The sequence below is a fragment of the Glycine max genome, chromosome 18, assembly GCF_000004515.6.
Source record: "Glycine max cultivar Williams 82 chromosome 18, Glycine_max_v4.0, whole genome shotgun sequence".
In the NCBI taxonomy this organism is placed as follows: Eukaryota; Viridiplantae; Streptophyta; class Magnoliopsida; order Fabales; family Fabaceae; genus Glycine; species Glycine max.
Genome location: NC_038254.2, coordinates 34708344 through 34780432, shown reverse-complemented (window position 1 = coordinate 34780432; position 72089 = coordinate 34708344). Strand labels below are relative to the sequence as shown.

At 38.0% G+C, this 72089-nt stretch overlaps 2 protein-coding genes across 12 annotated transcripts; both read right to left on the bottom strand.

Moving 5' to 3' along the window:
- Positions 1-38953: 38953 nt before the first annotated feature.
- LOC100783453 (protein PLASTID MOVEMENT IMPAIRED 2) lies at positions 38954-71498 on the bottom strand. 11 transcript variants are annotated; one of them, XM_041011887.1, is made up of 5 exons: positions 71346-71498; positions 70976-71143; positions 68806-68876; positions 63273-63338; positions 38954-39210 (listed from the first exon to the last, which is right to left on the bottom strand). In XM_041011887.1, exons 2-5 carry the CDS (start codon positions 71105-71107, stop codon positions 39036-39038), a joined length of 444 nt encoding a protein of 147 aa, XP_040867821.1. In that variant the 5' UTR covers positions 71108-71143; positions 71346-71498; the 3' UTR covers positions 38954-39035. The 11 variants fall into 11 exon arrangements, 7 of the variants coding, with proteins under 7 accessions (XP_040867821.1, XP_040867822.1, XP_014625800.1 ...); XR_001385973.3 differs by lacking the exons at positions 38954-39210; positions 68806-68876 and adding exons at positions 55435-56107; positions 59811-59929 and having other exon boundaries at positions 63273-63341; XR_005889581.1 differs by lacking the exons at positions 38954-39210; positions 68806-68876 and adding exons at positions 55435-56107; positions 59811-59929 and having other exon boundaries at positions 70976-71120.
- Positions 39730-41114, bottom strand: LOC102661800 (uncharacterized). Its single transcript, XM_006602395.4, has 3 exons — positions 40949-41114; positions 40595-40859; positions 39730-40497 (listed from the first exon to the last, which is right to left on the bottom strand). Exons 1-3 carry the CDS (start codon positions 40993-40995, stop codon positions 40480-40482), a joined length of 330 nt encoding a protein of 109 aa, XP_006602458.1. The 5' UTR covers positions 40996-41114; the 3' UTR covers positions 39730-40479.
- Positions 71499-72089: the final 591 nt, after the last annotated feature.

The window sequence follows — 72089 nt, the reverse complement described above, 5'->3', positions numbered from 1 at the left end:
CCCTAAGACTCAGTGAGAAATATGTAATTGCTTTGGTGTTTGTTTATCTCTCTTTAATGTCTCTGGATTTGTTCTTTGCTTTGTTTTTAATTTTTCCCAGGAGTGCAAAAAGCTAAGTGTGGGGGATTTTGATATGTCATTATTTTCTCCTATTTCTTAACCCTTTTTGTCACCAATTTAATTACTGATTTACTCTAATTGTTAAATTTATTATTCAGTTTTATCAATTGGGCCCACTTGACTAATTTGGTGTTTTTAATTCAATTTTAGGATAATTATAAGCAATTAGGCTGAGCCAGATTGGACTGGAACAGAGAAAACAATTTTATTAGATTTCGTCTAATTTCATTTTATTGCGTTCAATTTTTATTTAGTATTTTTGTTTCATTTTAGGCCAAAATAATGTAATCAGGCCCAGTGACTTTGAGTGACTCTTATAAATAGCACAGCCTTGGGATTCGTGGAGGCTATTATATTATTGAGGAGTTTTAGGGTTTTACGTTTGGAGCTTTGTATTACTGTTCACGTGTGTCATACCCTAATTTCGTCCGGGGACCATTGTTTTGTGGCATCCAACTTTCGTTTGACCACTTCGAGGTACTTGGCACCCATCGTTAGGCGATTCGGGAAGTTTCGTGACATGCCGAAAATCAAAAGAAAGCATCGTTGCACAATTCGTGGAGTTCCGTGACATGCCGAAAATCAAAAGAAAGCATCGTTGCACAATTTGTGAGGTTCCGTAACATTCCAGAAGTAAAAAAAAAAGGGATGGTTGCATAATCCGTAAAGTTTTGTGACATTACGGAAAGAAAACAAGTATCGTTACGTAATCCGTAAGGTTCTGTAACGTTACGGAAAAAGAATCAGCAAAGAAGGGGGGTGAACTTCTCAAGATAGGGGTGTAAATAGCAATTCGAATCTAGGCCCTTCCGGAACATTTTGGAAGTTGGGTTGCTTAAGGAGGAAGCAATTGGGCGGCAAGCTCCTCCACGTTTTTAAAAAATGGTTTCCGGGGCTTCCGTCGCTTTCGTATTTCTTCCGTAAAATTTCCGAAAACCTTGGGTAAGCATATTCCACTTAACATTGGTGAAAGGGAAGAGAAAAAAAGATGAAAGTTAAGTCATATATGCTTCCGTAACTTTTCCGTAAATTACGAAAGAAGGTGGGGTGAACTTATCAAGATAGGGGTGTAAATAGAAATTCAAATCTAGGCCCTTCCGGAACATTTTGGAAGTTGGGTTGCTTAAGGAGGAAGCAACTAGGCGGCAAACTCCTCCACGTTTTTGAAAAATGGTTTCTGGGGCTTCCGTAAAATTTCCGTAAATCTTGGGTAAGCATATTCCACTTAAAATTGGTGAAAGGGAAGAAAAAAAAGATGAAAATCAAATCCGAAACACTTCCGTAAGGCTTCCATAACTTTTCCGTAAAATACGAAAAGGGGGGTGAACATAGTAATTCGGGTGCGCTTAGAAATCTTCTTCATTAAGTCTCTGGGCGGCAAGCACCTCCCTTTTTTCCTATAAATAGGGGAGCGGGAGCTGTTTCAAAATGTTCAAGACCCCTTGGCTATGCATTTCGACTATTTTGGGCAAAAAACACGTTTTCGTGAAGAAAAATCGAGTCGAAGTGCTTCCGTAACGCCTACGTAAGCGATTATATGGAAATTCTTCATCGTTCTTCATTCGTTCTTCGTTCTTCAACGGGTAAGTTTTCGAATCCGAGACTTTCAATTCATTTCTTGTTTTGTGTACTTTCACTTTAATTTCGTTTACTTTCAGTTTTCTTTTCTTCCGTTTTTAACGTGCTTTAGTCATTTACTTAAGTCATTTTCTCGCCTAATCAAAAAATAAAATAAATTTCCACCGATCATTTGAATTGTAACATCCGTTAATTTCTGTTAAAATGAAATCTGACCGTTTGGTCATGTCGTAACCACGTTGGAAACCAAAAAGAGGTAAAATAATAATATAATAATAAAAAATGTCTTTTAGTAAAATAAACCAAAAAAAGCAATCGGACGTTTCTCTTTGGGATTTCTCTTTCTTGATTGAATTGACTAATAACCAAAGTGAAACTAAGGCTAAAATCAATTGATAAACCAAACTTTTGTCATCGCCTAAAAAAGCCATTTTCAAAGGTCCAACGCCTTGAAATGGTCTTTTCCGCTTTTATTGGTTAAGTGTAGATTTCTAAAAAGCCTAAAATCAATATGTAACTTTGTTACCTCTTTCAAAAATAAAGAAATCATTAATGGTCCAATGCCTTAATGTTTTCTCACTTTTCAAAAGAATCGAAAGATTGTCTAATGGTCCAACGCCTTAAATGACCTTTCATTCAATAAAAACTAAAAAATAACTTAACCAAAACGCTTTGTTTACAAAAGAACTACGTAGGTCTGATTTTCTCATCACAATTGAGGAATACATAGGAGCAAGGGGAAACACCCTTGTGGACCACAAAAAGATAAAAACATAAAAAGGCATAAAAAAGACATAAGAACGTAAAAAGGGAAAAGAATATAAATTGAAGTCATATTTGCACATTTGATTAAAGGCTGCCGTCTCTTGTGACGGACGCGTGGGGTGCTAATACCTTCCTTGTGCGTAAATACAACTCCCGAACCTTTCACTTAAAGTTCGTAGGCTATGTCTTTTCCGATTTTTTCCGACGTTTTCCTCAAATAAACGTTGGTGGCGACTTCGCGCGTATTCCTTTCTTGGAAGATGCATCCGCGAGCCTTGCGTCGCCCTCCCGCCAAAGGGTAGGTTGCGACAGTTGGTGACTCCACTGGGGACTATTTTTTTAGAGTTAGGCCATTTAATCTTGTGCAATGTTTTATCATGACATCCTCCTTTGTTGGTTTCCCTTTATTTTCCTTATGTTCTTGTGTATATAACTCTTTGATGCTTTTAGTGTGTTTTAAAAGGTATGCATGAGGTAAATATTTTCATTTGATGCACACAAACACCAACACTATTTGCACACACGGTGATTTGAAAAAGGGCCCTATACTCGGGTTCGTGGGAACATAAGGAGTGGAGGTGAATCTGTGATCATGCTAGGTCTCCGACTTGCTTGATTACAGTGAACCCTCATCTAGAGTTTTTCTCTTTGATAACATATTGTTGCTAGTAGTCCCTACTGCTGCAATATGTTCTTCGAAGGGGATGATACCTCTAGAGACCATCAAGAGAGATATGACCACCTTGGGAAATATCACTAAAAGCCCTTTTAGCTCCCTCCCTTGTAGGTCCCTAAAATAGGGGCACGGAGCAAATACGCTGCGTGCCATTTTTCACACTGCCATGCATAAGTGTCATGTACCCTTTTGCTTGTATTTGTTTGTGAACATCCACGTGTTGTGCCTTTCGCATATTCATCATGCACGGGTTCTGTCTTGATCCCCTCTCTTTGGCAAACCAACGGAGGGTCCGTGTCACCTTCTTAAATACATACGTCGGGCACCGTGCTAACCCGAGACGTTGTATCTAAAAAGGAGACAATTTCCCGGGCTCCCACATTCATAAATTGCATTTGTGTCATATGCATCTCTTCATGCATTTATCCATTCCACCCATGATAGATGTCGGAGTTTTGATTCGCACTGATTTTGTTTTACTTTAGTAAAACATGGGATCAAGTCAAGCACCTTCGCTTAAAAAGAGGTTCTATCAAGTCAAGGTCAAGAGCCTAGGGACCACCAGTCTAAAGGAGTTAGGGCAGTTAATGGGTCAGCTCCAGCGGCAAGCTTTTCGCAAAGCTTACGGTAAAATCTGGGACTTAGCCATGGTAGAAGTCTCCACAGTGGCCATTACCTCCCTCGCCCAATATTATGATCAGCCGTTGAGGTGCTTCACCTTTGGGGACTTCCAACTATCACCTATGGTAGAAGAATTTGAAGAGATCCTAGGATGCCCTCCAGGGGGAAGGAAACCATACCTCTTCTCAGGGTTCTATCCCTCATTAGCTAGAATTTCCAAGATAGTCAAAATCTCGGCGCAGGAATTAGACCACAGGAAGTAAGTCGAAAATGGGGTGGTTGGAATACCGAGAAAATATTTGGAGGCAAAAGCAAGAATCTTGGCAGGTAAAGGCAAATGGACCCCGTTCATAGACATGTGAAATGAGCAATACAAGGATTGTTTGCTGTACTCCAGCTCTTTATGTATGGTTAGTTTCACACCTTTTTCGCCAAAAAGTGAGGCATGCTTGCCCACTAGAAAGCCACTGTTCATGCACAGAGAAAGGAGGGGAAAATTGGGACCAACTCTTAGCAAGCAAAGAAGGAGCATCTGTCAACTGGTTCCCTCGATGGAAGGAAGGAAGAACCGGAGTTCTTATTTCATGCGGAGGATTTCCCAATGTTCCCTTGATGGGGACGAGGGGTTGCATCAGTTACAATCCCGTTCTTGCTATAAGACAACTTGGCTACCCTATGAGAGGGGCACCACTAAAGGAAGAGCTCGCACCTATTATTGCATGAGGTTTCAATAAGACCAACGTGGAGGCACTTCAGAAGGTCCGCAAGGCGTGGGAGCCTGTGCAAAAAAAGGACAAAGAATTCAAAGGCAATAACAACGGGCCCATCGGCGGCTACCGTAAGTGGTTGAAAACCCACATGCAAGGTTTGGATTGGCTCTTGAGTTTGAGGACCGCTAAAGGGGAGGAAGTTGAGGCACCGGAGGAAGACGAAGAGGTGCAGGCCCTTAGGGTGGAACTCGAGCAAGCCCAAACAGCCAAAGAAAGGTTCAAATCAGCAGCTCTGAAAATCCAAAAGGAGAATGCCGAACTGAGAGATACAAATATAGCTACCACCAAGGCCTTGGAACGAGAGACCAAGAGGGCTCGTAGGGAAGAACACGGTCGGAACAAGTTCCGAGGGGCTCTGTGGGGCAGTAACAGCGAGCTTAAGCTCCGGAGAGAGGAAATGGACCAATCGCGAGTAGACAGTTTGATCTTGAAAGATGAGTTGAAGGTTTGCTCAAGGTCCAAAAGAAACTTGTCTCAGTGGTTATATAAGACAGAGACCAACATGCTAGCCATCGTCAGCAAGTACCAAGAAGAACTAAATCTAGCCACGACCCACGAGCACAAAGTGGCGGACGAGTATGCCCAAGTGTACGCAGAAAAGGAGGCTAGAGGAAGGGTGATCGACGCGTTACATCAAGAGGCATCAATGTGGATGTGTCGCAACCTAGCCTTCGGCGGGAGGGCGACGCGTGACTCGCGGGATGCGTGTTCCACGAAAGGAATACGCGCGGAGTCGCCACCAACGTTTATTTGAGGAAAACGTCGGAAAAACCGGAAAAGACGCGATCTACGAACTTTTAAGTGAAAGGCTCGGGAGTTGTATTTACGCGCGGGGAAGGTATTAGCACCCCACACGTCCGTCACAAGGGACGGCAGCCTTTAATCGAATGTGCAAACATGACTTTGATTTTTACGTTCCCTTTTATGTCCTTATATCCTTTATACCCTTTTTATATTTTTTTCTCTTTTTGTGGTCGACAAGGGTGTTTCCCTTTGCTCCTACGTATTCCTCAATTGGGATGAGAAAATCAGACCTACGTAGTTCTTTCGGAACAAAGTGTTTGGTTAAGTTGTTTTTTTATCTTTTTGCAAGATATATTTTGATTGAACAAAAAGGTCATTTAAGGTGTTGGACCATTAAATGATCTTTTGATTTTGAAAGGAGAGAAACGTTAAGGTGTTGGACCATTAACGATCTCTCGGGGTGGTCGACAAAAGCGGGGCTTTTGCTCCTACGTATCCTCAATTGCGATGAGGAAATCAGACCTACGTAGTTCTTGCAAAAGCGGTAAAGTCACATGTTGATTTTATGCTTTTGAACGGTCCATGTTAACCGATAAAAGCAAAGAGGACCGTTTAAGGCGTTGGACCTTAAAACGGTTTTTAGTGATTTTTCGGACAAAACTTGATTTGTGAGTTGATTTTAGTCTTAGTTTCACTTTGATTATTAATCAATTCATTCAAGGAAACTTCCAAAGAAAAACGTCCGATTGATTTTTTTTGATTATTTTATTCAAAGATATTTTGATTATTTTATTATTATTTTTCAAGATATTTTGATTATTTTATTATTATTTTACTTTTTTTGGTTTAACCGAGGTTATAGCGTGAACGATCGGTTAGATTTCGTTTTAAAAGTGATTGAATGAGATTACAACACAAATGATCGGTTGAAATTCATTTTATCATTTATTAGGTGAGAAAACGGCTTAAATAAATGGTAAAAGCGCGTTAAAGACAGAAGAAAAGAAATCGAAAATGAACGAAATTAAAGTGAAAGTACACAAAACAAGAACTGAATTGAAAGTCTCAGATTCGAAAACTTACCCGTTGAAGAATGAAGAACGAACGAAGAACGGATGAAGAACGGTGAAGAACGACGAAGAACGATGAAGAATTTCCACAGAATCGCTTACGGAAGCGTTACAGAAGCACTTCGACTCGATTTTTCTTCACGAAAACGTGTTTTTTGCCCAAAATAGCCGAAATGCATAGCCAAAGGGGTCTTGAACATTTTGAAACAGCTCCCCCCTCCCCTATTTATAGAAAAAAGGGAGGTGCTTGCCGCCCAAAGACTTAATGAAGAAGATTTCTAAGCGCACCTGAATTACTAAGTTCACCCCCCTTTTCGTATTTTACGGAAAAGTTACGGAAGCCTTACGGAACTGTTTTCGAATTTGATTTTCATCTTTTTTTCTCTTCCCTTTCACCAATGTTAAGTGGAATATGCTTACCCAAGGTTTTTGGAAATTTTACGGAAGTATTACGGAAGCCGCGGAAGCCCCGAAAACCATTTTTCAAAAACGTGGAGGAGCTTGCCGCCCAGTTGCTTCCTCCTTAAGCAACCCAAGTTCCAAAATGTTTTGGAAGGGCCTAGATTTGAATTGCTATTTACACCCCTATCTTGATAAGTTCACCCCCTTACCTTTTTTGGTGATTCTTTTTTCGTAAAGTTACGGAAACTTACGAATCTCGTAACGATACTTGTTTTCTTTTCGTAATGTTACGGAACCTTGCGGATTACATAATCATCCCCTTTTTTACTTACGGAATGTTACGGAATCTCACTTAATTATGCAACGATGCTTCCATTTGATTTCCGGTGTGTCACGGAAACTTACGGATTGTGCATCAATATTTTTTGGTTTTCCGGCATGTCCTGGAATTTCACAAATTGCCTAATGATGGGTGCCAAGCACCTCACAAGGACCAAAGAAAGGTCGCATGTCATCAAGCAAAGGTCCCCGGACGAAATTAGGGTATGACATACATCAAGAGGCATCAATGTGGATGGACCGATTTGCTCTTACCTTGAACGGGAGTCAAGAACTTCCCCGATTCCTAGCCAAGGCCAAAGCAATGGCGGACATCTACTCCACCCCCGAGGAGATCCACGGACTTCTCAGCTATTGTCAGCATATGATAGACTTAAGGGCCCATATAATTAGAAACCGCTAGGAAGCTTGTATTGTCACTCAGATCTTGACTAGTTATAGCTTTCTGAATAAAATGAGTTTATCCCACGTTTTTACTCCAAAAATCAGTGCGAATCAAGTCACTCCCACATTTTATCTCTAGCAGGCATTGTATGTTGGTCTCGTCCTTTGTCACGGGAAGTCGGAAGGTCCATATCACCTTCTTAACTGTACACATGGGGCACTGCGCCCCCAAATGCGCAAGTAAGAAGAGATAATCTTCCAGGCTCTCGTGTTCATAAATGCATTCATATCATGCATCGCATAAGCATCTCTTCATGGCATCATAATGAACATATCATTCCCGCATTTGTCCGTTATCATATTCCAGCCTCACATTTTGCATGAGTCATTACATCATCATGCATATGCGTTCAACAAACTTTTTTGATCTACAAATTGCATACCATTTGTTTTCATGTTTGCTCATGCGTGATCCTTGTGACAAAAACAAAAAAAGGGAAGCGTGAAAATTCACACTACATTCTTAGTTGCATATGTTCGGTACCATGAGCCAACCATGTTGGGATCATAAACTCATTTCACTTAAAAACAAAATGATTGAACATGGTACCTAATGCATGGTTAAACTAAGAAAAGATGTTTCTCCGGGCATCTCAATTTCATAATTACATTTTCCATGCATAGCATACGTATTCCCGAGTCTTTCATCTCTATGAAATATTGTTGAAGTATTGGCGATCAGAATTGCCATTCCCTGGATTACGGGGTTGAACCAAGCTCATGCTTTTGTGAAACTGGTTCATCAAGTCAAGTTGAAGTATGGAAGTAACCACCTTGCAAAAAAATTGGGGCAAAAGATGGATCGAGTTACATCGCTGCTTCATCTACTGCCAAACACATTTAGGACTGTTGATGTCCTTGTTACTTCCAGTTTCACCTTGACAAAGATGTCATGGACCATGTTGAAAATCTAAATTGATTCAACCCCATGTCCTGCGTAAAAATTCGCAATACTTCAATTGTGCATCATTCGCATACATCCATCCTTTTCATTGGTTGCATTGCTCATTGCATTCTTTCCTTGAAAAAAAAATGAACTTAATCATCAAAAAGAAAAAAAACACGCTTTACGGTGCCCTTACCGAACCTGTGCTAGAGTTAGAGTAATGGGTGAAGTAGAGGAGGTGCAAGAGCAGATGAAGGCCGACATGGAGGCCATGAAAGAGCAAATGGCCACAATGATGGAGGCCATGATGAGCATGAAGAAGATAATGGAAGCCAATGCGGTTGCAGTTACCGCTACCAACAATGTTGCTAAGGTGAACCCGATGCCCCCACCTGGCCTCAACCAAATGAATCATCCAACCTCAGCTAGGGTAGGCAAAGATTTGGGAAGTACGGGTGGCCCCATTTATGCGCAAATTCAAAACAAGCATGCCTTCCCACCATATGGCTTGCCTCTTAACTATACACCACCCAATGTGGCATACACTCCCAATGAGGATGTCAATAACTCCGCTCCCATACCCATTGAGAGCCAACAACCCCAAACTGATCATGCACATGTCTCTTAAACCGTGGGGGAGACACATGAAATTCCCCACCACAATCTAGCCGACTTCGAGCCTTGCCTCGGATATGCCACTGAAGGGCAAGCAATTGGTGGTATACCCATGCCAAACACTTTGGAGGACCCTCAGTATCACCCACAACCACACCTCTTGCATTCCACAACAAGTAAAAACCCTCATGCTATGGCAGAAATGGGAAAGTTGGATCATCTAGAGGAAAGGCTCAGGGCCATTGAAGGAGGTGAAGATTATGCCTTTGCTAAACTAGAAGAGTTGTTCCTAGTACCCAATATCATCACCCCTCCCAAGTTCAAGGTGCTGGACTTTGACAAGTACAAGGGGACTACTTGCCCCAAGAACCTTCTAAAGATGTATTGTCGGAAGATGGGGGCATACGCAAAAGATGAGGAACTACTGATACATTTCTTCCAAGAAAGTCTTACTGGGGTAGCTGTTACCGGGTACACTAACTTGGAACCTTCCCGAGTCCATTCTTGGAAGGACCTAATGGTTGCTTTCGTTAGGCAGTATCAGTACAATTCTGATATGACTCCGGATAGGATGCAACTACAGAACATGTGCAAAAAGGGGGCATGAATCTTTCAAAGAATACACCCAAAGGTGGAGGGATCTGGCAGCCCAAGTGGTTCCCTCAATGATGGAGAAAGAAATGATCACAATAATAATAGACACATTACCAGTGTTTTACTATGAAAAATGGTGGGTTCACACCTTCAAGCTTTGCTGATTTAGTTTTCACTTACGAAAGGATCAAAGTGGATCTGAAAAGAGGCAAATTTAATCATCCTGCTTGGACGAATGAGAAAACTGGGGCAAATGAAGAGGGTGAGGATGAGGGAGAAACCTATGTTGTGACTGCCATTCCTATACGGCCAAGTTTCCCACCAACTCAACAATGTCATTACTCAACCCTTCTCCTTACCTACCACCCAGTTATCCACAAAGGCCATCCCTAAATCAACCACAAAACCCACCTACCACAAAACCAATGCTAAACACCACCTTTAGCACGAACCAAAACACAAACCAAGGAAGGAATCTTGCAGCAAAAAGCCTATAGAATTCACCCTAATTCTGGTGTCCTATGCTGACTTGCTCCCATATCCACTCGATAATTCAATGGTTGCCATAACCCCTGCTAGGTTTCCTCAACCTCCATTTTTCCGAGGATACGACTCGAACGCAACATGTGCATATTATGCAGGAATTCCAGGACATTCCATTGAGCATTGTATGACCCTGAAGCGTAAGGTGCAAAGTCTAATTGATGCGGGCTGGATACGACACCACACATAGGGCAATTTTGAAAGCTGTTGTTAGATGTCTCTAATGACTCATCAGGATTTTCAAGTTTATGCCATTATTGTAAACCACAATTACAATGCTAAATAATGGATGAATTTGACATCCTTGTCTCTCTCATCCTTTCACAAACACATCTTTGCTTATTCAACTTCCACCGGAATGTGAGTGTAAGCCATTGGTTTGTTTGCTCAAAGCGACCTGCGCTCATGAGTGTTAACTTCCAAGATCGTTCAATCAGAGATTACTCGTCCTGCACGTTGGTCGGGTGCCGTAAAACAACAAGTAAAGCAAAAAAGTTCAAAAAGAAAAAAAAAGGGCATTTGATTGACTGTGTTTTCAAGTAAAAATATAAACATTCACGTGACCTCATTTTATCATTCTGGAAAGTTTGTCTTTTTTAGAGAGAAGTGAGTTATCGAGAATAGGAGTCATTTGACTTAATCCATCAACTGAAAAAAATCCTTCAATTATTTCTCGAGACTCAATCGCTTCTTTCGTTCTTCCTTGCTACAAGGTTGTGAAAACAAGACAACGATTGATACCTCGAAGCCCTACACTGGGGCAATGAGGGGCATCGTGCATGAACCTCAAGTGAACCTAAGGGCAGATTAGAAGTTCCCACCCAATAGGTTCCCAGCTACAAGGTCATGACGAAAGATAAAAATTGGTACCTCAAAGCCTTACATTGGGGCAATGAGGGGTACCGTGCATGAGCCTTAAGTAAACCTAGGGGCAGATTAGAAGTTCTCACCCAATAGGTTCCCAGCTACAAGGTCATGACGAAAGATAAAAATTGGTACCTCAAAGCCTTACACTGGGGCAATGAGGGGCATCGTGCATAAGCCTCAAGTGAACATAGGGGCAGATCAAAAGTTCTCACCCGCCGATGTTTTTAAACGAAAAAAGGGGGGGGGACCCTAGGATTTCAATGGATTGATTAAACGTCAAACGACTCCATTATCATCACTCCAAAATGGCCAAGTGGCTAAATCAAACAGAACATACACTTGGAGGGAGTTCCCGGAGTGATTTGAAAAAGATAGGATAAGGTTGCATGAATTATCACCTTTTTCAAATGGACAGTCAATCTGTGTTTTCCAAAAAAAATTAAATCAAAATCAAAATCACAAAACAAGGAAAGAATGACATGAACATTGTACAACTTTCCATTACATTGCATTATTTCATATGAAGTCCGCATTTACCAAATTTCACAACAAAGGTTGCATGCATCTGTATCCCTAAAAATCATGTTAACTACATAGATTTCCTACATCTAAATGTCCAATCTTGTGAATTTGGCATGACCGACCCTCTCGATGAGTCGATCTCTTGATTTCTCATAAGGGTGGACCCTTGGGTACTAGTACCTATCTTCTTCAGAGGGCTACATGTCCTCGCCATCAGAGGGCTGCACGCCCTCGCCTTCAGAGGGCTACACGCCCTCGCCTTCAGAGGGCCGCACGCCCTCGCCTTCATAGGGCTACACGCCCTCACCTTTAAAGGGCTGCACGCCCTCACCTTTAGAGGGCTGCACGCCCTCGCCTTTAGAGGACTATACGTCCTCACCTTCAGAGGACTATACGTCCTCACCTTCAGAGGACTACACATCCTCGCCTGCAGAGGACTACACGTCCTCGCCATCAGAGGACTACACGTCCTCACCTTCAGAGGGCTGCATGCCCTCACCTTAAGAGGACTACACGTCCTCACCTTCATAGGGCTACACGCCCTCACCTTTAGAGGACTACACGTCCTCACCTTCATAGGGCTACATGCCCTCACCTTTAGAGGACTAGACTTCCTCGCCTTCAGAGGACTAGACATCATCGCCTTCAGAGGACTAGATGTCCTCGCCTTCAGAGGGTTGCACACCTTCGCCTTTAGAGGGCCGCACGCCCTCGCCTTCAGAGGATTACACGCCCTCACCATCAGAGGACTACACGTCCTTGCCTTCGTAGGGCTACACGCCCTCACTTTCTGAGGACTACATGTCCTCACCTTCAGAGGACTACATGTCCTAACCTTCAGAGGACTACACGTCCTCGCCTTCAGAGGACAACACGTTCTCGCCTTCGCCTTCGTAGGGCTACACGCCCTCACCTTCAAAGGACTACACGTCCTCGCCATCAGAGGGCTGCACACCCTCACCTTCAGAGGACTACACATCCTCCATTTCAGAGGACTACACGTCCTCTCCTTCAGAGGGCTTCACGTCCTCGCCTTCAGAGGGCTGCACTCCCTCGCCTTCAGAGGACTGCACGTCCTCGTCTTCATAGGACTACACGTCCTCATCTTTAGAGGACTACACATCCTCGCCTTCAGAGGGCTACATGTCCTCACCTTTAGAGGGCTGCACGTCCTCGCCTTCAGAGGGCTACGCGCTCTCGCCTTCAGTGGGATCCATATCCGCACCTTAAGAGAATTTAAGGTCCTCTAACCTTAATGCTTAACTGAGACTTGCGCTCCCGGTTAAGGGGCCAGTAGTTTCCTTTTATCAGTTCTTGGGCCACCCCCTGATATTGGAGGGTGACCAACTATGCGAGCATAACTAGAGAGGGAGGCTATCACGCAGCTACTATGCATACTGGGGCAAGATTTCACCTGTGCCGCTGCAAAGAGACAAGTGTGGATCATGCGCACCAACATGACCACTCTTACACAGATATGGATTACGTTGCTACTTAGCAACGTTCTGCCCTGCGACCGCAATGCTGATCTCCCCCTACGGATGTATCAGTTGGTCTGTGTCGTCCCGACATAGGTAAGTATGCATATGGTTCAACTGATTTCTTATACCATCCACTATTTGCAGGGATCGTGCCCGCAAGACACCCAGTGGACCCGGAGAAGTCCAACATGGTCTTGGGGTTTCCAGCTCTGATTACGGGCTTCTGTTAGTTCTATGGAGTGCCTGTCACCCCCGACAAGGTCATCAGGTCCCCTACTAATCAAGCTTTCATCAATTTGTATTGCGCCCCCAGGCAGGCACAGGGTGAAACACCACAGCAGCCTGGGGATGGCTAGCAGCGAGCAACAAACGCACCGCCACCACCTCTAGAGTTCATCTCAGCTCATCCACAAAAAAGGTTAGAGCATTGCCTACGACACATGGCCGACCAATAGGCGACCATAGTCCAAAGCCAAAGGTAAGCAAAGTACTAGGTCCGTGACCGACAAGTCATCATGCGTCCAGCTCAAGACGTTAAAGAAGCGCTACTAGGGCAACCTAGTAACTTTTAAATTTCTGCTTGTTATTTGATCACCTTTTGTTTCGCAAGTCATAGTAGGACACACCTAGTTGCTCATGATCCTAGGAATTTAAATTAAACAAGCGCAAGCAAGAAAGGTAGTCATACCTCACAAAATATATGTATGTGTGTTTAGGTAGCAAGATACCTTAGATATGCATGTATGTTGCAAAAAGATATCTCACAAAATATATATATATATATATATATATATATATATATATATATATATATATATATATATATATATATATATATATGTATGTATGTTTAGGTAGCAAGATACCTTGGATATGCATGTATATAGCAAAAATATCTCACAAAACATATATATGTATGTTTAGGTAGCAAGATACCTTGGACATGCATGTATATAGCAAAATACCTCACAAAAATATACATATGTTTAGGTAGCAAAATACCTCATGGAAAAAGAAAAAAAGAAAAAAAAAGAAAGAAGAGAGAGGAAATGAACAAATGATAAATAACTTAAAAAAGAAAAAAAAGAGGAAAAGGAAAAGAGAGCAAGTAAGGAAAGAAAAAGAAGGAAGGAAAAAAGAAAATAATAAGAATAAAGAGTTGTCTAGCTAAAAAACAACATGCTCGTGAAGAGAGATAATTTCCAACTTTTATTTGAAGGAAAAAATTCGTTGATCATAGCTAGTTTTTGAAAAAAATGTGTGTACACATTTGAAGGGTAAATGCTGTGAAAGTTTTTCGAAACACCCAAGATAGACGCGGATGAATGCACAAATTGATAAAAGAACATATTTTGGAAACACTGGGTTGACTAAAATAGGGAAAATGAATTATGAGCCCTAGCATCACATGACCAAAAAAATTTCGACACTTGAGTGTCCACATAGGTGCATGCATGATTAGTTTTGCATAAAATTTCCAAATCATCATTATTGCATTTTTGTCATGGAAATAATGTGGGACATCCCCTTTTATCCTGGGACCAAACCAAACCCTGACATATATCAATTCCAGCCGTGCTACAAGCCTTGAGCCAAAATCCCAATTTACCATAAATCTTGACCTAGGGTGAGAATGTCAATCCTTGCCCTCGGAAGAAAACAAAAAAGGGGAAGCAAAAAGAGAAAATTCCCAATCAAAGAGCGAGAGAAAGCAAAAAAAAAAAACGAAGAAGAAGAAGAAAGAAAATTCCCGATCAAGGATCGAAATAAAAACAGAAGAAATATGCAGAAAAGTCTTCTGATCAGACAATATCGGAATAATACAGAATTGTCACCAAGTAAAAGAAAGGAAACCACGACCTAAAGTGGTCCTCTCCCTTTGATTGCCAACCTAAATCCTGTGCGTCGATGACTTGTTCACCTCACACTAAACAAAAACAGAAAAGGAAAAAGTCAAAAACACTCAAAGCCAAAGTTCCCACCAAATGAACACCATTCCCAAGAAAAAGTCCTATTGATCCATGATCACGCATGTAATCTTTGATTTGATAGGAAATAATTTGCAAAATCAAGTCATGGCATATCTATGGTTCGGAATTAGGATGAAACACTTACCCGTGTGAGATTGATACACTTTGAGTGATTTTCTTCTATTTTTGTTGAACCCAGTGTTTCCTCTAAATGCTCAATTAGAAGCGAAATGCTAACATCCAAAATCTCATTTATGGTTATGAGAAGATTTCATCAGTATACTTCCCTTCCCCGGTAGACACATTGTTTTTCATCCGAAAAGCATATGTTGCTCTGATTAGTTGGAAGTTTTCTCTCATTACTAAAGCATGTTCGCATTTTAGTGAAGAAAGCACCGAGACTATTTTTAGTCTCACAAGTTATCCAGAACTACGTAGGTTTGAGTTCCTCATTGAGGATACATAGGAGCAAGAGCCTCGCTTTTGTCGGCCGCCCCACAATTTCTGTCATACTGACGCTGGAGTCACGTGACATGCGGAGATACCCGAGTGGTTATCTATTTAAACTTTCTTTTGCTATCTCTAAGACTCAAAGCATGATAGCACGCAGAGACTAACGTCGTCTTCTGCACCCTTTGTCAATCGCAACCAACAAGCCCGTTGACACGCGGAGATTTACATCATCTTCCGCGCATACAATTTCTGTCATACTGACACTGGAGTCATGTGACATGCGGAGATACCCGAGTGGTTATCCGTTTAAACTTTCTTTTGCTATCTCTAAGACTCAAAGCATGATAGCACGCAGAGACTAACGTCGTCTTCTACATCCTTTGTCAATCGCGGCCAACAAGCCCGTTGACACACGAAGATTTACGTCATCTTCCGCGCAGACAATTTCTGTCATACTGACACTGGAGTCACGTGACATGCGGAGATACCCGAGTGGTTATCCGTTTAAACTTTCTTTGCTATCTCTAAGACTCAAAGCATGATAGCACGCAGAGACTAACGTCGTCTTCTGCACCCTTTGTCAATCGTGGCCAACAAGCCTGTCGACACGCGAAGAAGTACGTCATCTTCCGCGCAGAAAATTTCTGTCATACTGACACTGGAGTCACGTGACATGCGAAGATACCCGAGTGGTTATCCGTTTAAACCCTTTTTTGCTATCTCTAAGACTCAAAGCATGATAGCACGCAGAGACTAACGTCGTCTTCTGCACCTTTTGTCATCCAGAGGCAGCGGGCCCAATGACATGCGGGAACCAGTTGGTCCCACATTTTTACCTTTATCATTCAAGGGCAGGAAGTTGGGTGGTAAACGCGCATAGACGAATTCTGCGCCTTTGTCATCCAGGGACAACGAGTCAGTTGCATGCGGAGATATCTTATGGTCATCCGCGACTTTCGTCAACCGAGAGGAACAAAATTAGTGTCTTATCTTTACTTCCCTTTTATCTCCAATAAAAGACAAGTAAAGAGGGGCAACTGTCATACCCTAATTTCGTCCGGGGACCATTGTTTGGTGGCATGCAACTTTCGTTTGACCACTTCGAGGTACTTGGCACCCATTGTTAGGCGATTCGTGAAATTCCGTGACATGCCGAAAATCAAAAGAAAGCATCGTTGCACAATTTGTGAGATTCCGTAACATTCCGGAAGTAAAAAAAGGGGATGGTTGCGTAATTCGTAAAGTTTTGTGACATTACGGAAAGAAAACAAGTATCGTTACATAATCCGTAAGGTTCCGTAACGTTACGGAAAAAGAATCAGCAAAGAAGGGGGGGTGAACTTATCAAGATAGGGGTTTAAATAGAAATTCGAATCTAGGCCCATCCGGAACATTTTGGAAGTTGGGTTGCTTAAGGAGGAAGCAACTGGGCGGCAAGCTCCTCCACGTTTTTGAAAAATGGTTTCCGGGGCTTCCGTCGCTTCCGTAAAATTTCCAAAAACCTTGGGTAAGCATATTCCACTTAACATTGGTGAAAGGGAAGAGAAAAAAAGATGAAAGTTAAGTCATATATGCTTCCATAAGGCTTCCGTAACTTTTCCGTAAGTTACGAAAGAAGGTGTGGTGAACTTATCAAGATAGGGGTGTAAATAGCAATCGAATCTAAGCCCTTCTGGAACATTTTGGAAGTTGGGTTGCTTAAGGAGGAAGCAACTGGGCGGCAAGCTCCTCCACGTTTTTGAAAAATGGTTTCCGGGGCTTCCGTCGCTTCCGTAAAATTTTCGAAAATCTTGGGTAAGCATATTCCACTTAACATTGGTGAAAGGGAAGAGAAAAAAGATGAAAATCAAATCCGAAACACTTCCGTAAGGCTTCCATAACTTTTCCGTAAAATACGAAAAAGGGGGTGAACTTAGTAATTCGGGTGCGCTTAGAAATCTTCTTCATTAAGTCTCTAGGCGGCAAGCACCTCCCTTTTTTTCCTATAAATAGGGGAGGGGGGAGCTGTTTCAAAATGTTCAAGACCCCTTGGCTATGCATTTAAGCTATTTTGGGCAAAAAACACGTTTTCGTGAAGAAAAATCGAGTCGAAGTGCTTCCATAACGCCTCCGCAAGCGATTCTGTGAAAATTCTTCATCATTCTTCACCATTCTTCGTTCGTTCTTCGTTCTTCAACGGGTAAGTTTTCGAATCCGAGACTTTCAATTCATTTCTTGTTTTGTGTACTTTCACTTTAATTTCGTTTACTTTCAGTTTTCTTTTCTTCCGTTTTTAACGTGCTTTAGTTATTTACTTAAGTCATTTTCTTGCCTAATCAAAAAATAAAATAAATTTCCACCGATCATTTGAATTGTAACATCCGTTAATTTCTGTTAAAATGAAATCCGACCATTCGGTCATGTCGTAACCACGTTGGAAACCAAAAAGAGGTAAAATAATAATATAATAATAAAAAATGTCTTTTAGTAAAATAAACCAAAAAAAGCAATCGGACGTTTCTCTTTGAGATTTCTCTTTCTTGATTGAATTGACTAATAACCAAAGTGAAACGAAGGCTAAAATCAATTGATAAACCAAACTTTTGTCATCGCCTAAAAAAGCCATTTTCAAAGGTCCAACGCCTTGAAATGGTCTTTTCCGCTTTTATTGGTTAAGTGTAGATTTCTAAAAAGCCTAAAATCAATATGTAACTTTGTTACCTCTTTCAAAAATAAAGAAATCATTAATGGTCCAATGCCTTAATGTTTTCTCACTTTTCTAAAGAATCGAAAGATTGTATAATGGTCCAACACCTTAAATGACGTTTCATTCAATAAAAACTAAAAAATAACTTAACCAAAACGCTTTGTTCACAAAAGAACTACGTAGGTCTGATTTTCTCATCACAATTGAGGAATACGTAGGAGCAAAGGGAAACACCCTTGTCGACCACAAAAAGATAAAAACATAAAAAGGCATAAAAAAGACATAAGAAAGTAAAAAGGGAAAAGAATATAAATTGAAGTCATATTTGCACATTTAATTAAAGGCTGTCGTCTCTTGTGACGGACGCGTGGGGTGCTAATACCTTCCCCGTGCGTAAATACAACTCCCGAGCCTTTCACTTAAAGTTCGTAGGCTACGTCTTTTCCGGTTTTTTCTGACATTTTCCTCAAATAAATGTTGGTGGCGACTCCGCGCGTATTCCTTTCTTGGAAGACGCACCCGCAAGCCCTGCGTCGCCCTCCCGCCGAAGGGTAGGTTGCGACAACGTGAATGCATTTTCCATTTTCTGCTTCTAATTGCAATTTTGTTTCTATTCCATTTTCTGCCTTTAGCTTCATTTTCGTTTTCTGCCTTTAGCTTCATTTTCGTTTTCTGCCTTTAGCTTCATTTTTGTTTTCTGCCTTTAGCTTCATTTTTGTTTTCTACCTTTAGCTTCATTTTCATTTTCTGCCTTTAGTTTCATTTATGTTTTCTGCTTTTGTTGAACTTATGGAAGGCTAAATTTCTAGTGTTGTTTCCCTCTGAGGATGAAGCATAATTCTCTTTGAGGTTCTGTTTTTAATGTTGCTCTCCTATCGATTTTCCCTTCACCAATTAACCCACATGCGTTCTGTTAATCTGTGCACGCTTCGTGTTCGATTAATTGCCACTGTGCTTAAATTACGTTCGTGCTTAATGAACAAGGGGTTAATTGGTGTATGTGTTGCTTAATCACATATTGACAAACCTAAATTGATTTTCGCTTAGTAAATTAAATTAGGGTTGGATTAATGGTTAACTGCCAGGGGTGAAATCCTCATAACCTAGGATAAGAGAATGGTTTCTGAATCAGAGGAAACAACACGTTTTTAATACTATTAATTTCGTATTCCAATCTGCTTGTTCTTAAATTCACAAAACAAACACACACCCCAATTGTTACTGATATAACGAAGCATATTATGAACATTTGGTCAGTCATTGCTTGTTGGGAAACGACCTAGGATCACTTCATAGTTACTGCATTTTAATGTTTATTTGATTCGGGTACGGCCTCGATCAATCATGTATTTAATATGATACAAAAATTATTAGGTAGCTCTGAATCCCTTAATTTTGATCAATCTCAAAGACACTATTTAAGTTTTTTAATTTTAAAAAACAACTAATAAACATGTCAAGTAAAGATTAAAAGTTAAATTTTATCAATATAACTATTGATTTTTGTAAGATTGTCTTAATAGCTTGTGTACCTTAATGCGACTCAAATCTTTGTTATTGAAGTTATGATATTGGCCACTTCTCTCACTTTACCAAGGAAGGCCAAATCTTCTCTATTTGATTTTCCATTTCTATCCTCTTCGAACTCAATCCTCCACAAAGGTATCATGATTAATTACTATTAATCACACTTTAATCATCACACAAATTGCATTGTTTGCCTACATAAGTCAGTACATATCTACATTATCTTTATGCAACACAGTCTAGGTATTAGTTAAATTGATATTTGAAATTCAACCAGAAAAGAGCAATAAATTCACTTGATTAAGATTTTTTAATTTTCTCATGATTTGACTTAATTAATTTTAAAGATAAGTTATTAGTAAATACAAATAAAGTATAGGTTGTTACAAGATCTCCGTGAGACTGTTGTTAGAGTGAGTGGATGTATATAGGTTTGGAGGTACGATGGTGGTTCCAAGCTAGGTGAGTCAATGAAGGTTCAAATGGTGGTTTATTAAAGAGGAAAAAATGAAAAATGATGAGAATAAGTAACAAAGACTCCTCCTGAGTACTGCTACAATTCCTAGACCTAAAATGGCTAACACCCTATACGTGTAAACACTAGCATTGTTCCTTTATCTAATAATCTATGTTTCTTTCAACAATAACACACAAAAAAAGGCATAAACAATGAACAAAACATGCATCCAGATCCAAAATGAACACTAACCTTTTGAGAGTGGCCACCTAGAGCGAGGTTGGCCGTGAGTGGGAGCGAGACTGGCCACGAGCACTCAACGAAAAAGGGTTTATGGAACCTCAGCTGAATCCCTATCCTGGTACCACCCGCGAATGACGGAGTTGAGACAAAGCAGTCAGGTGAAAAGGGTTTGCAAAACCTCACAAAAATCAGAAAAGAAGCAAAACACATACCTTGCATTGATGTCGGACTCCAACGGAGGATGCTCCACTTCGTGGCAGTCACAAACCCCAACACAAACGACGAAGATGAAGAAGGCTGAAAGGGAGAAGAGGAAGGCTGTTTGCAATACTATAGCAGGGTCTTACGGGTGAAAGGGAGAAGAGGAAGGTTGTTTGCAATAACAGGAGCGCGAGTGGAAAAACCCTTTTAAGTAAATAATTTGACTTAACATCGATTTTTTAAAGAAAACCGATGTTAACCTCAATTTGTTAGCATCGGTTTTCTTTAAAAAAACCGATGTTAAGTCAAATTATTTACGAAAATTGGCACCTAGCTTTTGTTAACATCGGTTTTTTCAATAACCGATGTTAACCATACGATGTTAAATGTATAAATTCTAGTAGTGCATTGTCAAGTAAGACTCACCTAGTCTGAAGAATAGGAACTACACTTGTTTTGGCAAAACTGGTCTAATAGTATTACTACCAATTCTGTACAATAGAGAGCTTCTTATTGGTCTAGTCTATTATTATTATTATTATTATTATTATTATTATTATTATTATTATTTCAGAATATATGAAATTCAAATTGCATGTGGCTAGCTAGGAATAAAAATCTGAGAATGATTGCAAGAAATCTAAATGAAATTTTTAATTTTTTTAAAAAAGCACATTCTAAGATGGTTCTCTGAAAAACCGTCTTATGATGTCTATATTTTAAGACAGTTTTTTCGGAAAACCGGCTTATAATGTCTATATTTTAAGACATTTTTTTTGGAAAAACCGTCTTAAAATCCTCAATATATTTTATTTTTTAAAAAAAAATTCTAAGACTATTCTTATAAGAACCGTCTTAGAAGGGTGTCCTTCTAAGACAGTTCTTAGTTAAAAATCATCTTAGAAGGACACGTTTTCTAAGATGGTTTTTTATAGAGCCGTTGTAGAAAGCTGAGACTTTCTACGGCGTTGCCTATGATAACGGTTAATAACCGATGTCAAATGTGTAAATTAACCAATGTAGAAAATGCTTTTTCTAGTAGTGACATGACAACAATACGGTTCATGCTATGAGGAAAGTGTTGGAATAGTTCAAAGGTGAGCTCCTTGAAACCTTCTACAGATGGACTCAATTAAGTGCCATAATGTTGCTTTCCTCCAATACTCCTTGCCTTTGTCACTGACATAGAAAAGGTGCAAATCTAATAAGAGAACACTTAGGATCATCTTGAAAACATGTATAAAAAAAAGGAACTTGACCCTAACCCCGACTTGTCGATAAAACCAAAGTTATCAAAAGGAGCATGACCTTAACCGCGACCTGCCGGTAGAACCAACACCATTGAGTTCTTAACCAACAACAAAGGAAAAACTCTCACAATAGAGAAACTCTCAAATTTCATTAATCTTCAAAGTTCGCCTTTGAAGAGTACAAGAGTTCCCTATTTATCAGCTAATCCTGAAATGCTAAAATAAATTCCCACTAATATGCATTTACAAATGCATTGATAATTGCATGTCACTAAATGAAAATAAATGCCAATAAAAATGAAAATAAATTCCTACTAGCCACTAAATGACCTGGAGCATTCTAGAAAATATTTAGTAAGGCTAAAGAGAAAATGAAAAGTCACCAGAAAATTCAGTCAAAAAAATAGTACAAAAATTACAAATAAAATGGCAGAAATTGGATTTAGTTATTATCTAATCCGCCCAATATTAATAGTCCACCAAAATTGGTCAACACAGCCCAAGGATGTTTCTTGTCTTGTAAATTGGGCTTCCCAAAGTGATTCTTCAAGTTGGCCTCAAAGCCTCTTCATCAATTTGTAGGAAAGTGACCAATTAGGTGCAACCCTTAATTCACATTGGTCTTCTTTCTCTTTGATCTTTAGAATCAAGCCTTGCAATGCTTGCTTCATCCTCTTAGTCTTGGACCTTGTCATAGGACTTCCAATCACATCTAAAGGATCATTAGATGGGCTGGTTGCACCTCTATCATTCCCTCCCTCTTCGAAAGGATTCATCCTTGAATCTGATCCGTTACCTACATCAAAATAAAGATAGATCAGTCACATTAAAGGTAGCACTTATGTTACCATAGTCTCTTGGCAAGTCCAACTTGTAAGCATTGTCTTTTATCTTTTCTAAAACTTGAAAAGTCCCATCTTCTCTTGGTTGCAACTTGAATTTTCTTTAAACAGGAACCTTTCCTTCCTCATATGAACCTAGACCCAATCTCCTGGTTCAAAAATAACCCTAACGCAATCCTTATTTGATTTATTTGCATATTGTTCATTCTTCTTCTCTATGTTGGCTCGAACTTTTGCATGCAACTCCTTGATAGAGTCTACCTTTTTCTTACCATTAAAATCAACATACTCATTAAAAGGAAAAGGTAAGATATACAAAGGAGTCAAAGGATTAAAGCCATACATAACTCTGAAAGGAGAATAAGAAGTAGTAGAATGAACAAACCTATTATAAGAAAACTCAACATGTGGCAAGTATTTCTCTCAATTTTTCAAATACTTTTGAATGATAACAAGGTGGTAAGTGTCCTATTTACCACTTCATTTTGTCCATCCATTTGAGGATGTGCAACAATGGAAAACAAGAGTTTTGTCCCAAACTTATTCCACAAAGTTCTCCAAAAAATGACTTAGGAAATTCACATCTCCATCACTTATTATTGTTTTTAATAATCCTTGCAAGCACACTACTTCTTTAAATAAAAGATAAGAAATATGTGTTGCATCATTGGTTTTGGAACATGCAATGAAATGCACCATTTTACTAAAGTATCAACAACAATAAATATAATGTCTCTACCACCTTGAGATCGAGGTAGTCCTAACATAGAATCCATTGAAACATTAGTCCAAGGGTGATTAGGCACAAACAAAGGTGTATAGAAACCATGGAGCATGACTTTAGATTTTTCTTCTTTACTTGGTATGCATTTGCCACAAATAGGTTGCACCACATGCTTCATGCTAGGCTAATAAAAATGCTTATCCAGAATTTATAAAGTCTTTTTCACACCAAAATGTCCCATCATTCCACCACCATGATTTCTCAAACTAACATTTCATGCAAGGAACACAGACACACACAACTTTTTTTTTTTGAAACATGAACATCTATAATAGTTCCTAAAAACATGTTTAGAGCAAGAATCCCATACTTTGCCAAATTCAGAATCATTAGCATACAAGTCCTTCATAAACTCAAAACCAAGCAATTTAGTTTGCAAAGAAGTAAGAAAAACATACCTTCTAGATAAAGCATCAACCACTATGTTTTCCTTACCATTCTTGTACTTGATCATATAAGGAAACATCTAAATGAATTCCAACCACTTGGAATGTCTCTTTCGAAGCTTACTTTGAGATTTTAAAATTTTCAAGCTTTGATGGTCAAAATGAATTATGAATTTCCTTGGCCACAAATAGTGCTGCCGTGTCTACAAAGCTCTTACCAAAGAGTACAACTCTTGGACACACGTGGAATAATTTAATGTTGCCCCATGAAGCTTTTCACTAAAGCATGCAATTGGTTTAGAGTCCTGCATTAGTACAACCCCTATTCCAACACCAAAAGCATCACATTCAATTTCAAAAGCCTTATCAAAATTAGGCAAACAAAGCAAAGGTGCATTGGCCAACTTATCTTTCAATAAATTAAAAGCTTTCTCATACACATCAGTCCACTTGAACACCACATTATTTTTGACAAGTTCATTTACAGGTGCAGCAAGTGAACTAAAGTTCTTCACAAATTTTCTATAAAAACTTGCTAAACCATTAAAACTTCTTACCTCATTAGCATTCTTAGGTACATACCATTCCCTAATTGCCTCTACCTTTTTTCATCCACACTTATTCCTTTTGAGCTAATGACAAAACCCAAGAATACAATAGAATCAAGGCAAAAAGAACACTTTTTAAGATTAGCATACAATTTATTTTCTATCAAAACATTAAAAACAACATGTAAATGATCAATATGTTCCTCTAATGTTTTGCTATAGATGACAATATCATCAAAATACACCACAACAAATTTCCCAATGAAAACATGCAAAACATGGTTCATTAACCTCATGAAGGTATTGGGTGCATGAGTTAAACCAAATGGTATCACCAACCATTCATATAAACCATATTTTTTAAAAATGTTTTCCATTCATCACCTTCTTTCATGCATATTTGATAGTATCCACTCTTCAAATCTATTTTAGAAAACACGAACCATGCAATTCATCAAGCATATCATCCAATCTAGGGATAGGATATCTATACTTTACAATGATTTTATTTATGGCTCGACAGTCTATACACATGCACCAAGTCCCATCTGTCTTTGGAACCAAGATCACAGGAATAGAACACAGGCTAAGATTTTCCCTTACAAATCCATTTTGCTAGAACTCATCAACTTGCCTTTGAATCTCCTTTGCTTCTTCTGGACTTGACCTATAGGTTGGCCTGTTTGGAAGTGAAGCACCAGGAATGAAATCAATTTGATGCTCAATACCTCTTAAAGGAGGTAATCCATATGGAATTTCTTATGGAAAAACATCAACAAATTCCTGTAACAAGGAAACAACCTCACAAGGCAAAGAAGAGTGAAGATCGTTAGTGAAATAAACATCCTTGTACATGTAGCTACTTTCTAGCCATTGAAGCACTTTCAACCTCTCTTTTATTTGCAAATGCACTCACTTTCTTATTTTTCTCTTCTTTGTCTTCCTTTTATTTCTTTTGCTCACTCATTTTTCTTTTCTTTTCTCTCTTTTTCTTGAATGCTCAATTGTTCTTCTCTCAACTTACACTCTCTTACAAGTCTAATTTGATCAGCATATGCCCCAGCGGGCCGGAGAGAAGTTAACACAATGGTGCGATTGTTCAAAACAAGAGCATATCTATTTTTGTAACCATCATGAGTAACCTTTCTATCAAATTGTCATGGATGCCCCAGAAGTATATGCCCATCATGCATAGAGACCACATCACAAAGAACTTCACCTTGTATTTACTAGTGGAAAAAGAAACCACCACTTGCTTGGTCACCCTTATGTCTCCACAATCATTCAGCTACTAAAGTGTATATGGATTAGGGTGTTGGATCAAGTGGCCTCGGAATAATTAAGAAGAGGGGGGTTGAATTAATTATTAATGTGTCTTGATTAATTAAAATTTATCCTTATTAATATTACTAGATTCAATTAGGCTTTACTACTAAGTTATGAGAAAGTAAAGAACAGAAACAATAACTTAGACAAGAGTAAAGCGGAAATAAAAAGTGCACAATGGAAAAGTAAAGAGTGTAGGGAAGAAGAAAGCAAACACAAGATTTATACTGGTTCGGCTACAACCCGTGCCTACGTCCAGTCCCCAAGCAACCCACGGTTGTTGAGATTTCCAATAACCTTGTAAAATCCTTTACAAGCAAAGAGCCACAAAGGATGTACCCTCCCTTGTTCTCTTTGAACAACCAAGTAGATGTACCTTCTACTTGAAGCAAACCACAAAGGATGTACCCTCCCTTGTGTTCACTATTACAACCAAGAAGCTACCCGCTTCTTACACAGAATTCTCAGACGGTTAATTCTTTGAATTCAGTGTTTGGGCAAAGAATTATCAGACGGTTAGTTTTTTGAATTCTTTGTTTGGGGAATCAAAAGAATTCTCAGATGGTTAGTTCTTTGAATTCTTTTGGCATGAGGGAGAAGGAATGAATCAAAAGAATTCTCAGACGGTTAGTTCTTTGAATTCTTTTGGCAGGAGGGAGAAGGAATGAATCAAAAGAATAGCATAAGTTTTTTACCAATGAACTTTTCTTGACAAAGAAAGTATTGAACAAAAACTCTTAGAAAGATGATGAGAATTGAATCAGAAAAAAATCTCTTTTTGAATGAAAGGAATATTTTTTTTAAAACTCGTGCCATGGTCACATATTTACAGCCATTTGATGGCTCTTGAAAAACCAAGTTAAAAGTTGTGACTCTTTTGAAAACTAGTCACTTTAAAAGTTGCGACTCTTGAAAAAATCTTCAGAAACTAGTCACTTTAAAAATTGTGACTTTTGACAATTTATTTTTCAAAATCAGTCACTGGTAATCGATTACCATTATAGTGTAATCGATTACACATCAACAAATGTGACTCTTCATATTTAGATTTGAAAACCAACTTTAGAAACACTGGTAATCGATTACAAAAGTTGTGTAATCGATTACACAAGTTTGAAAATTTTCTATCACAAGTTGTGACTCTTGAAATTTGAAATCCAACATTTAAAAACATTGGTAATCGATTACTACTTTGTAAAACAGTTATAAAACTGTTCGGGCTTCTGGTAATCGATTACTACCTTCTAGTAATCGATTACCAGAGAGTAAAAACTCTGGTAAAAGATTTTTCTTTGAAAAATTCTTTTGGACAAATTGTGCTATTCAATCTTTTCTTTTGAAAAAATCTTTTTATACTTATCTTGATGCTTTTCTTGAAGTTCTTGCATATCTTGAGTCTTCTCTTGAATCTTCACTTGAATCTTGTTTCTTGATTGAACGACTCTTTGATTCTTGAAACTTGTTTGACTCTTGATTCTTGACTTGAGTCTTTGGCATCATCAAAATAAACTTGGAAAGCTTTGCTTCCACATAGGGTGCTTTAATATAGGCAAACCCAATTTCTCAACCAACAAGGTGCTAACAACATTAGTACAACTTCCACTATCAATGATCAAATTGCATACCTTATCTTTTATGTGGCATTTTGTATGAAAAATATGCTCACGTTGCTCCTCATCACCTCCTACCTAGGGTTGCATGTTAAGAGCATGCTTAGTAACAAGTACATCTCCATTTACAGGTTCAGCGATATCAACATCATTGCAATCCTCCAATGGTGGCATTTCATCATCACTTGAGCTCTCACTCTCTATGTCTCCATTATCCAACAATATCATGGCTATTTTATTTGGACATTGAAAAGTAATATGTCCAACTCCTTGACACTTGAAACATTTGATATCATGAGATCTAGAACATGAATTAATTTCCATTTTACCTTTAGGTGCAACAAATGAATTTTTGGACTTAGCTTCATCTTTTGACTTTGTCAAAGATTTGTTGTTTTGCTAATTTGACTTCCATGAAGAAGTGGAAGCAAATTTGGAAGTACTCTTAGCTTTCAATTGCCTCTCTACTTGAATAGATTTGTGCAACAAGTCCTCCATCTCCACATAATGCTACAATTCTACCTCATCAACTGTCACTTCTTTAGACCTCCAATGAATCTGACCATAGTTGCCTCATAGTCTTCTTCAACATTGGCTCTAATCATGGCTATTTCCATCTCCTTATAGTGGTCCTCCACACTCATGGAACTTTGAGTTAGAGTTTGCAATTTTCTGTGCAAATCCCTATGATAGTGGCTAGGTACAAATCTCCTTCTCATGAGAGTCTTCATCTCTTCCCATCTACTAATAGGCCCTTCACCATTCCTGTGCCTACTAGTCAAAAGTTGATCCCACCAAATACTAGTGGTGAATTCAACAACAACTAGTTTAACCTTTTTTTCCTTAGAATAATTATGGCAATCAAACACATGTTCAATCTTTCTCTCTCATTCCAAATACAACTCAAGATCATTTTTACCTTGAAATGTAGGGATTGTCATCTTAATGCTCCCCAAATGATTATCTCTTCTTGGTTCACCTCTTCGTCTTCTTCCATGACTTCTTGCATTTGAATACTCCTCCTCTTCTTCTGAAGTTGAATGTCTACGACTTTTAGATTTGAATGGAGATTGTAAACTATCCAATCTCAAATTTAAAGATTGAAATTGTTCATTAACAACTTTAACAAACAACTTGAGATCCACTCTTTCTTCTCACTCATGAATAAAATTGCTGCAAGAATTGTGTTAGAAGTGATCGTAAATGGACAAATAAATATCCTCACACAAACTCTCTCTCACATGTTTACACTTAATTTTTTTTACTCGTGTTTTACTCTATTTGGCTCTTTCCCTCTAACAGTTTTATCACTCTTGCCTTTTACCACTCAACTTCTCCTTATGAGTTCTCAAGTAAGAACCTTTGGGGTTGTTTATACATGACAATACACAACAAGGGGTCAATGAGAACTTTAGTGAATAAGAACAAACATAGAACAAACAGAGGACAAGGGACAAGGGATCTAAGAAAAGTGTTTGTTTTTTTTAAGGAGAATAAAACCAAAGGAAGATTGATAGAACAAGAAGAAAATAAGACCAATAGTCACACTTTGTTTTGTTTTTTTTTTTTGGATTTTTTTTCAAATTGTAAACAAATGTAAAACTGCCCAGCTTTTTTTTCCTCACGTTTTTTGCACTATTTTTTTTACAATATATATAAAAAGAGAAGACAAAAAGATATTGATACTAGATAATTAAGAAAGGAAAGATAGACTCAAAGAAATATAACAAAGGAAGATGAAACAATAATATAGAGTTAAACAAAAAGGAAAGAACAAGCAAAAAAGGAAACACACAAGAAGAAAGAAAACACAAATGATAGATAACACCTGATTTCAAGAGTCGAAGCTCTGATCCCAAATGATAAGAGAACACTTAGGATCATCTTGAAAATACCATAAAAAAAGAAACTTGACCCTAACCGTGACCTGTCGTAGAACCAAAGTTATCAAAAGGCTTTTTGTTTTCCAGGGTTGGCATTAGAATTAGCAACAAAAGCCAATAGCCGCATGACCGTACGCTTGAATAAAGTATTTTTTATTTTTGGTCCAATTTAATGTATATAAATTTTAAAATTTAATTTAATGTTTCATCATAAAAACAAGTGTAGAAATATTTTTATAAACCTCATTTTGTCATCAAGTCCATATATAATGGATATCTAAACATGTACTAGATTTTTTTTTCTTCGGGGTAATTTAATTTAAATTTTTTAGGTTGCCAAGTGTTGTGTTATTATACACCCTTTTGTTGAAAACTTTTGTCTGGTGTGAATGAATGACGCGACCTACCGGTAGAACCAACACTATCGAGTTCTTAACTAAGAATAATGGAAAAGCTCTCATAAAAGAGAAACTCTTAAATTTCATTAATGTTCAAATTCTTCATTTCAAGAGTACAAGAGTTCCCTATTTATAGGCTAATCTTGAAATGCTATAATAAATTCTCACTGGCTACTAATATGCACTTGCCTAATGCATTGATAGTTGCATGCTACTAAATGAAAATAAATGACAATAAACATGAAAATAAATTCCCTCTAGCCATTAAATGACCTAGAGCATTCTAGAAAAAATTTAGTATGGCTAGAGAAAATCAAAAGTCACCAGAAAATTCAGCCAAAAAAATAGTATGAAAATTACAAATAAAGTGACAGAAATTGGACTTAGTTATTATTTGATCAACCCAATATTAGTAGTCCACCAAAATTGATCAACTCAACCCATGAATGCTTCTTTTCTTATAAATTGGGCTTCCCAAAGTGATTCTTCAAGTTGGCCTCAAAGCATCTTCATCAATTTGTAGGAAAGTGACCCAATTGGGTGCAACCCTTAGTTCACATTGGTCTTCTTTCTCTTTGATCTTTAGAATTAGGCCTTGCAATGCTTGCTTCATCCTCTTAGTCTTTGACCTTGCCATGGGACCTCCAATCCCATGTAAAGGATCATTAGACGGGCAAGTTGCAACTTTATCACAATCATTTCAAAATGGTTAGAGCAATAACAACAATCATAGGGGTAGATGATACCTTTCATGATAAGCTTGTTTCTGGTTGGAACACATCCTCTAAGTGCCCTCCAAAGGAAATGCTGATTTTTTTTAGGGACGTTGAGCTTCCAAATTTCCATCTAATTTCCTTCAACTTTCTGGTGAGAGACATCCAAGATTTCTTCCATGATACTGTGGTAAGTAGAGCACACACTGTATGTGCCATTGTGAGTAAATTTCTAGTTCTTTTTATCATTGTCCACTAGATTAAACAATGGTTTTTCTTGAATAGCCACGACATCCTCCTCATTGAAAATAGACTGCATGAGATCCATCTTCCAAGTATGGGAAGCAACTTAAATTATATCATAAACCTTTAGATGATTAAGTCCGATCGGGGTAGATGTTGAGATAAAGGAATTTTCTTTCCTTTTCAACCATGGGTTGTTCCAAATATTTATGGTATGACCATCCCCAATTCTCCACTTCGTACCTTGTCTAACAACAACCTATGAAGCATGAACATTATGCCATACATAACTTGGACTATGCCCTAGCTTGGCATCCAAAAAATCCTTATTAGGAAAATATTTTGCTTTGAAAACTTTGAAAATCATAGTATCCTGGTTAGAAAAAAGACTCCAACCTTGCTTCCCTAGCATAGCTAGATTAAAAGCATGAATGTGTTTGAAACCGATACCTCCAAATTCCTTCTTCATAGAGAGCTTATCTTAATTTAGCCAGTGAATTCCTTTCCTCAAATTGTGAACTAACCCCCACCAAAAACTATTGATCTTCTTCTAAATCTCATCCTCAAGAGGGACAGGGAGAAGAAAAACACTCATACAGTATGTTAAGATGGACTAAGCAACAGATTTTAGTAGGATCTCCTTTCCAACTTTTGATAAATGTTTTGAAGACCAATAGTTTATATGCTTTCAAAGTCTTTCTTTTAGAAAACCAAAGTATTTGGCACTGCTAATACTTTCAGTTACTTTCAGAAAAAAGTGTTGGAGCTTTCCCGTATGTGTCCAAAATATCCTTTATGATGCTAGTTTTAGATTCATTAGCCCTGGAAAATAGAAAAAAAATCATCAGCAAATAAGAGCTCCTCTACACACCTTGATCTCATGAATATCCCTTCTATTTTCAATTTTTTTATAAGTGTTGAAAGTCATTCAATGCAAAGAATGAACAAGTAAGGAGACAATGGGTCTACCTACCTTAAACCTCTTCCTAGAATTATTTTCCCAACAAAGTCACCATCCAACCTAACAGAATATTGAACTGATTAAATACAAAGTTGAATCCAACTTATCCACTTTTTACTAAAAACTATTTTTCTAAGGAGGCATGATAGATAGTTCCAATCCACTCTATCAAAGGCTTTAGTGATGTCAACTTTTAGAACAATCTCCCTAATTTTACCCTTTGATTTACTCCTCATATGATGAATGGTCTCATAGGCTAAAAGGACCTTATCCAAAATGGATCTATCTTTAACAAAAGTAGATTGTTCCTTTGATATGATTTTGGGTAGAAGAGGCTTCAATTTGTTTGCTTGGATTTTGAAAATAATTTTGTAAAGGACATTGCAAAGGGAGACAGGCCAAAATATTTTTCATATGAGGTTGGGTTATTATTCTTTGGGATAAGGACAATAGAGGTTTTTTTCATATGAGGGGGGAAGGCACCAGTTTCGAGCCAAGATGTAGTAGAATGGAAGATTTCAAGTCCACAGAGATGCCAAATATTTTTTATATAAAAAGTTGGGTTTAAACCATTCGAGCCAGGGGATTTATCAGATTACATTTGGAAAAGGAGCATTTTTAAAATCGTCAATGATGAAAGGAGAAATAAGAGAAGCATCATCATAAGAGGAAACACAAGTGGAAAATATTATGGATGATAGGCAAGATGTCATTACAATTATTGGAAATTGAAAAGAGACTAGAAAAATAAGAAGTTGCAACATCACTCATAGCCTTATGATCATGAACTACCAAGCCATCCTCATGGGTAAGAGAAGAGATGAAATTACTTTTCTTTGTAGAAGTTGTTGAGTGGGAAAATTTGGTGTTTAGGTCACCATCTTTCAGCCAGAATTGAAACACCCCTATTTTTTGTAAAATAAATTAAAAAGTTTTATTTAAAAATTAATAGATATTTTTAGAAATTAAATAAATGAGAAGAAAGATTTTTTGTTAATTAAAATAAGGGTTTCATAGTATTAGAAAATAAATAGAGTAAAATGATGTTTTAGAAAATAAAGGGATGTTTTAATAGGTTATTTATTTATTGAAAGAGTAAAATAAAGGAACCCTTTTTTATAAAATAATAAAATAAATAAAATAGAGTAAGTAATAGGCTAAAAGTATCCTAGCTATAAATAGATACATATTAGGTCAGTTTTCACAATTACGATGTGTCTCTATGCTCTTCCTTTCTTTCAAATTCATTCTCCCTTCTTTTTCTTCCATAACCCTCTCTTTTTCCCGCATACACCCAAACCTATCCCAGTAAAATTATGATCCCAGACTCGTTAACCGTTCGATTGTTCTGAAATTGGGACATCAACTTCAGAACTTATTTCCTCACATTCTCACAGTTGAGATTTGCAAAATAATGTCTATAGAGAGAGAAATTACCCTCACACAAAGACAGTGAAATTGAGGCTCCAATCCCTTCTTCTTTTCTCTAACACTTGGAATCTCTAGTAGAGCAACTAGAGGAAAAGCTTGAGGAATCTTAAGGAATTGTTAGAGAAGCTGCTATTGTTGTCAGACTACACATGTGAGTTCGCTTAGAGGTAAGGGATGATTTTATTGCAATTGGGGTTAGAGTGAATATGCATAGGGATCCTTAGAGGATCAAATTGGGGTTAATATTGGGGTGTTTTATGCATTTTAATTTTTCGTGTACAATGATAACTACGAATTGCTCATGTTTGACGGGTCAATTGATGCCCTGTGTGAATTGAATGGTTTAATTGAGTGTTTGGCTTTGAATGTTAGAAACCAAAAAATTTAGGAATTCTTGATTCTTGCATGTTTTCTTGAAATTGATTGAGGGGTTTTGTTCACCATGATGTGATCACATGTTCTATGCTATTAACCGAATGAATAAGTGAATGATTATATGCCTTAAATGTTGGAAGATTGTTATTGTATGATATATATATATATATATATATATATATATATATATATATGAGAAGGTGTGATGAGACACGTGTTGTGAACAAGTTTGGGATTAATACATTCCTCAATATGATTATTCATGTTATTGTGAAGTGTAAAGTGATGGCATTGAGTTGTGAGTTATGAACTATACAATCACACAACTGTAAGACCCTTTAAGGGAGACGAGTTTTTGCATGATGAGTATTGTGATGGGATCCACTGTGGGAATTCGATGAGTTGAATCACTTTGGGGCACGAAAAGTTAAAATGATTTTGAAAACAATTAAGTAGTTGTGTGTATTGCATAGTTCAAACTCTAGTGGCATATGCATGATTTTAAATGCCTGTTTTAATGAGATGATTAGTCATATGAACATAACATATTAATATTATTACTGTGTCTCAATGTATATGATGGATGAGGCATGATGTCTTAGGATTACGAAAGTGTGATGAACTGTGTGTAAATGACAAGTTGAGTATGTGTTAAATTGTGATATCAAACGTGTATTGAGATGTTGTGTGCATTGAGTTGTGAGCTATGAACCATACAATCACACGACTGTAAGACCCTTTAAGGGCGACAAGTTAATGCGCGATGAGTATTGTGATGGAATCTACTATGGGAACCTAACGAGTTGAATCAATTTGAGGCGCGACAAGTTAAAATTATTTTGAGAACAATTGAGGAGTCGTGTGTTTTGTATAATTCATAGATAGAGTCTGCTTGTCAAAATGCTTTCTGGCGGACCAGAATTAGGAGGGAGAGACCCTAATGGACTCTTCGAAATCTAGGTCTTGGGGGTAAATCACCTGGTTTGAGTGCTCCTTTAAGGCTGTGCCGATCCCACATGGTTAGAGCATTCTCGCAAAATAGCGTGACCCTGACTAGTCTCACTGTGATTTTACCTATTGAGAGTGACCTGACTTACCAATGTGTGATCTATCTTGTCATGTACTCGTAGGAGACCGACGAGGTTTTTCACTGACATGGTATCACATTGCATACAGGATTAAATCGTAGTGTATCTGTTGCATAACGCATGTGTAATGATCATTGTGACTTGTTACATGATGGTGGATAATGAATTGTGTGAGTGTGAGATGTTGTGTTGTATTTGAGATGTGTTCTGAACACGTGATTAATGTGAAGGCGTGAAATGTGATTTTGTGATTAAATCCTTGGGACAAGCGATGTTACGTGTTGAGTGTTGAAATGATGTGAATTGTGCTAAGTTGAGCTTGTTATACTTATATTATATATGTGTGCTTTCGTTTATCTATACCCATTTAGGAATATGATAACTCACTCCCTATGTACTGTTTGTGTTTGGATCATGTGATGATCTCGAATCTTGTGTTCGTGGGAGCATATGATTAGGTGGATGGCTTTAAAGAACCTCGTGCTAGAAGATGCTGGGACACAATGCTATGATAGGATGTGACATTAGGGCATGGATTTTTATTTCAATTGCATGATGTTCTAAACATGTTATTTTAGTTTATTTTATTTTAATTTATTTCGTTGCTTAATTTGAGTTCTTTTGTAAACTTGGACACCTTGTTTTGAGCCGGATATGTTTTTAATAAGTTTTATTTGGTAATAGTGAAGCGAATGTGACCTTTTTACCCACGTGAATTTGTTTACATGATTTGAATAAAATTGATTTAATTAAATTTCACATTTTGATATGTTTTTCTTATTTATATGTATGTCGAGGTAGAGGGTGTCACAAGAACACCTTGGACCTCTATCTCCAATAAGCTTCTTCTAGCGCAATAAGAGTACAAAACTTGTTGTTTGTTTCCAAATAGGCCGCACCATTAACATCATCATTTGAATTCTTTCTCTACTCCAATTCATGCTTACATATATCAATTTGGTCCTGGTATTGAAATCTTATTTGAATAAAGTCACTCGTTTGTTGTGGTTGCCATGCAAGATCAACAATATTGACCATGTCTAGCTCAAGAAGCCAAGAATTCTCAAATCTAAATTGTCTTTTGAAGCTTCTACGATTAGTCCCATGGAGGTGGATGGTTATGGGTGAATGATCAGACTTTGCTGCCAAGCCATTAATAAGCTTGGAGTTGGAGAATAAATCAAACCATTCAAGAGTTGCTAGTCCTTTATCCAACCATTCTTCAATGGCATTGAATTCTCCATGTTGTTTAGCCCAAGTAAACTGGTAACCCTCCATTGGAAGGTCATGGAGATTGAAATCTATGATAGCCTCATGAAAACCTTGCAAAGGCCAATTTAGATGGCCATTTGTACCAATCCTCTCATCAGTTGAAAAGAAGATCATTAAAATCTCTGAAGGTGAACCAAGGGAAAGAAGTGTCAAAAGATAAGGAGCACAACAGGTCCCAAGAGGCTCTTCTTTGAGTTTTGTCTATAAATTTGTTAACTTGTTGGCAAGTGTACCAATTTGTCACAAGTAGTAAAGTAAAATGGAAGTCCGAGTGTCAAATCCACAGGGACTTTGTTTGTACTTAGATTGGTGCAAACTCAATTCTTAAGCAATTAGAAAGAGTAGAAGATAGAAGGAATTGTAAGTGTGAAATTTAATGTTATCCCAATTTCCACCCATATCTACTAAGACACTCTATCTTTGGTTTCCCGCATGAAGAGCCTAATTTATCTATTTTTCTCTCCCAAATTTCTTTGCAAAGTTAAAAACAATAAATTGCATTAAGATTAGAGATGCATAAAATAGGCTAAACAGATATCAATCTATTTCTAGCAATGATTTCACTTAGATGCCCTTTCCTAGCTCTTAGAAAATAACCATTTTTCAATGCATTATCCCATAAACGATACATGAACATGGATGATTAGACCATAAACAAATAAGCACAAAAAAGAGTAATAGAAACTGAATTGCATTAAATAGATAATAAGAAAGAGTTACATTACAAGAGTTGGCCTGCCAGGCTCCCAACACTGGAGGTTTAGCCTCTCATGACTTTATACTTTAGGGGCTGATGGGGATAGAAGAAGGGATGGGATGGATAAAAGAAATGAAGGGAAGAATGGCTAGAGAAGGAGGGTTTCCGCTATTAGAGATACTCAGGCTTTGGATATATTCAATAGAAAGCTCTGAGACTTAGTGTGTCTTTCCTTTCTGCTTCCTACTTCTTTTATTGGCCTAAGGTAGCTTAAAATCCATGCAATCTCGCACTGAGCATGCACTCCTATACTTAGTGGGAATAATGGTGTAATCACGCGCTGAGCGTGGCAACGTTTGGGCTTAATGGGAATGGCGGCGATCACGCGCTTAGCGCGTGATTTGTGCTAAGTGCTCCTTTTGGCTTTCTCATGGGCCTTCTTCATACTAAGCACGAGCTGGCCGCTAAGTGATGAGACATGTTGGGTGTGTCTTGTGTGCTAAGCGAGTTGTTCCAATCTCCAACTTTTCTTCAAGTTTTTGCATCAATTTCCTCCAAAGCACTTGAAATTTTCTAGTTTTGAATCCTGCTAGTAAAAAATTACAATGATATTAAATTCTTCATTATTTCATTAAAAATAACAGTACAATGAAGAAATTCTAATCATTCTTAGTCAAAATTGACTATCAATTAGACTCAAATGTCGCAGTTATCAAAAGCCATAAAACCTAGTTAATGAGATGGAAGAAAAGTATATGATATGGATTTGGAAAGGTTTCTTCCATAATAGAGGTAGCCTCCACTCCTGCTTGTGCTATTTACTACAAAACAAGAATTAAAACCAAGTTGGGAGCGAATTATTTCAATAGGTTAGATTGCCAGGGCCCACCATTAAAAAAGATATGTCTGTGTTTTTAATTTTGTGGCATAGTTGACTTTTGGTCAACTAGGGTTGAGTTGTGTACTACATCGTTGACTTGTGGACTGTAGTTGTAGGTGTCATGCGCCTCTTCTTGTGGACATAAAAGCTTGTTATTATGCAAAGATAATGAATTTGAATGTTAATATTCATTAAATACTATATTTAATGTCTTCTTGTTGTGCTTGATATACTGAGATAAAACTAACCTTTGTTCTATACTTTTTTTAATTCAAATTTACAGAAAGTGGGACATTTTATTCTTATGATTGATAAGTTGACAACTTCTCTTAAGACATATACAAGTATAAAATATGTAGCTTTATCTTGTTTTAAGTAAAAAGAGGGACACGTGTTTCTCAATTTGATTAGTTATAGGATGAAAATAATGGTTGAACTAAGGCGAAGCTTTTGTTCATTAAAATCGGTCAAATTATCATTTAATATACTACATACTTAGTTAAAAGACATTATTAGTACAATAAAATATTTCTCTGTTTATTTATTATTTATTTTTTATCGTAAAAATCCATATATAGTTGAAATGTCTTAACACATCTTTAGATCGATTTTGATTGATTTCTCAATCAATGTAAGTTGTTTACTAAATATTACAGAATTACCATCTTACGTACTAATTTCTAGATCGATTAAACAATAACCTACGTAAACGATAAATGCATAAACATATTTTTATTTTTCATTCAAAAAACCTATTTTTATAGTGAAGAAAAGATAAGATTTGAGTGACTGGGTTAATCGAAAGTCTCCTACTTGTCAATACCATCTACCTCTATCTATAATCTATTTCCCGCGGTTTTGGAAGATCACGGACCACTGATTTTGCAGTTTTCAGGTGATAGAAAAAGCACCGACCAATTTTTGTATTTAAATAAATTAAATTAATATATATATATATATATATATATATATATATATATATATATATATATATATATATATATATATGACAAACGAGAAGAGTATACAAAGTACAAAACAAGGCAGAGCAACAGCTAAGTGAATAATTTATCATGAAAAATGTGGGACGTTGTCGTAGCGAACGTTGTTAAAAGGGTTCGTGTATTCAACAACGGTTGTCAAGACCGTCTTAGAAGGTATTTAATTCTACGACAATCACGTGTCAAGGACCGTCTTAGAATGCAATGCATTCTACGACAGTCATGTGTCAAGGACCGTCTGTCTTAGAAGCTATTGCATTTTATGACGGTCATGTGTCAAGGACCGATGTAGAATGCAATGCATTCTAAGACGGTCATGTGGCAAGGACTGTCTTAGAATGCGTTGCATTCTATGACGGTCTTCCCAGAACCGCCGTAGAATGCAATTTTTTTTTATATTTTTTGGAGCTATTTTTTTTTTGTACATTTATAAGCTATTATTTCAACAGTTGTTCAAATATGTTGTCCTTGCAATAAAGACACGACAAAATGAATAAATACCATGAAATAATTAAGTATATGGCTCATGTAGACATGTATTTCCCATTAGAAGCACTTAGTGTTCCATATTGAATATGACATGCATTTAATACACATAGTTTCAAACAACGAAGAATAAAATGTAGAGAAGCAAACACTATATCTAGCATGTCCAAAGATGTATTATATAAGAGCTACATTTTATGTTTTTAAAAAAGCTGAAGTTCATAGGTATTCCTTATAAGAGAAGTCTAATCAGAACCTGCCATATTGAATCAGAACTGCATAATGAATCACAAAAGAAAAAGGCTGATTGCTAATAGTTGTGGCAACAAACCTGCCATATCAAGAGAAGTCATAAATGACCCTGTATAAACTCTATCAACAGACAATCCATGTTCCAGTTGTAATTTTGGAACTATTTTTCTAGCTACAATCATTAGTTCCATTGTAGGAGTGCCACCTAACCTGCATATGAAGAATCATTTAAGTAAACATTCTAAAGGAAAAATATTGTCAAAAGGAATATTGAACATCAATAAAATAATTGAAAGCATTTTCAAATGCAATATTTGAAAGTCTAGATTATGGGGTTTGTGAGTTACGAATGTCAAAATATTTTAAAAGTAAAATGTATGCCCAAAAAACATGCAAAGTTAAAAACCTTCAAAGAATGCACATGAAAAAGCTAAAAGGATGGATAGGTTGTTAATGGTACCTAAATGAAAGGCAATAAATTTTCAATAGAAAAGTAGATCATATGAGAGTGAATGCAAAACAAAACAAATCAAACTCAAAATCCAAAGTATATCAAGTGGATGCTCTATTTTTCTTTTTATCCTTTGATGTCGTATTAGACAGTCAAGGCAGGCGTCAAATTAATGTCACCGCCAAAACTACTATACTAAGTATATTCACCCTATTAAAACATGTTGTTTAGTCCCTTTCTTCTATGGTATTTTAACACGAAAAAAGTTGACCAAGTTAACATCTAAACATCATATACAAGCAGACGCCCAGCAATAGAATCATGGCAAATAGGGCACTTCTTACACTTCTCTGAGCAAGTGCTGTAGTACATGGAAAGTAGGCATAAGGAGAAAATTATTTTGAGCAGGAAAAAATAGATAAACAAAAAAGCATAAGGCCAAACTATATGCAATGCATGAAGTTGTCTCATTGACCATCACATATTTGACCTCACTTGCAAAGGACACGATGCCTACATGGGAGCAATACAACGTTAATCTCTCCCTCAAAACAAATTCTGCATAACACTTTCTCTTGATACACACAAGATATGAACAAAAAATTGGTCAAATGAAACTTAATGAATGTAAACAAAGCAGTTATTGACAACAATCAGAAACTTAACTTCAACCGGATGAATGGGTTAGAATCCATATTAATGTGAATACATTACCACATAATAGTTGCTCCACTTTTATGATTCAGCAATGATAGTATATTGAATTATTATGATCACAACCAATTCATATTTCCACTATACTCATTAGAGACTTTGATTAACAACATCTGAAGTCAGAATAAAGAATTTTTGACCAAATGATACTCCATTTATCCTTGCCATTGTGGACGGCTCCCTCATACATCATATAAGAAACTTCGTAAAATGTACAACATAAGAACATGAACACGTCCTGGATGCTCAGGTCTGCCAATAGCAGTGTTCAGTATATCCTGATGACCATGTGGAACAAGGCTACCTTGCGTCGTCTATTCCTCTAAAGAATCCTGCATGCAAACACAATTTATCAAATTAAATGTGAGTGGTCATTTTTATGAAACAATTATTTGACAATGATTGTAAACAAACAACAAATGAACTCACAATTTCGTCTGATATTTGTTGTGCTGCTGCAGAGGTCATTTGCCCATAAGGCTTTGTGCGGGCCATCTTCCACTTGAGATGTCTCGACACGGGGGATGGAGGGTCGATGCCGAGTGATGGATTTTCAATAAACTCAGCTAGATGTTCTTGATGCTTCCTCTTCTCGTCCATAAGTTTTTTGTCAAGAAGATCATAACCCCCACGAGACAGTAAGTGGGGGCAGCCATTGTATTTTTTGAATCTTCTGCGCCTTCTTTCATATTCCCTTACAAACACAAACAACAATTTTCGTATATTACATCACAACAAATATAAGTCTAACTTCATTTTCAAATACAAGAAAAAATCACAAACCTGCTGTCATACCCTAACTTCCTCCGGGGACAATTGTTTAATGGCATGCAACCTTTGCTTAACCGCTTCGAGGTACTTGGCACCCATTGTTGCACAATACGTAAAGTTCCATGACGTGCCAGAAGTCAAAAGAGAGCATTGTTGCACAATCCGTGAAGTTCCGTAACATGCCAGAAATCAAAAGGAAGCATTGTTACGTAATCCGTGAGATTCCGTAACATTCCGAAAGCCAAAAAAGGGATGATTACGTAATCCGTGAGGTTCCGTAACATTACAGAAGGAAAACAAGTATCATTACGGAATTCATAAATTTCCGTAATGTTACGGAAAAAGAATCAGTAAAAAAAGGTAGGGGGTGTATTTAGTAAACAGGGGGGATGCAAATAGCAACCAAGCCCACTTGGGCCTTTTAGGATGTTCCTCCAGAAGGCGGTGCCTTTTGGAGGAAGCAACCTAGCTCGCCTGAGCGAGCTGGGTGGCAAGCTCCTCCCTCATTTTCCTATAAATAGGGGGAGGAGGGAAGAAGAAAAACGTTCAGCCCTCCTGTTATTTGAGGATCACTTGAAATTAGTGAAAAAAATCGTTTCCGTGAAGAAAATCCACGCCGAGGCGCTTCCATAACGTGTCCGAAACGTTTCCGTGGGTGATTCCGTGAAGATTTTTCGCCATCTTTCGTTCGTTCTTCGTCGTTCTTCGGTCTTCAACCGGTAAGTTCCCGAAATCAAACTTTTTAAGTCATTCTATGTACCCTTGGTGGTCCCCATTTGTTTCTCATACTTTTATTTTCATTTCATTTACTTTCTGTACCCCCTTTTGACGTGCTTTAGTCATTTATTTAAGTCATTTTCTCGCCTAATCAAAAAATAAAATAAATTTTCACCGATCATTTGAATTATAATATTCGTTAATTTCTGTTAAAATGAAATCCGACAGTTCATTCATGTCGTAACCACGTTGGAAACCAAAAAAGAGGTAAAATAATAATATAATAATAAAATATTATCTTTTAGTAAAATCAAACAAAAAAATCTATCGGACGTTTCTCTTTGGAATTTTTCTTTCTTAAATTGAATTGACTAATAACAAAAGTGAAACTAAGGCTAAAATCAACTCACAAAATCAAGCTTTGTCTGCAAAAATCACTGAAAAAACATTTTAAGGTCCAACGCCTTAGCTTTCTCACCAAGTAAAATGGATCATTTTAAGGTCCAACGCCTTAAAATGACCCCCTTTCAAGTAAAAAGAATCACTTGATTCGCCCCTTTTGAAAGAACTACGTAGGTCTGATTTCCTCTTCGATGGAGGGTACGTAGGAGCAAGAGCCCCGCTTTTTTCGACCTCAAAAATAAAAAAAAAATAAAAGTTTAGATACATAATTTTACACAATTCTAATCTAAGGTTGTTGTCCTTTGGGACAAACGTGAGAGGTGCTAATACCTTCCTCAAACGTAAAGATAACTCTCGAATCCAGAATATTCTTCATGACCGGTTTCCTTTGGTTTTTCTAACGTTTTCCTTTCAATAAACGTTGGTGGCGACTCCACGCATTTTCCTCCTATGGAAGACGCACCCGTGAGCCTCCCCTTGCTCGCCCGCAAAAGGGTAGGTTGCGACAGTTGGCGACTCCGCTGGGGATTGTTTTTGTGAGCTAGGCCTATTTTAGGAAAGTGTGGAATTATGAAAATTTGTGTGTGCGTTTTTTCTTGAAATGTGTAAAAATAATAAATGCTGTCTTTTCCACATTTTTACACCGCATTCTAAGCACCCACGGGTTTGAGTAAAAAGGGGCCCTATACCCGGGTTCATGGAAATCTAAGGAGTGGAGGTGAATCTATGGTCATGCTAGGTCTCCGACTTGCTTGATAATAGTGAAACCTCGTCTAGAGCTTTCTCTCTTTATAATGTGTTGTCGCTGGTATTCCATACCGCCGCAATATTATTATCTTGAGTGATGATACCTCTAGAAAATAGCCATGTGAGATATGGATCGTTGGGAGTAGTTATTAGAGACCCCTAGATATTATCCTATAGGTCCCTAAAATAGGGGCACGAAGCAAAAACGCTGCGTGCCATTTTAAACATTGCCATGCATATAACCTAAATGTCATGTATGCCTTTGCTGTATGATTATTTGTGGATATTGCCATACTGTGTACATCCCCGTGTTATGCTTTTGCGCGTTTGCATCATATCGTCACACACGCATTGTATGTAGGTCTCGTCTTTCTGTCATGGGAAGTCGGAAGATCCATATCACCTTCTTAACTACACACATGGGGCACTGCACCCCCAAGTGTGCAAGTAAGAAGAGATAATTTTCTGGGCTCTCGTGTCTGTAAATGCATTCATATCATGCATCGCATAAGCATCTCTTCATGGCATCATAATGAACATATCGTTCCTGCATTTGTCCGTTATCATATTCCAGCCTCACATTTTGCATGAGTCATTGCATCATCATGCATATGCGTTCAACATATTTTTTGTTCTATAAACTGCATACCTTTTGTTTTCATGTTTGCTCATACATGATCCTTGTGTTTTCCTCTACAAAACAAAAACAAAAAAAAGGAAGCATGAAAATTCATGACGCATTCTTAGTTGCATGTGTTAGGTACCATGAGCCAACCATGTTGGTATCATAAACCCATTTCTTAAATAATAAAAAACACAAACAACAAAACAAAATGATTGAGCATGGTACCTAATGCGTGGTTAACTAGGAAATGATGTTTCTCCGGCCATCTCGAATCTCATAATTACACTTTCCATGCATAGCATATGTATTCCCGATTCTTTCATCTCTATGAAATGTTGTCGAAGTATTGGCGATCAAATTGTCATTCTTTGGATTATGGGGTTGAACCAAGCTCATGCTTTTACGAAAAGGTTCATCAAGTCAAGTTGAAGCATGGAAGTAACCATCTTGCAAAAAAATTGGGGCAAAAGATGGATTGAGTTACATCGCTACTTCGTCTACTGCCAAACACATTTAGGACTGTCGATGTCCCTGTTACTTCCAGTTTGACCTTAACGAAGATGTCATGGACCATGTTGAAAATCTAAATTGATTCAACCCCATATCCCGCGTAAAAATTCGCAATACTTCAACTGTGCATCATTCGCATACATCCATGCTTTTCATTGGTTGCATTGCTCGTTGCATTCTTTCCTTGAAAAAAAGTGAACTTGATCATTGTTATAAAAAGAAAAGAACACACTTTACGGCGCCCTTACTGAACCTATGCTAGAGCTAGAGTAATGGGTGAAGTAGAGGAGGTGCAAAAGCAGATGAAAGAGCAAATGGCCACAATAATGGAGGCCATGATGAGCATGAAGAAGATAATGGAAGCCAATGCGGTTGCAGTTGCCGCTACCAGCTCTGTTGCTAAGATGAACCCGATGCCCCCACCTGGCCTCAACCAAATGAATCATCCAACCTCAGATATGGTAGGCAAAGATTTGGGAAGTATGGACGGCCCCATGATGTGCAAATTCAAAATGAGCACGCCTTCCCGCCATATGGCTTGCCTCCCAACTATACACCGCTCAATGTGGTGTACACTCCCAGTGAGATTGTCAATAACTCCACTCCCATACCTATTAAGAGCCGACAACCCCAAACTAATCATGCACATGTCTCTTAAACCGTGCGGGAGACACATGAAATTCGCCACCACAATCTAGCCGACTTCGAGCCTTGCCTTGGATATGCCACTGAAGGGCAAGCAGTTGGTGGTATACCCCTGCAAAACACTTTGGAGGGCCCTCAGTATCACCCACTACTACACCTCTTGCATTCCACAACAAGTGAAAACCCTCATGCTAGAAATAGGAAAGTTGGATCATCTAGAGGAAAGGCTCAGGGCCATTGAAGGAGGTGAAGATTATGCCTTTGCTAACCTAGAAGAGTTGTTCCTAGTACCCAATATCGTCACCCCTCCCAAGTTCAAGGTGCAGGACTTTGACAAGTACAAGGGGACTATTTGCCCAAGAACCATCTAAAGATGTATTGTCGGAAGATGGGGGCATATGCAAAAGATGAGGAATTGCTGATACATTCCTTCCAAGAAAGTCTTACTGGGGTAGCTGTTACCTTGTACACTAACTTGGAACCTTCTCAAGTCCACTCTTGGAAAGACCTAATGGTTGCCTTCGTTAGGCAGTGTCAGTATAATGTCTTCGGATAGGATGAAACTACAGAACATGTGCAAAAAGGGGGCACAAATCTTTTAAAGAATACGCCCAAAGGTGGAGGGATCTGGCAGCCCAAGTGTTTCCCTTAATGACGAAGAAAGAAATAATAACAATGATAGTAGACATATTACTAGTGTTCTATTATGGAAAATGGTGGGTTACACACCTTCAAGCTTTGCGGATTTGGTCTTCGCTGGCGAAATCATTGAAGTGGGTCTAAAAAGAGGCAAATCTGATCATCAGGCTTTGATAAATGCAAAAAAACTGGGGCAGGTGAAGAGGGTGAGAATGACGGAGAAACCCATGTTGTGACTGCCATTCCTATACAGCCAAGTTTCCCACCAACCCAACAATGTCATTACTCAGCCAATAACAAACCTTCTCCTTACCCACCATCCAGTTATCCACAAAGGCCATCCCTAAATCAACCACAAAGCCTGTCTACCGCACTTCCAATGACAAACACCACCTTTAGCACAAACCAAAACACCAACCAAGAAATGAATTTTGCAGCGAAAAAGCCTGTAGAATTCACCCCAATTCCGATGTCCTATGCTGACTTGCTCCCATATCTACTTGATAATTCAACGGTAGCCATAACCCCAGCCAAGGTTCATCAACCTCCATTTCTCCGAGAATACGACTCGAATGCAACGTGTGCTTGTCATAGAGAAGCCCCGGGGCGTTCCATTGAGCATTGTAGGGCCCTGAAGCGTAAGGTGCAAGGTCTAATTGATGCGGGCTGGCTGAAATTTGAGGAGAATCGCGTGTAAATCCTGACATTGACAAGAGATGCCACACATGGGGCAATTTTGAAAGTTGTTGTTAGATGTCTCTAATGACTCATCAAGATTTTCAAGTTTATACCATTATTGTAAACCACAGTTACAATGCTAAATAAAATGGATAAATTTGATATCTTTGTCCCTCATCCTCTCACAAACGCATCTTTGCTTATTCAACTTTCACCGGAATGTGGGTGCAAGCCATTGGTCTGTTTGCTCAAGTGATCTGTGCTCCTAAGTTTGGACTTTCAAGACCATTCAATCAGAAATTACCCGTGCTACACATTTGGTGGAGGTGCCGTAAAACGACGAGTAAAAGCAAAAAAAGGTTCAAAATTAAAGAACAAAAAAATTTGATTGGTTGTGTTTTCAAGTAAAAATATAAACGTTCATGTGACCTCATTTTATCATTCTGGAAAGTTTGTCTTTTTTTAGAGAGAAGTGAGTTATCAAGAATATGAGTCATTTGACTTAATCCATCAACTGAAAAAAAATCCTTCAACTATTTCTCGTCCTTGGAAAATTCTTTTTGCAAGAATCAACCGCTTCTTTCATTCTCCCTTGCTACAAGGTTGTGAAAACAAAACAACGATGGATACCTTAGAGCCCAACACTGGGGCAATGAAAGGCACCATGCATAAACCTCAAGCGAACCTAAGGGAAGATTAGAAGTTCTCACCCAATGGGTTTCCAGCTACAAGGTCATGACTAAAGATAAAAATGGATACCTCAAAGCCCTACACTGGGGCAATGAAAGGCACCATGCATAAACCTCAAGCGAACCTAAGGGAAGATTAGAAGTTCTCACCCAATGGGTTCCCAGCTACAAGGTCATGACGAAAGATAAAAATGGATACCTCAAAGCCCTACACTAGGGCAATGAAAGGCACCATGCATAAACCTTAAACGAACCTTGGGGCAGATTAGAAGTTCTCACCCAATAGGTTCCTTGCTACAAGGTCATGACGAAAGACAACGATTGGTACCTCAAAGCCTTACACTGGGGCAATGAAAGGCACCATTCAAAAAACTCAAGCGAACCTAGGGGTAGATTAGAAGTTCTCACCCAATAGATTCCCAGCTACAAGGTCATGATGAAAGATAACAATTGGTACCTCAAAGCCTTACATTGGGGCAATGAGGGGCAGATCAAAAGTTCTCACCCGTCGATGTTTTTAAACAAAAAAAAAAAGGACAAACCCTGGAATTTCAATGGATTGATTAAACGTCAAACGGCTCCATTGCCATCACTCCAAAATGGTCAAGTGACTAAATCAAACAGAACAAACACTCTGAGGGAGTTCCCGGAGAGATTTGCAAAGATAGGATAAGGTTGCATGAATTATCGCCTCTTTCAAAAGGACAGTCAATCTGTGTTTTCCAAAAACAAATTAATCAAAATCAAAATCAAAATTACAAAATAGGGAAAGAATGTCATGAACATTGTACAACTTTCCATTGCGTTGCATTGTTTCATATGAGTCCGCATTAACCAAATTTCATGACAAAGGTTGCATGCATCTGCATCCCTAAAAATCATGTTAATTGCATAGATTTCCTACATCTAATGTCCAATCTTTTGAATTTGGGATGATCGGCCCTCTCGATGAGTCAATCTCTTGCTTTCTTATAAGGGTGGACCCTTGGGTACATGCCCTTGCCTTCAGAGGACTACACATCCTCACCTTCAGAGGACTGCATGTCCTCACTTTCAGAGGACTACACGTCCTCACCTTTAGAGGACTACATGTCCTCACTTTCAAAGGACTACACGTCCTCACCTTCAGAGGACTGCATGTCCTCACTTTCAGAGGACTACACGTCCTCACCTTCAGAGGAGTACACGTCCTCACCTTCAGAGGACTAGACGTCCTCGCCTTCAGAGGACTACACGTCCTCGCCTTCAGTGGGCTCCATATCCGCACCTTAAGAGAATTTAAGGTCCTCTACCCTTAATGCTTAATCGAGACTTGCGCTCCCGGTTAAGGTCCTCTACCCTTAATGCTTAATCGAGACTTGCGCTCCCGGTTAAGGGGCCAGTAGTTTCCCTTTATCAGTTCCTGGGCCACCCCCTGATATTGGAGGGCGACCAACTATGCGAGCACAACCAGAGGAGGAGGCTATCGCGTAGCTACTGTGCATACCGGTAGCATGACCACTCTTACACAGATATGGATGACGTTGCTACTTAGCAACATTCCGTCCAGCGGCCACAATACCGATCTCCCCCTACGGAGGTATCATTTGGTCTGTGTCATCCCGACATAGGTAAGTATGCATATGGTTCAACTGATTTCTGATACCATCTATTGTTTGCAGGAATCGCACCCACAAAGACACCCAGTGGACCTGGAGAAGTCCAACAGGGCCCTAGGGTTTCCAGCTCTGGTTACAGGCCTCTGTTAGTCCTACAGGGTGCCCATTCCCCCCAGCAAGGACACGCCATCATGACATAGGTAAGTATGAACATCGCTCAACTGATTTCTGATGTCATCTATTGTTTGCAGGGATCGCGCCCGCAAGACAACCAGTGGACCCGAAGAAGTCCAACAGGGTCTTGGGGTTTCCAGCTCTGATTACGGGCCTCTGTCAGTTCTACAGAGTGCTTGTCGCCCCCAGCAAGGTCATCAGGCCCCCTACTAATCGAACTTTCATCAAGAAGTACTGCGCCCCTAGGCAGGCGCAGGGCGAGACACCACAGTAGCCTGGGGATGGCCGGCAATGGGCAACAGATGCATCGCCGCCACCTCCAAAGCCCCTCAGCTCATCCACAAAAAAGTTAGTGCGTTGCCTACGACCCATGGCCGACCAGTAGGCGACCAAGTCCAAAGCCAAAGATAAGCAAAGTACTAGGTCCGTGACCGACAAGTCATCAAGCGTCCAGCTGAAGACGTTAAAGAAGCGCTACTTGGAGGCAACCTAGTACCTTTTAAATCTCTGCTTGTTATTTGATCACTTTTGTTTCTCAAGTCATAGTAGGACACACCTAGTTGCTCATGATCCTAGGAATTTAAATAAAACAAGCACAAGCTCGGAGGGTAGTCATACCTCACAAAATATATGTATGTGTGTTTAGGTAGTGAAAATACCTTAGATATGCATGTATGTAGCAAAAAAAAAAACTTCACAAAATATATATACGTATGTTTAGGTAGCAAAATACCTTAGATATGCATGTATATAGCAAAAATACCTCACAATATATATATATATATATATGTTTAGGTAGCAAGATACCTTGGATACGCATGTATATAGCAAAAATACCTCACAAAAATATACACATGTTTAGGTAGCAAAATGCCTCATGAAAAAAAAAAACAAAAACAAAAACAAAAAGAGAACAAAAATATATCTTTCAGCTGAAAAGCCAACATGCTTTTGAAGAGAAATAACTTCCAGCTTTTCTTTGAAAAAAGATTCACTGATCATAACCAATTTTTTGAAAAAACAATGTGCATACACCTAAAGGGTGAATGCTGTGAAAATTTTCCCGAACGCCCAAAATGGACTCGGATGAATGCATGAATTGAAAAAGGAGCATATTTTGGAAACACTGGGTTGACTTAAAATAGGGAAAATGAATCCTGAGCCCTAGTGTCACATGACCATAAAAACTTGATGCTTGAGTGTCCACATGGGTGCATGCATGACCAGTTTTGCATAAAATTTCCTAATCATCATTGTTGCATGCGTATCATGGAAATAATGTGGGACATCCCCTTTATCCCCGAACCGCTGGCCAAACCCTGACATATATCATGACCAGTCGTTCTACAAGCCTTGAGCCAAAATCCCAACTTACCATAAACCTTGACCCACTGTGAGAATGTCAATCCTTGCCCTCGAAAGAAAACAAAAAAAGGGAAAATTCCCAATAAAGGAGTGGGAGAAAGCAAAAAAGGAAAGAAAATTCCCGATCAAGGATCGAAAGAAAACAGAAGAAACATCCAGAAAGGTCTTTGGACCAGACAATATCTGAACAATACAGAATTGTCACCAAGTAAACAAGAAAAAGAAAGGAAACCACAACCTAAAGTGGTCCTTTCCCTTTGATTGCCAACCAAAATCTTGTGCGTCGGTGACTTGTTCACCTCACACTAAACAAAAATAGAAAAGGAAAGGCCAAGAACACTCAAAGCAAAAATTCCCACAAAAAAAAAACCCATTCCCAAGAAGAAGTCCTATTGATCCATGATCACGCATGTAATCTTTGATTTGATAGGAAATGATTTGCAAAGTCAAGTCATGACATATCTATGGTTCGGAATTAGGATAAAACACTTACCTGTGTGAGATTGATACACTTTGAGTGATTTTCTTCTATTTACGTTGGACCCAGTGTTTTCCTCTAAATGGTCGTTTAGAAACGAAATGCTAACATCCAAGGTCTCATTCATGGTTATGAGAAAATTTCATCAGCATACTCTCCTTCCCTGATAGACACATTATTTTTCATCAAAAATCATATGTTGCTCTGATCAGTTGGAAGTTTTATTTCTTTACTAAAGCATGTTCCCATTTTAGTGAAGAAAACACCGAGACTATTTTAGTCTCACAGTTATCAAGAACTACGTAGGTCTGAGTTCCTCATCACAAATTGAGGATACGTAGGAGCAAAAGCCCTGCTTTTGTCGACCACCCCACCTTTTGTTATCGTGACCCAAGAGTCCGGTGGCATGCGGGGACACCCGACGGTAACCCGCAAATGTTCTTCTGCTATCTGTAAGACTCAACGCCTGATAGCATGCAGAGACTAACGTCGTCTTCTGCACCCTTTGTCAATCGCGGCCAACAAGCCCGTTGACACGCGGAGATTTACGTCATCTTCCGTGCAGACTACCTCTGTCAAGCACTAACCCGTGAAGTTAGGGAGGCGAGAAAATCGCTAGCGCACAGGGAGGCCTAGAGACTGGCCTGATGCCCAGGTCGGGGAGGAGCCTGTAGGACCCCCCGGTGGGATGGATGAACCCCACATGGACGAGGATATGACTAACCTGTTCGATTTCTTGGGAAGGAGCGGAGCCACATGACCGTGGGATCCCCAGATTCGTATTCTTTTCATTTTTTATGTTTCATCATTTATCATTTGTATGTTATCTTGTTTCTATGACTTGAGGGACTAACGTTTGTTTTTGTTGTTTTTTTCGACTGTCATTTGTTTTGTGCATACATTTTGTTTGGATTGTTGCGTTAGTGCTTATTTCGTTATTGTCGATGATATTTGTTGAAATTCCGGAACCGTGTAGAGTTTTCGTTTAGGAACGTCATCCTAAAATAAAACGAACAAATGTCGTAATAACGCCAAGAATAGAGAAAGAAAGAGACGTTGTGAACAAAATGTCATATCTGTATATGAAGCAAAGAAAAGAAATTTTTGTATATAAACAATGTGTGAAAAGAAATTCTTGTATATGAGCAATGAGTGTATATAAAGGAAATTTTTATATAAACAACGAGTGTATATTGAAAAGGGGAAAAGAAATCTTTGAAAAGGAATAGAGATTTTATATAGACCATGTCGGTATAGAGAGAAAGAGTTTTTCAATGCGTGTGTATATAGAGAAAAAAGTTTTTTTTCGTGTGTAGGAACGTAGGTGTACAGAGAAAAAAGCTTTTCTCATAGATAGCGATGGATGTATAGTTTTTTGAAAACATGCATAAGAAAAAATGAAACAAAAAGAAAAGAGAAAGAAAGACCTCGAAGGTCGGCATGTTATGGTCATAGGAAGCACAAATCATTCGTAGAGAGCAAACATATCTTTTGGAAACAAGAAATTGACGCTAAGAGTTTATTTTTCAAAATAACCGAGATAAGAATGGATGGATTCGTTGAACCAATGAAAGAACATAATTTGGAAATGTTAGGTCTACTTGCGTAAATCCCAAGCCTTAGTATCATAATGCCATAAGCTGGATGCTTGAGTACCCACCTAGCTGTATGCATGACTAATTTTGCGCGTTGTTTCCAAATCATCATTGTTACGCGCGCCTCGTGGGAATAATATGGGAGTTTAACCCGAAACCGACACCCTGACACATGAATTTGTTTTGCCCCAAATATCAAAATCGGGCACGCATGATGAAAAGACCATGTTAAGACACAACCTTAAGCTACCTTGAACCTTGGCCCATGAAGAGAATCCTCATCCTTTCCCCCGAAGAAGAGGACAGCAGAATCTCCTCAAGGGAGAGCGAATAATGAATGCTAAAACTCGAATTCCCAACCAAAGATCAAAAAAAAGAGGAGAGAAAGAAATGGAAAGGAAGAAATGAAAAGAAAGAAATGAAAAGGAAGAAATGAAAAGAAAGAAAAGAAAAGGAAAAGAAGGATTCTCGATTGAAGATCGGAAGAAAGTAAAAAAGGAAAAGATCGGAGGAAAACAGATTAATTCCTGATCAATAAAGGAAACCAAGAAAGAGAACAGAAGATCTTCGGACCAGATGAATTTTTGGCGAGGTAAATGACTGCTGGCAAAGGGAAAGCCCATTTTTAAAGTGGTTCTTCCTTTGGGATTGCCATTCAAGGTCGCTCCCGACTGGCGATGTCCCACCCCACATAAACAAAGAGGAAAAGACCGAAACACCCAACTTCTTCTCCAAAACACCACCCTTGAGAAAATCCTATTGATCCGTGATCACACGTGTAATCTTTTGGTTCGATAGGAAATCATGTGCAAAATAAAGTCATGGTGCAGCTATGGTTTGGAATTACGGTAAAACACTTACCTGTGCGAGTTTTATACACCATGAGTGATTTTATTCCCAGTTTCAGTTTGACCCGACGTTTCCCCTGAATGTTCATTTAAAAGCTAAACGTTGACATCCTACCCTTCATTTTCGGTTACAAGGAAAACTATTTTTGCATAAGCATATTGTTTCTCTAAAAATATGGTGCTCTCGTGAATGATTTATTTTTCCTTGCTAAAGCATGTTCGCCTTTTAGGTGAAAGAACCCGGTGGACCATTCGGTCCTAAAATCAAATCTTGTTCAGAGCCCCATGAATTGATTGTCATTCATGCATCCTCCACCATCGAGTCCAGAGCCCCACGAATTGATTGCCTAACGCTGTTCGTGCATCCTTCACTATCAAATCTTGTTCTGAGCCCCATGAATTGATTGCCATTCATGCATCCTCCACCATCGAGTCCGAAGCCCCACGAATTGATTGCCTAGCGCTGTTCGTGCATCCTCCACCATCAAATCTTGTTCAAAGCCCCATGAATTGATTGTCATTCATGCATCCTCCACCATCGAGTCCAGAGCCCCACGAATTGATTGCCTAGCGTTGTTCGTGCATCCTCCACCATTAAATCTTGTTCGGAGCCCCATGAATTGATTTCCATTCATGCATCCTCCACCATCAAGTCCGGAGCCCCACGAATTGATTGCCTAGCGTTGTTCGTGCATCCTCCACCATCAAATCTTGTTCGGAGCCCCATGAATTGATTGCCATTCATGCATCCTCCACCATCGAGTCCGGAGCCCCACGAATTGATTGCCTAGCACTGTTTGTGCATCCTCCACCATCAAATCTTGTTCGGAGCCCCATGAATTGATTGTCATTCATGCATCCTCCACCATTGAGTCTGGAGTCTCACGAATTGATTGCCTAGTGTTGTTCGTGCATCCTCCACCATCTTATTCGGAGCCCCATGAATTGATTGTCTAGCGCTGTTCATGCGTCCTCCGTTATCAAGTACGGAGTCTCCGGTGAGGGGAAAATACGATTTTTTTGTTATTTTCCCAATCGGTTCCTTCACCAAACATGTGTATACGTATATATATTATGTTATTTTTGTTTGTTTGTTTTTTTTGTTTTGTGTTGTGTAGAGAAAGAAGAAGGAGAGACGGGAGTCATCATAGATTAATTACGGAAAGGGCTAAGATGGACGAAATCAGTGTTTTATCTTTGCTTTCCTCCTATCTCCGATAAAAGGTAAGTAAAGAGGGGCAACTGTCATACCCTAATTTCGTCTGAGGACCATTGTTTGGTGGCGTGCAACCTTTGCTTGACCGCTTCGAGGTACTTGGCACCCATTGTTGCACAATACGTAAAGTTTCATGACGTGCCAGAAGTCAAAAGAGAGCATTGTTGCACGATCCGTGAAGTTCCGTAACATGCCGGAAATCAAAAGGAAGCATTGTTACGCAATCCGTGAGGTTCCGTAACATTCCGAAAGCCAAAAAAGGGATGATTACGTAATCCGTGAGGTTCCGTAACATTACTGAAGGAAAACAAGTATCGTTACGGAATTCGTAAATTTCCGTAACGTTACGAAAAAAGAATCAGTAAAAAAAGGTAGGGGGTGTATTTAGTAAACAGGGGGGATGCAAATAGCAACCAGGCCCACTTGGGCCTTCCAGGATGTTCCTCCAGAAGGCAGGCGGTGCCTTCTGGAGGAAGCAACCTAGCTCGCCTGGGTGAGCTGGGTGGCAAGCTCCTCCCTCATTTTCCTATAAATAGGGGGAGGAGGGAAGAAGAAAAACGTTCAACCCTCCTGGTATTTGAGGATCACTTGAAATTAGTGAAAAAAATCGTTTCCGTGAAGAAAATCCACGCCGAGGCGCTTCCGTAACGCGTCCAAAACGTTTCCGTGGGTGATTCCTTGAAGATTTTCCGCCATCTTTCGTTCGTTCTTCGTCGTTCTTCGGTCTTCAACCGGTAAGTTCCCGAAATCGAACTTTTTAAGTCATTCTATGTACCCTTGGTGGTCCCCATTTGTTTCGCATACTTTTATTTTCATTTCATTTACTTTCCGTACCCCCTTTTGACGTGCTTTAGTCATTTATTTAAGTCATTTTCTCGCCTAATCAAAAAATAAAATAAATTTCCACCGATCATTTGAATTATAATATCCATTAATTTCTGTTAAAATGAAATCCGACTGTTCGGTCATGTCGTAACCACGTTGGAAACCAAAAAAGAGATAAAATAATAATATAATAATAAAAAAATATCTTTTAGTAAAATAAAACAAAAAAAATCTATCGGACGTTTCTCTTTGGGATTTTTCTTTCTTAAATTGAATTGACTAATAACAAAAGTGAAACTAAGGCTAAAATCAACTCACAAAATCAAGCTTTGTCCGCAAAAATCACTGAAAAAATGTTTTAAGGTCCAACGCCTTAGCTTTCTCACCAAGTAAAATGGATCATTTTAAGGTCCAACGCCTTAAAATGACCCCCTTTCAAGTAAAAAGAATCACTTGATTCGCCCCTTTTGAAAGAACTACATAGGTCTGATTTCCTCTTTGATGGAGGGTACGTAGGAGCAAGAGCCCCGCTTTTTTCGACCTCAAAAATAAAAAAGAAATAAAAGTTTAGATACATAATTTCACACAATTCTAATCTAAGGCTGTTGTCCTTTGGGACAAACGTGAGAGGTGCTAATACCTTCCTCAAACGTAAAGATAACTCCCGAATCTGGAATATTCTTCATGACCGGTTTCCTTTGGTTTTTCTAACATTTTCCTTTCAATAAACGTTGGTGGCGACTCCACGCATTTTCCTCCTATGGAAGACGCACCTGTGAGCCTCGCCTCGCTCGCCCACAAAAGGGTAGGTTGCGACACCTGCCAATTAGGGGTTTGGCGGCTTTTTGCAAATTTCGCCCATGTAGCTGGATCAAGACCATACTTCACTGTAGGATAATTTATTTGTTGACCCTCATTGTCAGCATAGACAAATTTTAGAAGTCAAGGAAGACTTAAATTGCCTCCACCTACTTGCGACTATTGACATCACCTTCTTTTTGGCAACCTCACATTCAGGGATGTCAAATTTGCGTTGCATTTCAAAGTTGTTATGTAACAGTAAGTGAATGATTCATTTAAAAGTGACTTATAAAGACAATCATAAACATACGTGTAGTTAAAACCACTTACCAAAATATCTTCCCATATTAGGTTCTTTAAATTGTTCGAGACAAGATTCCAATTGGAGTGGATAATAGGAATTTTTTCTCTTGCCACAACCCCTAGATAACTATGAAATTTTTCTTTATAGGGCCCTGATCCTCTACCAGTAGCAGGATTGACGTTAACAATTGGTCATGGATTATCTAAGCTTCTAGTAGTCAAGCTTCTGAGCCTGGTGGATTGTCTAGTCCTCCTTGAAGTAACCTCGAGAGGATTATCTGAATGTGGCGGGGACCTTGGGGGTGTTGCCATAAGCCTGTGGAAATAAAAAAAATTCAGTTTGGCAAAGTCAGTTATGTAATACACAATAAGTTGTAAATTTAATTATAAATTTATGCATTACAATTAAAAGACATGGAATATGTATATGGTACTTTGTGCTTACGCAGTTATGTAGGAATGTTCTCCCATAAACCCTTGTCATGATCAGTACGATTTGCATATACATCATCTTCTTGTTGTTCATCATTAATCAAAGGCATGTCTTTGGAGAAAGGCGGCATGTCACTGACATCAAGTGTTGAACCATCAATATGGTGACCGATAGAAATTGTTCTCCCTTGCAAAACCACTGACCATCTAGAGTTGTTGGGATCTTCTACATAAACACTTGCTGAGCTTGCACTGCCATAATGAATGGGTCGTCCTCATAACCTACCCTTTGAAGGTCTACTAAAGTAAATCCCATTTGGTCTTGACGCACACCGGTATTTCCATTGACCCACTGGCACTTGAATAGAGGTACTCTAAATTGACTGTAATCAAGCTCCCAAATATCTTCAATGACTCTATAGTAAGGCATGCATGCTTGAATGAGATTGTTATCTGAAGCACTACAAAAGTGATCAGATTGACCATCAACAGTCACCCCACTATTCTGCACACTACTTTTATCATCCTGGGACTTTGTGTAGAAAGAATAATGATTGATATCATAGCCCTTCCAAGTTGGACCGACAACTAGCAATCTTAATGTGTTCGAAGCACTATGATCGGCGAAGATTGTTTTTCTAAACCAGAGGATAAAATTTCTATTGTGCGCTTGCAACAACCTCATCATGTTCATTTTTGGGTGAATACCAGTAACATGTTGTTTGTAAGCATCTATGTATGGGATGACCTCTGTTGTGTTATGTAATACGTATAGATGAGCTTGTGACAGTTGTTGGCGATCCATAGTTACAACATTGAATCCTCGTATGCCCCGACCTTCAATGGAGAAGTCATGACGACTTTGAGGAACTCCCACTAATGTATCAGTGTTTATATATTCTGAACAAAACTCAATAGCTTCCTCAACAACATATCTTTCAACAATGCTAGCCTCTGATCGATATTGATTTTTTGTATATCCTTTCAACACCTTCATATAACATTCAATAGGATACATTCAACGTAAAAACATGGGCCCACACAACGAATCTCCCGTACAAGATGAACAATTAAGTGAATCATGATGTCAAAAAATGATGGGGGAAAATACATCTCTAATTCACATAGGATAATGGCTGCCCGATTCTCCAAATCATCCAATTGTTCTGAGTCGATAACCTTGCTACAAATAGCATTAAAGAAAAAACACAAGCGGGTTATGACAACCCTAAGTTTCTCAGGCAAGATACCACGAACGGCCACTGGCAACAGTTGTTGCATTAACACATGACAGTCATGAGATTTCAAGCCAACCAACTTTAAATCATTAACTGACACAAGGCTCTTGATATTGGAAGAGTATCCTTGTGGGACTTTAACATTTTTCAGACAATGACAAAAATGTTTTTTCTCCTTGGTTGACATTGTGTAACATGTTGGGGGCAAATCCTGACGACATTTGAGACCATCCTTTGTCTTGACTTTGATGTTAAGAAGGGTGCCAATTAAACTATCACACATTTTTCTCCACATGCATTACGTCGAGACAATGTCGAACATGTAGATTGGTCCAATAAGGAAGATCAAAGAATACTGACCTTTTCTTCCAAATGTTCTTGCCAGCATGATCCTTCCTTCGTGTCTTACCAAAAATAGTTACGATGTCTTTCACCCGATCATACACTTCATGTCCAACTAACGGTTTCGGGGCACCTTCAGTATCATGGGTTCCATTAAATGCTTTCTTCAATTTCCGATATGGGTGATAATGTTTCAAAAATCTCTGTGCCTTGTATACACCGTCTTCTTGCCATGTTTAAGTTGGATGAAACTCATGTTTTGCTCACAGATTGGACATGCGTGGTGTCCTTTGACACCATATCTGCTCAAATTCCCATAAGCTGGAAAGTCATTAACGGTGCAAAATATCATCGCACGCAATAAAAAGGTTTGTCCAACATTTGCATCATACACATCAATCCCGTCTACCCACAACTTGCGCAAGTCTTCAATCAATGGAGTTAGATAGACATCAATATCGTTTCCTGGCTGTCTTGAACCCGCTATCATCATACACAACATCATGTATTTGCGCTTCATGCACAACCAAAGAGGAAGGTTATAAATCATTAGCAAAACAGGCCATGAACCGTGACTAGTGCTCAAGTTACCAAATGGATTCGTGCCATCCGAAGCAAGACCAAGCCGTAGGTTTCTTGGTTCCGCTCCTAATTCAGGATACAAGTGATCAATTGTCTTCCATTGTGGAGAATCAGCGGGATGTCGGAGTAACCCATCATTTTTTTTCTGCCAACTGCATGCCATGTAAGGTTTGAAGCATCGTGTGCACTAGCAAACAATTGCTTAAACCTTGGTATAATTGGAAGGTACCAACAAACCTTTGCTGGACGATTGTTGTTTGTACCTACATCATCACTGTATTTTCCATCATTCACTTTGTATCGTGATACCCCACATGTCGGGCAATTGTGCAATTCCGCAAACTCATTTTTGTATAGCATACAATCATTACAGCATGCATGAATTTTCTGGTACTCCATACCCACAGGACATAATATCTTCTTTGCCTCGCAGTGACTCTTGGGTAACTTGTTATCGTTAGGAAGCATATTCTTCAATAACACAAGCAACTCAGTGAGACTTTTGTCACTCCACCCAAATCTGGCCTTCAAGTTGACCAAAGCTAGCACCGCAAATAACTGAGTGAAGGTTGTGAATCCCAAGTACAATGACAACTTTGAATATGTTTGTAATTCTTTATAATAGGGTGCATGAGCTTGAAGAAAACCCTCTTGCCCAAGATCGCGTATCATGTCTTCCATTCGATCTCCGGTTTGTACATGGTTTTAGTGTCAGCGACGGTTGGGATGTGTGGCAATTCAACGTGCCATATCCAATTTGTATAACTCCGACTGAAGTCGCCATAAATAAGATGTGATCTAATGTCATTTAATGAATGATGCCTTCCATTGGCGCAGTTAACACATGGACAGAAATAATTTTCACCCAACATGGGTGCATGCTATTGCACAAACTCCAAGAAATCTTCAACCCGCTTTTCATACTCGTCACTTATGCGCAGTGCTTGAATCCAACTTCGATTCATGTTTTCTATTCTATCAGAGCGCCTCTGTTATGCCGTATGCATGAAATTCCCATTCAGGAACAACCTTTTTTCTTCATTCATATGTACAAGTTAAGTATGTTATGCTAAATTTGATGAAATTTCGGCAGCATTCGACATTGGTCTCCAAGTACACCAAATGAAAGCAGTCACATAAATTGACCATAATCAAGTATGCACCCGAAATTTTATCAAATATAACCCAACATACTTAACCTATAAGTACGAATGAAGTAAAAAAAAGAGAGTTCCCAAACTGTACGAACGGAAAATTCAAGATTCCATACCACGACTAATCCAAACTATCCGTATTAATCATGGTATGGAATCTTAAACGGGAAACTAGGGTTCACTCCAAATGCACATATTTTTAATGGACAGTAATAGTAATATATGAACAACAAACTTAGAATCCAAACAAAAGTCGGATTAAGTTACATACCTAGATATATAGATGGTAATAACAATAAAGATGAGTCAGGTAATGGCAGCTTCAAATACTATGACTTTATCTTCGGTCAACCAACAAAGTGAATTGTCCAAAGTATCTTTAATCTTCAGCTACACAACAAAGTGAATTGTCAAAAGTTAACATTGCTTACTCAATTGCCAAAGAAATTTTATTCAAAGCATTCAAAACATCAAAGTATGTATTTATGATGTCAACATTAATTAAAGAAAAATAGAATATTGCCAAAGAAATTTAACTCTACACACACATGAGCAAGAAGAATTGAATAATGCCTTAATGATTCACACTTGAATAACAATTATGCAGGGACCCTAACACTTGCTATATAATTAGATAATGTTATTTGTATTATATACAACATGTACCATGTACACCAAATCATGAACAAAAAATATAAACACACAAAACCCATGAATAATACACCAATTTAAGGTTGTTCAGCTTTAAGTTAATTTTTTTGTGTATTATAATTGCTTGCATGCTTCCCCTTCCCTAGATTATTATTTCCCCTCTTTCTATAGTTTAATGCTTTGCTACTCTTCAAATCGTTTTTAAATATCTCTCTCTCTCTCTTGAATCTGCAGCCTGTAGAAACCGTATATTCTATTAGGGTTCCCTAAGTTGTTCACTTATATTCTGCTATATATATCTGTCATATACATAGCAAGCACCATGGTTGAGGGTTCTTGGTAATGTTGGATTTAAGTTACCAGGACTTGCCTTGTCACCCTTAACCATGTTTGTCTATTTTAGTCAATTCCCTGAAGACTCTGAGATACCAAGACCTAAAGTAATTCAGTTATGGGTAGCAAAAGGTATTGTTTCTTCTTAGTATGAGACTGAATGGGTCACTGTGGAAACCTTAGTGTTGGCTCTTTTCTCAGACAAGGCCTCGATGCTTATTGTTGTTCATCAAAAGAGGTAGAGGAGCTCAAAGGGTTTGGAAAATGGAGCAGGAAGTTACTTGATGTAGCAATCTTTGCAATGCATGAGAACACCTAGAGGAATTATACATCTGTTGATAACTTGTTCACTCTGGATTATGCAGCAAAAAGGCATGCAGGATTTTTCCAGGTGAAGAAATGACAGTTGCTAAAGGCTACTTGAGCATAATTGAATCTTTGCTTTCTGTGCTACCACCTGGTTTGGTTCAGTTGGGAAGAAAAGTCACAACAATTGAATGACAGCCCGATAGACACGAGGCAATGAATTTGGAAAATGGAAGAACATGCTCTAGGCCTATGATGCTACATTTCTGTGATGGCTCTATTATGTCTGTGGATCGTGTCATTGTCACAGTTTCACTTGGAGTGTTGAAGGATTCTATTCATGATGATGATTCAGGTATGTTGATGTTTAATCCCCCTTTACCCTCTTTCAAGGTCGAGGCTATTTAAAGGCTTGGTTTTGGTGTTGTTAATAAGTTGTTTATACAATTGAGTGAGCCTCCACATGAGAGAAAAGATGAACATGAACACTCCAAAGGGTTCCCTTTCTTGCAAATGGTTTTTCACTCACCTCAACCTGAGTTGAGGCACAAGAAAATACCCTGGTGGATGAGGAGGACAACTGCCCTTTGTCCCATTTACAACAATTCTAGTGTCCTCCTATTTTGGCTTGGTGGGGAAGAAGCTTTGGCACTAGAGTCACTCAAAGAAGAAGAGATCATTGAAGGGATTTCAGACACAATTTTAGGCTTCCTATCACATTCACTTGAGTTTTTCAACGACAATGTGAATTCTGAGAAGTACTCTCAAGAATACAAGGAGAAATTCAATAAAGTGTTGAAGAGCCAGTGGGGAATAGATCCATTATTTTTAGGCTCATATAGTCATATGGCAGTTGGATCAAGTGGTGATGATTTAGATACAATGGCATCATATATGAGGGTTAACATTTTGTTGTTTGTGTATCCCAAAGCACAAAGGAGGTTAACATAGTTCTGAGAGGTGGCATCATATATGAGACTAGGATCAAGTGTTCTATTAGGTTCAATCTCACCAGCTCCCATAGCAAGAGGAGAAGCATATTGAAATGGGTTTCCATTATCCCTTACTGGATTTGGAGTATTATCAAGGGGATTTGCAGTTGTAACCAATGCAGATCTTATAGCAGCTACACTCCAATCAGGGTGTGCTGCTTTCAAAAGAGCAACAACACCAGATGCATGAGGACATGCCATGGATGTTCCAGACAACAAATTGTAGTCACTTGACAAAAACACATTTGTGCCAATTTTGGCTGAATGTTTATTTGGAACAAAAGCAGCCAAAACATTGGAGCCAGGTGCCATTACATTAGGCTTCAAGATCCCCAAGTAGCTTGCTGAAGGACCTCTTGAAGTGTAATATGCAGCCGCTGGTGATGGCTTTATTCCAACAAATGTTTGTTGAAAGTTGATGTTGGCAAATGGTATTTGAGCACTTTTTGCGTACTTAATCACCGATTTTGCATCATTTGGGCTGATCACAATGCTTGGAGTGAACAAATGTCCTGTTTCAATTAGTTCTAGATCCTCAGAGATAAACACAGCCCCATACACACTGGCCGCAATAACACAAGCTATTTGGGTTAAGACAGAAACTGAGTATAAGGCATCACATATAATGATCCCTCTTGTGGCTACTCCGGTTAATAATTTTACCGAGTTGCATGCTGATACAATCTTGTTGTAAATAAGTGGAAAATTCTCCACTATTGAGTTAGTAGCAAACAAGGTCCAACCCACAATGATTTTACCATCTCCCAGTGTCAAGCTTCCAAGGACTAAAGTAGACATTTTTAAATTAGGGGGACTAAAAAATATTTTTAAATTTGGAGGACAAAATAAAATTGATTCTAACTTGAGAGACCAAAGACCTGTTTAAGCTAATAATTTTTCTTATAGTAAATTTTTCGTTCCATTTAACTAATGGTTTGTTTGGTTGTGAAGTGAAAGATAGAATACATAAAATTGAAAGAGTTAATTAAAAAAAAAAGAAAAATAGAATGAAAATAAAATTGAATGTTGAGTTGCTTGGTTAGAGAAATAGAGTAAAATCTAAGTAGTATTGTTTGAGTTGAATGAAGTGAGAGAAGACAATTGACTTAATTATAAATTTTATCATTCAGGTTTTCATTTTTTTCCGTCTTTTATCACCATTAACAGAAGATAGCGATAAAGGACATGTATATTGTAAAATGAGCAATGCACTGCTAAAGACAGATATGAAGCCACGTAAATGGAACACAAACAACATTTAAATCTGAATATCATCTAATCTATTCCAGCATCATGTAAAATGAAGACACAAGACAGCTAATCAACCATCCCCCCCCCCCCCCCCCCCCCCATTGAACGTATACATCAGATCCAACTACAAATAAAACATCAACGAGATTATCGATAGCGATAAAGGACATGCATGGAAATAATATAAGAAAGAAGCTGACCTGGTTGTCATCCAAAGGAAGTATAACATGATTACTTTCTCCACTGAACTGGTCCACCAAACAGCACTACTACAGGAAATGCATTGAAATAATATAAGAAAGACAATGGAATTAATGCATAAAACAGTTAAGAAAACAACACTACAGGAAATGCATCGAAGAGAGGTTCAACGAATTAGTTCCTCAGCAGTTATGCATCACAAAGTTATTTAATTTAGCATCTACAAATGTTTGTTAGCTAGGGAAAGACTGCAAGCAGAGACAACTATTTATGTATCACAGAGTTATGTAATTTTGCATCTACAAATGAACATCCAGCTTAACCATCATTTTTTTTTTTGGTTTCTTTAGCTGTCAAGTTTAACGACGTGGTCATGTGCAGTTCCAAAAGATACACCTATTGCTACACAATGATTTTCTGACAACATAAATAATCCATTAATACTATATAATTAAGCCCATTAATATCTTGAATATTCGGGTGCTCCCTTATCACACATGTTCGCCAGTTAGATGGAGATTAAGAGTGCGTTTGGATAGAGAATTTTAACTGAGGAAAGTAATTTATCAGAGAATTTGAATTTTTATAATTTAGAATTCATTGTTTGGATGCTTTTTATGAAGAATTTAAAATTTTGGAATTTTAAAACAGAATTTTAAACAACTAAAAATCTGGAATTTCAATTTCCTTCTAAAAGATGAGAAATTGAAATTCTCTTCTTACAGTCTTTTTCAAGAAACACCGTCTGAGCTCCTAAAATATTGATCGAGTGTGAACATTGAGGAATACGCATAACTAGCACACCAACCATCTTTTTTCTTTTTTTTTCATTCATTTTTTTCATCCTTATAATTTTAATTTTTTTTTATCCAAACACAAAATTTTGAAAATAAAAGAATTTCAATTGAAGTATTTGAAATTGTTAAAATTTAAAATTTTTTAGATTTTAAAATTTTTCCATCCAAACACACTCTTAATTAAATTACTACTATAATGCAAAGTATTTTTATATGAATATAGGTCTAAAGAGATGTGGAAAAAGTTGCAGATTGAGATGGCTGAACTATCTAAGGCCTAACATTAAGCACGGGGAATTCTCCGATGAGGAAGATAGAATCATTTGCAGCCTTTATGCTATTATTGGAATCAGGTACTAGTTATTGCTACCCATTTTTTTGCACTATATATGCATAGCTAGACCCACGAAACTGTAGTTAACAAATGTAAAAATAATTATTCCCTTCAAGATCCAGAATATTGAGATATATTGGACATTTGTTTCCCTTGTTTCTACAATCACAAAAGGGGTAAGTAAAATAGCAAATAAAAAAAAACACACAATTTGAGAAAACTCTGTAGTCATGTAGAATTTGTCTAGATTTGGGTTGCTGGTCTTCAACTTGGATGCCAAGTTTAGATCTAGCCACAACGTGCAGTCATAGATGTTGTTGGGTAAATGTCCACATTGATTTATAAATCATTCTTTTTCATGATGATATTGTAGGTGGTCAATTATAGCTGCTCAGTTGCCAGGCAGGACTGACAATGGCAGGACTGACAATGATATCAACAAGTATTGCAACAACAAACTTAAGAGGAAACTCATGGGGTTGCTTCCTTCATCTCATCAAAGAATAGCACCCTATCAACAATTCTCCTCTCAAAACCATTCATCATTTCCTTCTCACTCATCACTATCCTCTTCGTGGATATAGGGACTACTACTACAACAACTCTAATCATTAAGAGCCCTTCAAGCAATCACAGAAACACAACAACAACCTCAACTCTCTCCCTTTTTAGCAACACCAAGAGCCCTTGGTCAGTGTTAGTCGCATGCAGGCATAAGTATTAACCCATGACAGACAGTTCCATGCTTGTGTTTGGTAGTGAAACAAGTTGCAGCTCCTCTGATGGAAGCTGCAGTCAGGTTAGCCTTGGTAGAGAGATCAAACAACAAGACATCAGGTTTCAGAATTTCATGTTTCGAGATCATCAGAACATGAACAAATTCATGATGAACATTAATCATGATGGAGGTCAAGAATATGTGAACCAATGGACACGGAACCGAAACGGGTACATATTTCATACTGAACAAACAACATTGGATTATGATCTTCAGGTCATTAGGAACCTAATTTGTAGAAATAGTAGAGGTAATAGTAATAATGCGTACTTGACTGTTGATGAAAACAAGACGGAGGAGAAGGGTGTTCAAATATTATTCAAAAAGAACTTTGTGCCAATGTTGATAAGCTATTATATTATTATAGTTATGACACTTGTTTTTGTGGAATACTTATCCTTGATTCACATATGATTTTTCTTCAGGTGACTACAAAACCAATTGTTATATATCCAAACAGTTGGGAAACTTACGATGCTACCTAAACGAGTGGGTGAGTTTATTTGATGTGGTTGTACTATTACATTTTAAAGGATGGGTAGGCCTACTTTGTCTTAAAAATTGAAGAAAGATCTATTATTGAATATAAGTATCAAAATTATCATATAAAAAATGAACCACTTGGATTGTGGAAATTATTCTGCTGTAATTAAAGTAATTCATATTCTATCAAATAAAAGAAACAAGCGGTAAAGGCAAACTTATGGAAAGGGTAAAAGTATATAGGTGTGTGCCTATCCCTTCTCTTTGCCATTTTGGTGAAACAATTTTATTCATTTTATTTGAATTGTACAACTGATTCAAATTGTTGTCATGCGTGATTTATCATTTAAAATAGAAACTTACTCAGAAGTAGGAGTCTTAGTAGTGTAAGTGCTAGCTTGGTACTGGTATGGAATGACAGATTTCACATCCTTTTATTGATAATCGTATAGTAGGAGTGTTAATTGTTGAGATTTCTTAGGAGGTTTAGGTTGGTCATCGTCATACTTAGCTGTTTACATTTTCTTTGCTAGATCTAATTTTTGTATATTTTCTGACTTTTGAATCTGTAAAATAAACCCAGAAGATGCGAGGATAATTATTTTCACTCTTTCAAATCTTTGTCAGGTATTCTATTTAGTGTGAAATTTAATTTCATACTTTTGTTATTGTTTATGACCGTTATTCATGTGATAGCATTTATATGGAGATCAATAAATCCTTCAATTTTTAGAAAGAAAAGTAATTAAGGACGAGTTTATTCAATATCCTTTCCCCGTCCTATAGTTAGATGACAGCCATTTGCAGCTTTTAGATCTAAATGTAGTAGGATGCAGAACAAGAAGCAGCACCTCATTATTCACATCAATTACTATTATTAGACTTTGTTGGAAACAAATTAACACTTCATATGAAAAAAAAAGTTAAAATAATAAAAATATATATGCATCAAAGAGTGGTGAAGAAGACGTGGCCATTACATATGCATTTGCATTACATAGTTTGGACAGTGAGAGGAGGGAGAAATGTTCCTTTTTTATCTCTACATTTAGAGCATTTAAGGTGTAACATCAATTTAGGTCAGCAAATGAACTCGAGAAATGCAGCCAATGCCACAACCAAGTAGATACTTTTAGTATATTAGTATATTTTCGTTTTGTCATACCACAAGTTGAGTGGTAGAAAGTGAAAGTGTTTTATGAAAAAAGATAACCTGAAGAAGCTTACAATTTGTCCAAATATGTTTTCACATCATTCAACCAAACAAATAGTTTGTAGTCTTTATCCTTCTCTTTCAAGTTTCACCTATTTGCCAGAGTGTGAGCATAAGGGTGGTGTAAATTAACAATTACTACTACAAAAGGTTGTTTTCACGACGTCGTTTCTAAGACGGTTATGAAGGATCGTCTTAGAAAAGAACGCAGTGACATTTTTGTAATTCGGGGGACAAATATTCAAATTTACGACGCACATTCTAAGGCGGTTACAAATAACTGTCTTAGAATGTAAAGGTCAAACAAGACAACGACGGGTAGCGCCTAAGACCGTCCTTGTATTTTTGTTAATATTTTGTCCCACACACCCCTTGAATGTAGTTGCGAACATTTTCGAGCCCAAACAGTCTACCCCGCTATGCCCTAGGTGAAACCCCAAACACTCTACCTCGCCCCAAAAAGCAGTAACCCGTGAACCTTGTGGATCTCGCACCATGAAGATTGTCGGTGTGGAGCTCGCGCATTGAAGATTCCTCATACTGAGCTAGCGCCGTTTGGCCATGGAAAGCGCATCTTGTCAAGTCGTATTGGTAAGTCATTAAACAACTACACGCATCTATTGATATTTATTTATTTGCTTCATAAGCGCGTTTGTTTGTGCTTTGTGTTGTGACTGGTGTCCCAACATTAGAGAGTCTCAACAGAAAAGATGAAAAAGGGTTTCATCACCTCTTTTACCCTGAGTTCATTGAGTGAAAAAAAGCCTTTGCTTTCGTTGTGGTGAGAAATTACACCCTCTACAATCCCATTCTAAGCTTCTAATAAGCAATTTAAATTGTTATATCTAGATAAAAATGAAATGGTAAATTGTTTCAGTCAATTCAAGCAGTCCAGTCCTGGGTTGGAGCAAGGACTGGGAGAGCCAAACCTGTCTTGTTGCCTTGTATGCTGGATTGACTAAGAGAAGTGTCCAAGACTTTGTGAAGTCATGTGATGTGTGTTGAAGGAACAAATGTCAAGCCATATGCTGGACTCTAATAGCCTCTAGAGATTAATAAACAGAATTGGGAAGACACTTAGATTTCATTATGGGTTTTCCCAAGAGGCTATGAGGCCATTCTATTTGTGTTGATGATAGACTATTAAATATAGCTATTTTGTTGCTTAAGCACCCTTGTATAGCAAAGACAGTCACTGACTTATTTTGAAGATGTGATCAGGCTGCATGGTATTCCCAAATCAGTGGTTAGTGACATAGATTCCTTTATCTTTAGTCGTTATTGGAAAGAATTGTTTAGTTTGCGAGGGACGTTACTCCGGATGAGGTTTTCGTATCATGTTGAATATTTTAATTTTGCATTAATAAACACAATCTGAGGTTTGGTCTAGATTATGTGATCCAATTTATCCAATGCATTAAGGTACACACATTAATAGACGCTACAAAATCACTTAAGCTATTCATCATATGACTGTGGCTTTTAGTTTTGAACGCTTATTAGGACAAACAAAACAAATACTACTTAATTACTTATCAATACAGAGGGAAAAGTAGTGTTTGGAGAGGATGAAGTTGGAAGGGTAGCGGAAGAGGAGGAATTAGATAGAAGTATAAGAGTGTTGTCTTTTGTGCTTTCTTTTCTCTCTTAGGTAAAGATAGGTCAAATCCAAGTCTTTGTTGAAGTCAATTATGTAGCATTAGCATACCCCTTTATTTTCTTTCTTCTATTTCTGTGCAGTGTGTGTGTATGGTGTTTCTTCTATTTCTCTTGGTTTGCTGCTAAGTGAAACAAAGTGGAAGTTATTTCAAAATTTGCATTTGAAGTTGAAAAATAAATTAACTACTGAGGATCCAACTTTGTGTTCCAGTTGAAGTGAATTACATGAACAAACACCTAGTGGATAGAGTAGTGAGAGTAGAAGAACCTTTGGATCGAAGGCAGCTTCTGTGTAACAAACCTTTGGATTTGAGAAGCCACTACCTTATCTTCATAGCCCTGCCAAATGGAATGGATTACTTAGCTTTAGAGGGTCAAATTCCCAAATGCCAAAGGCCACCATCCAGTCACCCCTTAGAGTGTCAAAAACAAGTTATTCCCTTAATTTGTTCTGTAAGTGGGAACATACCATCATCACAATTACCTCAAAGATTTTCTTGTGTTGTTTAGATAAATTTCTCAATAAATAGTACTTGTTACATAATTAAATAAAAAGAAAAATAAAATAAATTAGTCTCACAAGTTAAAACAAGAATAAACTAATTTGTCTAAACCCTCTCAGAGTGTCATTTAGATTATCTAAAAGCTGATTTAAACTTATGCTTATGGATAAGCTTAGTTTATGCTTATGAGAAAAATTTAATTCATTTTACCTTCTCAGCAATTTCATTTGCCTTCCGTGCATGGTTTCTCAAATATTCATATTCAAACTTAGATATGATAATTAACGAACTAGGCTTTGTTACATTACTAATTTTGTCTTTCATGGCATTCTCCCTAAGAATCTTGAGCTTCTCCAAGGCTAAAGCTTTTGATGATTTCACTGCTTCTAGCTCCTACACGGCACCTTGAAATCTTTTCTCAGTCACCTTTATCTCCAACAAGGCCTTTTTAATCTCTTCTTTGGTTTCTGCAACCTCTCCATTTATTATAAGATCTTTTTCTTTTTTTGCTACTTCTATTTCGGACTTGAGCTTATCAAGAGTTTGTGTCAAGTTACTCACTATTGATTTGGCCTTTTCCTCTACAGCAGACACGACTTCAAATTTAGATTTTGCTCTCAAGAGCTTGTAACTGAGGTTTCAAACTTTTGCACCAATTTTCGATTTCGTGTTCTTTAAATGAATCGTGGTTGCACTCACATACTTCAGTTGATTTCTTGTGACATCCATAGAGGCCATAAACTTAAAACCTTGTTCTGTAATGGAAGCCAAGTCTTTCTTTGCTGCCTCTATTTCTTCTTTTGTAGGCTCTAACACACCAACATGTCTTGATTAATGTTCTTCTATATGCTCAATGCTTTGACCACCTCTTTTAAGTAACCTTTTCCCCGTTTTGTTAACAAACTTGAACTCATTCTTCAACATATCAATATCAGACAATGTCGTGGCCAATTTCATTTCGAGCTCTTTTGTATCATCTATCGCTTGAATGGCCTCTTTCAATTTGTTCCTTGTGTTTTCAACTTGTTCAATGTCTCTAAGTTCATTGAAAGCATCCATTCTGGCCAATTGAACCACCAATTGTTCTTCACTGGCTTCCTCAATCTCCTTCCTCGGTTTTTGTGCTACTCTTGAGAAGGACTACATGCTGGATCTCGATGCTTTGATTTTGTTCTCCACTCGCAGTTTCTCCTGCAAAACAGAACCCACATGAAGCTTAAGTTGGAACAATTCCCACTTAGCATGTTCCAATTCTGTCATAACTTGTGAATACTGATTATCATCGTTGCTCGGTTTCACATACTTCTTTAGTGGTGCCATGTCTCGCATTTCGGCTTTTACCTTGTACATAGATTCCCCAATCATAGAGAAAAGATATTTCACTGTCTGTTTAGCATTGGAAACCTCAGCTTCTGCTTGAGCTTTTGCACATTCTACTGCCCATTTGGTCTCTTTGTACCGAACAATATCATTGCTTCGTTTGTGGAGTTGTTTTGCTTTTGAAGAGTGCTTCTAAGGAATATTTACCAAAACAATGTTGTTATCAACTGCTCTAATTAAAAGGACACAAAGAATCTATAAATAGATATTTTTAAATTCAAAATCTTAATAATGTTGTGTTCATGTTGTGTGGGCAAGAATTGTACACCAAGACATATTGGTGCAATGATTTTGACATATACAAAGAAGACCACTGAAAGACATGAGTGACTAGAGTAGAACATATGTTGTGTTTATTTCATCACTAGATAAGACATTTATTGTTATTGTTGTGTGTTTGGTAAGGGTTTTTCAGAAAATCTTTTGAATTTAGATTTATTACTTAACAGTGACAAACTTGTAAAAATTCTTGTTGAGAAAAATTGCACAAACCAATTTAGTAGAAAAAATGGTATCAACTGCAGCTAGTTGAAGATTAATGAGGAACATACATACCGTTGAGAAATTCTTTTTCAGCGAAGGACTATTAACATCTGCAATATTCCTGTTACGATATAAGTTAACAGCGGCTTTAACCAAACCAATTCCTCTTGTTGTGCTACAAGGCTTTGAGGCTGAGCCATCCATATCCTATGTATTCCTGTTTGGAACCACACCTCCGAACTGATGAATGTTTAATTCAGATACATAATCAGAATTGTTCAATTAAAATTTGTTCTATAATAATAGTGTCACTTTTGAACTAGTAGTTGCAAAAGGGTATAACACAAATTAAGTACACGTGGTATAACTTATAGCTAGCTAGCCTAGCCACACTAAGCATGATATAATTAAGAAACCAGCATAAAGGCTTCAAATGGCTTACCAGCTGAGTGAGATTGTTGTTGGAGATTGGTTAGCTTAAAAATCAAACATGTTAGGAGGGAGAACTTTTGTGGTTGAGAATTGTAATAAGCTCAAAGGGTTGAGAATAGGAAGAGGGTGATGAGGTCCACATGACTGCTTGCTTTTGGACACATTCTACTGTTATTCCTTTTAGATTTTTCGTACAATATTCTCCTTGTGCTGTGCCGGTATGTATTACTTTTCAAAAATTAAGATATTCTTTTTCACTTGTTGCTTCTTCATCCATTTTTTTTATGACTTGTATGTCTAAATTTGATGTTCACATTAGAATTGAGATATTACTGAAATTTTGACAGGAAGAGTGGATAATGATGTTTAATTCTTATTTGAGAGGATACATGATAAGGTTGTTTAAACTAACTAAAAGAAGTTGAGTTTTTGGGTCTTTCTTCATCTTTTTAATTTGTATTGTACTATAACTCCTTTTCAGATAAAACGTGAAACAACCAAAATATTTATTTTATTCACTATTATAAATTTTAACAAATCAAATTGACTGTTAAAGTATTAAATAATTCCCTTCTTGAAAGGCTTTGAGCTAATTTTTTTTTTCAGTTTCAATGACTTTAATGTTAAATATTATAATAAAATTAAAAATGTGCATGACAAAATTTTCAAACTTAAAAATTAATTTAAATTTTAAATTTCTTAAGTAGTCTCGTCTTAAATCTTGAGATTTGAAATGAAGTGTCAAATGATTAAA

Coding starts and splice junctions, on each gene's coding strand:
- LOC102661800 (XM_006602395.4), bottom strand. CDS start 40,995: ATGCCATTAAACAATTGTCCCCGGAGGAAGTTAGGGTATGACAGCAG. Junction 40,860..40,948: donor AAGTTAGGGTATGACAGCAG/GTTTGTGATTTT, acceptor TGTGTTTGTAAG/GGAATATGAAAGAAGGCGCA.
- LOC100783453 (XM_006602396.4), bottom strand. CDS start 71,107: ATGGATGGCTCAGCCTCAAAGCCTTGTAGCACAACAAGAGGAATTGGT. Junction 70,553..70,975: donor TGAAAAAGAATTTCTCAACG/GTATGTATGTTC, acceptor AATATTCCTTAG/AAGCACTCTTCAAAAGCAAA.